Source organism: Aphelocoma coerulescens, unplaced genomic scaffold, assembly GCF_041296385.1.
Source record: "Aphelocoma coerulescens isolate FSJ_1873_10779 unplaced genomic scaffold, UR_Acoe_1.0 HiC_scaffold_94, whole genome shotgun sequence".
NCBI classification, from domain to species: domain Eukaryota; kingdom Metazoa; phylum Chordata; class Aves; order Passeriformes; family Corvidae; genus Aphelocoma; species Aphelocoma coerulescens.
In genome coordinates, this window is record NW_027184076.1 from 331375 (window position 1) to 401421 (window position 70047).

The window sequence follows — 70047 nt, forward strand, 5'->3', positions numbered from 1 at the left end:
CTTTCACGGCAGCCCCCACCATTCCCCTCTGCTCCCCCACCATCCCCTCAGCCCCACCAGCACCTCAACGTCACCGTCCCTTCAGTGTCACCTCTCCCCAGCCCCCTCTGGCTCACCGCCCTCCAGCAGCTCCTCAGGGCACAGTGCCTGCGGCCGCCGGCAGCTCCCACCGCTCCAGGGACACCGGGGCTGCAGCTGCTGCTGCGCCCGGCCCGGCCGCCAGCTCGGAGCCAGCCCAGGAAGAGGGGACAGAGGGGGCACAGGGGCAAAAGCAAGAGATCAAAAAGGAAGTAGAGGAGGGAAAGAGCTTAGAATCAGCCTATACCTATACAGATATCAATCTATGTACCTATGCCTCCATATACCTATAACTATATAAATAGAAGTATGCACATCTAAGTATTGATAAACATAACTACATCTATATAAATGCAACTGTACACATGTATAAATGTAACTATGCAGATCTATACATACAACTACGTATATATAAATATAATGATATATAACTATATATAAAAATGTAACTATATAGCTCTAGAAATACAACTACATAGACATATAACTAAAACTGTATAAATCTATAAAGATAACTGCAGAGATAAATATAACTATACACATCTATCAATATCACTATAGACAGAGGGATTGCACCTGCCTGATGGTCACAGGCTCTCCCTCTGTCTCTTCCTCCCACTCAGGACAGCCCTCCTGGAGAGGTCGATCACATGGGATCTGGGAAGCAAAGGGAACAGTGAGTCAATACCGACCCTCGTGCACATTTCTCTTGGGCAGCAATTGTCCTCCTATCAGGGACTGTTACAGGTGGCCTGAAAGGCAGAGTCTCACTTAGGAATTTGAAGGCTGCTCTTTAAAGAACAGGCATCCTTTCAAGTTTTCAGAAACTCTGAAGTTTTGAAGTCTCCCGATAAATTCTCAGCATCCCCAGTGCAAATGGCACCAACGAGAGCTTGAAGCACAGACAGTCCCAGCTCCCACACAGAAGCCCAGCCTTGTTCTTTCTCTGTGCTGACAGAGACACCTCAGTCCTCACTGAAAGGGCTGAAGCTGAAGGGTGCTGTGAGCTCGGTTATGAACCACATTGGGACACCTGGGTTGGTGACACAACTCCCACGGGGTCAGGGTTATTCATGGCTCTCTGGCCACAGCACAGCACTCGGTGTCAGTGCTTCTGGAGAAGCGTGGAGGGCAGGGCTCGGGGAGGCTGTGCCAGGGCAGGATTTGACCTAAAGGCACCAGGAAGCACCAACAAGAGCTCAACTCTTCTCATCTCCCTTCCTGCCAGAGGCAGGCTCAGAGCAGCTGCCTCAGAGCTCTCTAAACCAATGTGGGCTCTCTCCTTACCAGGCTCCTCGGGCTCCAGGGACCTCTTTCTGCAGCTCATGGCACCAGGCAAAGCTCCCTCTGCTGCAGCCCTGTTCCCGGCCTCCCCTCCTGAAGACTCAGGGGCAACATTAATATTCCCCTTGAAAAAAAAACAGAAAGAAAGAAACCCAAAGATCACTTACTGTTTTCTTAGAATTACTTCAGGGGTACAATACTTCAGAGCCTGCCACATTTCCTTCTCTTGAGGAAGAAAATGCTTTTGAAAACTGCTGTGTCTGAGTTTACAGAAGACAGAATTTCAACACACTTGGCAATGAGATATTGGGGATCCCAAAAAATCCCACTCGCCACCTTGACTCTGCCCTTCCTGGCTAATAAATCTGAAGAAGGCAGTGGGTGTGCATATTAAACAAAACAGAGAAATTCTTTGGCAAAGTTGTATAATAATATGCAAAAAGGCCTGTGCCAACACAGGAACTGAACACTCCAGGCACATCTGGGAAGAGGCAAGAGTTAACAGGAAGGGGATTCCTAAGTCAAAGATGGAATCTGTCAAACACAAGGACTCATGGTCCCTGACTGAATTGCTCTTCCACACAGAAGAAGCCCCTGGGCTTAAAGGAGTCCTTAACCCGTTCATGTCCAGCATCATCATTGTCCTGCTCACCAATCACACAAGTCATGGGGCCTCAAAACCAACACTTCTGCCCCCTAAAAGCTCCACTGCTCACACACTTCCATCCCTTGTTCCTAACAAAGAAGTCTGGGCCCCAAAGGCCTTCAACCATGGAGAAGACTGACTTCTCAAACACAGTCCAAAAGCTGCAAAAGCTTCCATTTCATCACCACAAAGGCCCCTGCACCAGGGATTCTCCCCAGCAAAAGGAGCACCCAAACCTGGCCACCACCTGCTCAAACCTCTCATCCTCCCTAAAGGGGGAGACTTTTCATTCCCTCTTCTTTTGGAAATCTTGCTTGACCAAGCAAATCCTTCCTTCTCCATTCAAAGCTTAATCCAAGAAGCCTTTGCTTCTCAGCCATGCAACAACATCCACAGCTCTCAGCCCAGCCCCTTTCACTCCCACCCAATGGAGTTACCTGAGCAAAGGGAGACCTTTCAGGCAGGGATGGTGACAGCATCTCCTCCAGTGTCTCAAGAACAAGGTCTAGATCCAGGGGTGGCAATTCCTCTTCCCCAGGACTATTCCAAGCCCAGCTGGAGGCCGTCCAAGCTGCCCAAGCAGCACTGCCAGCTGGAGCACTGGGGGCTGAACTGCCTGGTGTGGCTGCAGGAATCCAAACACATTGGTCAGGCTCCAGAATGTGGCTTTGGGACACAGAGCTCTATTGCTGCCTTGCAGCAAACATCACAGGAAGCACACAGAAACTCAATTCCAGAGATGTACTCTGACTTCCCAGGGGATTGGAAGACTGATTTCTTCCTCTCAAACAGTGTTTCCTCTAATTGATGGGTATGTATATTAAAGGATGGATTGTAAAACTGATCTACACACAAAGACTTTGTAATCTCAGCCTTTTCTATCTCCCCAGCAGCTTTTAGATATGGCTGCTTCTGAGTTTCTCATCCCAACAGACCACAGAAAGTGGATTCACCCAGGAAGAGCCCAGATCTGCAGACACACATGCTAAAATTCAAATCTGATTGTATTGTAAAAAGCAACCTTGTGGGTGAGGCTGTATTCTGCAGCTGCAGCAGTTCTGGGGACACACAGAGCTCACTGAAATTTAATAGCCTTCTTTGCAGGAGAGACAATCTGCAAACTCTGCAATATCCTGTCAGCATCCTAGTTGGGCTTCATTCCAAGAGAGATGGGGGTGCACCTGACACTGACCAGTTGTGGACCAATGTTTTTTGCCTCTCCCTTTCATCCCTACAGAGAGGCTGTCTGGAAAATGGCCAGAACAGCCTCCAAATCTGGAGGAAGGACAGGAAAAGCAGACAGAGATTGGTTTTGTTTTCAAGGTCCTGCTTCCCAGTTCACTTGACAATTCCTGTCTGATTCACACTGGAGATGTACACATGATAGAGCACTGCAGGAAAATACTTCAAATGGTCCCTTTTCATGATCTTCCTGAAAAGCAACGGTAGAAACTCTCTCCCTACCTGATGGGCTGTAGGCTGGGTGTGCTGCTCTGAAGATGTGCAGCTGCTGCTCTCTGGAAGGGCCACAAAAAGGCTTTGATGGTCTACGGGAACCAGCGGAATGATGAGCTCAGGCTGGCGTAGAAATCTGTGTGTGCCTGGTTCCTCTGATGAATCCTCAAGAAGTCTGGAGGTGGCAAACACTTTCCTGGGAGTTGCTGGGAAAGCCTCATGCTCTTGAGAACCTGCACTTGTGCTGGAAGGGCTGGAAGCAGCTGTGAATCCTCAGGTGAGGCAGCACCGAGGTTCTGGCACAAGGGAGCTGTGGAGCAGTGAGGGAAGAAGAAAGGAAGCAAAGGGAAGGCCGAGTCACTACTGGTCCTTGGGTGCGCTTCCCTTGGCAGCAACTGCACTTCTGTCAGGCAAGAGAAAAGCTTCGATCCTCACAAGCAGGGTGAGAAAGAAAAAATCCCCACATGTTCTGGGGCTTTACAACAACCAATTTCTTGTCTACTTAGCTCTCCCCTACTCGTTCAACCGTCTGGGAAAACTGTCTCGCTGCAATTCCTTGGCAGGAGGCAGCTGCCAGAAACCCCACTGCCGGGTCTTCTCCCTCTGCTCCAAAGGGACAGGAGGCTCCCTCCAGCTGGGCCAGACAAAGACCGAGCCCTCGGCACTCCGATGCACCCACAGAGAGCTCCCCAAGCATCCCCAGGGCCAGGCAAGGAGAAGAGCCAGCCACAGCTCAGGGCTGGGCCAGCTGCAGGCCCAGCGGGCCAGGCTGTGGCGAGCGCAGCCCCGGCGGGACCGTCCCGCAGCCCCCGGCAGCGCGGCACAGCCGGCACCGCTCCCGGGCCCTGCCGGCACAGCTGCCTTGCCCAAGGACAGCCCCTGTGCCGCCCGGGGCAGCCGCGCTGAGCGGCCCCAGCACGGGCAGGGCCCGCTCCTGCCCAGCCGGCCAGTGCCCGCGGCCAAAGCCCACGCCACCGTTTGTGCCTGCAGCTCCCACCCTGGTTTTTGCTTTGCCACCAGCGGTTCCTGCTGCTCCCGTCAGGTGTGGGCAGCCAAGACCGGGGGCTGAAAGTGCTGCTCAGCTGGGCCTGGCCGCCAGCCCGGCTCCCAGCATGGCCACAGGGCACAGAGCTGGCACAGCAGACAAGGCAATGGGGACAGAGGCAGCAGAGTGGGGATAGATGTGGTAGAGCAGCAGATGCCTTGACAGGTACCAAGAGACGTACCTAATTATCCATTGACATGGAACATGTGAAAAAGCGGCCTCTAGAATGAAAACCTTAGCTTGATAGGTGTCACTATAAACATCTAGAAGCAGAACTAGAGGGAGAGGGGTTCCAGCTGCCCCACCTTCACAGCTTCTCCCTCAGCCCCTTCGTCCCGCCCAGAGCCATCCTCCTGCAGAGGTTCAGCACGTGGGCGTGGAGGAAGCCAAGGGCTGCAGAGCCCCTGCACAGCTGCCATGGAGCTCTTGCCAAGCCCTGCCCAGCACCAGCCCCTGCCGGCCCTTGCCAGTGCCTTGGACTGACTCAGGGCAGTGTGGAGAGGAGGGTGGGCAGCAGAGCCTGGCACATCCATACCTGGGCTTCTTGGGCTGCCAGAGCTTCCTGCATTTCTCCAGTCTTCTTTGGTGTGTCCTCCTTTCCCTTTCTGGCTGCTATTCCCTGTCTTCTGGCCAGGCCTCTGCTCGCTGTCTTTTCCTTCTCTTTTTCTCTTCCTGGGGCTAGCAGCCTACAAGCCTTTAGCCACAAAGTTGGATTAGAGAGGCAAAGGTGGGAGGCACAAGCTCAGTCCCTTCTTGCTGGAACCAATGTGGGCTCCTTTTACCTTCCTGACACAGAAAGGCTCGTCAGGGCTTCGGCCTTGGCCAGCGACTCTGGGGAGCTCTGGTGGGTGTTTGGAGACAAAGCTGGAGGTGCCTGAAGCAGAAATTCTGGAGGTGAGGGGGGGGGGGGGGATGGAGGGATGAGGGGGATAAGGAGGGAGGGAGGAGAGAGTGGGAAAGGGAGGGAGGGAGGGAGGGAGGGAAGGGGGGGGGAAGGAGAGAGGGAGGGAGGGAGGAGGGAGGAAGAGCCATCACGGCTGAGCCTTGCCTCTGCACAGGAGGAAGGCGCTGGCTGGGGGGCAGCTCTTGCAGGCGGCTCCCGCAGCAGCCTTGGCTGGACACAGGGGGCCGCCAGGCACAGGCACCTCTGGGCAGCCAAGTTGCCTTTGGCCAGCAAGGCTGCAGCCGGCTGCTGAAGCCAGCCTTACCTGCTTGTTCTCGGCCAGCATGGCCTCGAGCTCCAGCTGCTCCTCCTGCGGTGGGCTCAGCAGCTTTGGCCCCAGGCAGACGGCCAGGCTGCTGCAGGTCATTCTGCTGCTGGACACGTGCTGGCCGATGAGTCGCAGCAGTGCCAGCAGCTGCCTGAGGAGGAGCAGCTTTGCTGCGGGCAACTTCTTGGCCCCCCCGAGGGAACAGGAAGGCAGCGTCCATCAGCAGGCCCACGTTGCCCACGGCCGTCCCCAGAGCTGGCCCCAGGCAGGGGGCAGCCAGCGGCTGCTGCGCAGCTCCGCAGGCGCTCTCGGCCAGCGCTCAGGGCTCCAGCGCTCCCGTGGGAAGGATGCAGGGCGTTGCTGCCCAGCTCCTGATTTCCCCCGAGCCCACGCAAGGGAACGCTCCCCGTGCATTGCCCCAAAATCAGACTGCCAGCCAGCAAGAGCAAGCTGTCCAAAAACACAGCCCCTTCAGGAGAGTGTCCCCTTTCAGGAGAGTGCCAGGCTTCCAGCAGTGCCTGCTGCGGAGCTGGAAGCTGCTGCCCACGTTTACTCTTTGAGCTGACAGATCTTGTCCTCTCTGCTGGCCATCTGCATCGCAGCCGTCCAGTCCTCGTAGAGGTCGGTGACGAGGAGCTTGCCGGGGATGCTTCCCAGGAAGTCCTGCAATGCCAAGGGCTGCCGGTGAGCCTTGGAGCACGGTGGCGCAGGCAGGAGCCTTTGCAGCTGCAGCTCAGGAGGACTCACCTTGAGGAGCATGGCCAGCAGCAGCACTGGCTGGCTTGCCATGTCGACGTGCAGGCCGTGGTCCAGGGCCTGCCGCAGCTCCTGTCAGGCTTTGGCGCTCTCTGCTTTCTGGAAGATGCCTTCTGTTGTGGGCCCTTCCTGGTGCAGGACAGCCAGCAGCTCCTGCAGGAGAGGCGGGAGGGCAGGGGCTTGTGTGAGGAGCTGCCCTGTTCGCAGAGCTCTGCCCCAGCCTGGGCTCGCTGCCTCCTGCTGCAAAGGGGCTGGGAGCAGGAGCCTGAGGCACGGCTGAAGAGCCCAGTGCCCCATGGCTGGGGGACATGCGTGGGGACACTGGCTGTGCAGCATCCAGAGGGAGGGACGGGCAGCCCTGTGCGGCCGCCTCACCTGGATGGGCCGGGGCAGCGTGCCGTCCTCCGCGCAGACGGCTGCCAGGGGCTGCCCGAAGAGCGCCCTGCTGCAGCCGGAGCCCTCCTGCCCTGGCGCCCGCGCAGCCCTGGCTGGGCCCCGCCGCAGAGCAAAGGGCCAGGGCAGCCACCTCCTCCTCGTCCTGCCGCTGCTGCTGCTGCTGCCGCTGCTGCCGGTCCCTGCTGCTGCAGAGGAAAAGAGAACCAAAGGCATCAGTGGAGACAGCCAGGCCAGCGCTGCCACAGCCTGCCCTGCCCTGCCCTCAGCACCGTGTGGAGCCATGCAGAACCCCAAGCAGTGAGCAGGCAACTGCAAGTGTGGCTGCACCTTGGAGGCTTCTGAGAGCTGGAGTGTCACTGGGAGAAGCTGCCCCGGGCCTGAGCCTGCCCTTCTCCAAGCTGTGGGCAGCACTGCAGGCTCTCTGTCCATGCACAACCATCTCCAGTGGTCACAGTCCAGCAGGTGCCCTTGCCCATGCCCAGGGGATGCCCTCCTCAGGGTGCCACAGCTGCATGGCCACACTTGGGGCACAAGTGAGGGCAGCTCGGCCAGAAGAAGAGATCGTCTTTGCTTTTGCCTGGTCTCTAGTGAGGTGGAACATTTGGATGAGAGCTGGAGCATTCTGATGGAACACTGCATGGCTCAGCTGGGCTTGCTGGAATCTGTTAGGCACATTCGCTAACTCGATGGGCATTGCTAGGGCATCTGCTCTCCTGTTCCCTTCGGCATTAAATCCTGCCAGGTCAGTGTGTGATCTCACACACTATGCATGACATAGAATGGTTGCTTTCAGTGGGAGATCAGTTGAATCAATTTCGAAAGCAAGTTATGAAGTTTTGGGTTTGCAACCTCCTTTAGTAAGGCTCTCTCTGCCCTGGAAACTACACCTGCAACATAGGCTGAGTCAGTTATCAAATTAAATGGTTCACTGAACCACTCAAATGCCCTGACCACCGCTGTAAGTTCTGCCACTTCAGGATCCTTCAACTACCTGTACATCAGACTCCCACTTCTGAGTGCAGGGATACTTCCATGTGATGACAGACTTGCGGGAACGACCGCAGGCATCTGAAAAGATTGTCAAGGCATTTAATGGTTTTCTGCTTTGAATTTCTTTTGGAATCAGTTTGAAAAGGCAGACCTGGGGCTCAGTGGTGTGCCTGCTGGGACGACAGCGCTTCCTGTACCTTACAGATGGACTGTCTCACCTCCTCTGATAGATGCCTGGGTGATGGGAGGTCATCTTTCCCTCGCAGGAGGTTGAACAGAGGAGCGAGATCTTCTGTTGTCAGCTCTAGGAGAGGCCTCACCCAATTGATGGACCCGCAGAGCTGATGGAGTTCCTGCAAGGTCTTAGGGTTATCAATTATTTTGACTTGTTGGGGAACCACAGTCTGCTCATTGGATTTTTAGTCCAAGGTATTTAAATGGAGAGGTTTTCTGGACCTTTTTGGCCTGGATTTCAAATCCATTTGCCTCTAAGGCCTCAATTACCTTCCCCAATGTCCAGTCTAAATAGGATTGGTTAGGAGCACACACCAAAACATCGTCCATATAGTGGAGCACTATTGCCTTTGCTGCTAACTTTCTGACAGGGGACAGAATGCGAGCTACATACCACTGGCAGATGGTGGGTGAGTTCTTCATGCCTTGTGGCAAAACTCACCACTGGTAGCGCTGCACGGGAGCCTTTCGGTCGATGGAAGGGACCGAGAAGGCAAACCAGGGCGCATTGTCTGAGCGTAGTGGGATCTGGAAGAAACACTCTTTAATATCAATGACTGCTACCTTCCACTGCCTGGGGAGCATGGAGGGTGAAGGCATTCCGGGCTGCAGGGGTCCCATGTCCTCTATGACTGCATTTATTTTCCGCAAGTCCTGGAGGAGGCGCCACTGGTCTTTCCCCAGCTTTTTGATTCCAAATACCAGGGAATTCCAAGGGCTCTTACATGGTTCGATATTTCCTCTTTTCAATTGCTCCTCCATGAGTGTGCTAAGTGCCTTTAATTTGTCATTTTTCAAAGGCCATTGATCCATCCAGATGTGTTTGTCAGAGATCCAATTTAATTTCTGGAAGGGGCACTCCGCAGTGGCCTGTACAAAAAATGTTGGGGTTGAGATGGAATTTCGACTCGAGCCCCCCACTGGGACATGAGATCTCTGCCCCGCAATGGAAATCCAGAGTCAATTACAAAAGGACGGACTGATGCTATCTGTCCCTCTGGACCCTCAATTTGGACAACTGCCTTGCTTCTTTGAGCAGATATAGATCCCCCCCCACCCGTCACAATACCTTCTGCCAGCTGCAGCTCCCAGTGTGACGGCCAATTGTGGGAAGAAATGACTGTCACGTCTGCTCCCATGTCCATCATTCCTGCCAGGCTGATGTCTGAGCCTTGGCCAGACAGTTTGCAATTAAGCATGGGTTTGTCATTCCCAGCTGCCTCAGCCCAGAAGACAGAGGGGTTGTAGTCCTGTGGCGGACTACTGGGCATGAGAATAGCTTGGGCCACAACCTGGTTAGCAGCAAGAAAATAGGGAGGGTTAACACACTGGATATTGACAGTAAAGAACCCTTGTGGGCCCACTTGAACAATTTCTGGTGTAACACAAATGTCAGCTGGTGAACGTACAACATCTTTTAACACAAACAATATACAGTCTCTCAGACTCTCACAACTCACGACGATTCTCTGGGGTGTCACCGAGTCCATTTGAGTTGCAGTGGTCATGGTAACCATTTTCCTGGTGGCAGTTTCTTCATTCATTCCCCCATGTGGCCCTGCCAATCCACACAGTCCTGTCAGTGTTTTGGCTGCATCCCATCGGCGGCAGGCGATGTCATTTTCCCTGGGGAGACAGCTCAGGAACCCTGATTAACTGAAGCCAGAGCTCTGCAGTTTTGGGCCAAGTGCCCTGGTTTGCCACACCTGTGACAGACCCAATTAGCATTTCTATTGCCCTGAGATGCTGTTGCATCAGCAGCGGCTGCAATTTCTATTAAGTTTTTCCCCGTTTTTAAATTTGGCTGATGAATTGGCACCAATGTCGTGCAAGCACGAATCATTTGACTTAAGGTCGGTGGAGGTTCGAATGGAAGACCCAAAACCACTCTATTACAAGCATCATTGGCATTAATCTTTGCAATTTGCGTTATAATATGCTCTCTTGTTTTCGGATCTTCCGCTTGTTTTTCCACTACCAGCCTCAGTTTATCCACAAAATCAATAAATGGCTCATTTTGCAGTTGCCAAATCTCAGTGTAATTCAATTGAGGTGCTAATTTAGGGGGCATCATTAAGAACGCTTGCTGTGCTGCTTGCTTTACAGCATTCAGGACCGGCTCTGGTGTATTTTGAGCCTGGTTCTGGGGCTTGGCTAATAACCCCTCACTGGTAAGGTGATCCATAGAAACCCCCGCGTTGTTTGGATCCTGCAGTAAAATAAGGAGGACCTCTCCCAGTTGCTTCCTCCAACCTTCTTCCCACATTTGAAACTTGGATGGGGAAAGCAAGCAGGAGAAAATGCTTTTGAGGTCATGTGGCACAATCACTGTACCGGTGAGAGTTATCTTAAGAAGGTTCTTAAAATACTGACTCTCCCTCCCAAATGCTTTCTGGGCTTTGCAAAGCTCTTTCAGCCCTGCAGAATCAAAAGGTTTCCATGTGGGATTACTGCCAGTTCAATCATATGTTACAGGAACAGCAAAGGGATAGGAAGGGGCTGAGGAGACTCCCGGACCTGATTTCAAGGTGGTTCCGGTTTCTACCCCATGGGAACTGGAATGGGGGGGGCGTGGGAGCCAGGAACTCCTCCACAGGGGGCGGGGTTGGAGGACCAGGAGGCGTGGTCACAGGATGGGCGGGGATTCCCAACGCAGGGGGCAGTACCCAATGCATGGGAGGAACCCGATGACATCACATCTCGGGGAGGGGATAGGAAAGGGTTGGGGGTAAGAGGGCGAAAGGGCCTGGGGGAAGAACAAGGGGGGGAGGGGTGAACTGTGCCATGTGGTCAGCGCCATTGTTCAGACACGTGGAGTGGGGGGGGACAATGGCAAACAGCATTTAAAACAGTTTTCTGGGCTTATAACGGGAAGAGGGCAAGGGATACAGGGTTTGGGAAGAGGTCGAGGCAGCTTGACCAGAGCTACCCCAACAGGGTGGCTGAAAAGAGCGAGAGGGGTCAGAGAGAAGGTAGCAACTCTGTGCCTCTGGGCATATCACCCCATTCAGTTTTTCCAATGAAGGGGAAGTGGGATGAGGAGCAGGAGGGGAGAAAGGAGGGATACAGGAAGAACTGCAAGGGGATTTGTGCTTTTCTTTTACTTTCTGATCCATTTTATGCAAGTCCTGAAGCACTAGAACTAGAGGAAAGAATTTTTCTCCAGAGGAGTCCCCTTTTCGCTTTAAATCAGTAATCTTATGCCCCACAGCCTTCCAGAAGGCAGGAGATTTTAAATTTGCTGGAGACACTTGAGGAAGGTAAAAGAAAAGCCAGCGAACTGTTTTAACAGACCCTTTGAAAATTTGAAACCAGTAACTGAAAGGAATTTCACAACTTGGAGAAAAACCTCTCTTTGGGGCTGAGAGAGTTTGGATCCCATCTCTCTTTGGGCACTTCTTCCGCCCACCACCTGAAAAAAGAAAAAAGAAACAAAATATCAGGGACCAGGGATACTCGCACAAGTTTCAGACATCAGCACAAATTTGTCTGGTCCCAAAGTAAAAAGCACAGGTTGGGTTCTCTGAGGCACGCCTGCTCTCCAAAGTCAGTTCAGTGCAGAGTGAGTGGGAGTTAGCAGCCTTCTCTCAGGGCACTGCTCCTAAAACAGAGCAGACTGCTCCGAGAGGCGTTAGCAGTCCAAAGTCGCTTCTTATCGCTGTCCACTGACAGCCACGATGTCACAGGGATCCACTCGTGTGAGCCCCGTGCTTGGTGCGCCAACCTAACCAAGTTCTTGCTGCTCGGGGCACGAGCTCTGGCGTGCCCCAGGTCAGAGACAGCCCAGCTGCGTTACTTCTGCCCGCCGCAGAAGCGACTTCAGCATCAGGAAAAGAGCTGCTGGCTGAATTAGCTAGCTGGCTTCTCGGCAGAGGAAACATGGCAGGAGCCAATGGTATCAGCTCACGTTAGCTCGGAGACAAAGGAAGAGAGAGGCTGTTCTGGTCTGGCTCCTAACAGATTTCTTGTTAGAAGTTTCGCAACCCGAACGAGCTGGGAAGGGATGGAATGTGATGGGATCCTCCCTGAGGCTTGTCCGCAGTTTTATAGAGTTTGAAAACCGCGGGGAAAGGGGAAAACAACCAATGAGTTACAAGCCAGGGGGAGGAAACAATTTCACAAGAACCACTGGGGGAAACCGAGAGGTGGGAGTTATAACAGAGAACCAGTGAACAACCAAGTAACCGAGAATTTTCCCGAACCGGGGGAGGCGGCTTGTACCCGGGCACTGCCCAGGGGGGTGCGGCTTAGGCTTCTGAGCCGCCCATTGACCCATCCTCTGAGTCTGCCTCTTCGGGAAACTCGATCCAGTGGATGGGTTGGTGTAGTGGTTTGGTCCAAATACTCATTCCTGTTTACCTTGTGTGAGATAAGAATTAGGAGAAACGCAAAGCAGGCACCAAACTTGAAAGAATATAAAGAAATTTATTAACAGACCTAAAAGAGGGGGGAAAAAAAAAAAAATCATACCACACCTTCAGAACACTTCTCCTCCCCCCCACCTTTCTCCCATCTCCCACTGACAATGTAAAAAGACAACCCTTGAGATGTTCAGTCTGTTTACCACTTCCATAATTGTTCAGTCCGTTTAGGAAGAGGAGTCTCTCTTGCCCATGCTATGGAGAAATTAGCACAATGAGACAGCTGCCCGGGTTGGTTCTCTGCTCACATGTGAGTCCCTTCCCCTGACATGCAGCTTTTCCCACAACTGCTTTCGAGGGTCCACTCTTGAATTACTGGGGTACAAATTGAAGGTTGAGCCATTCAGAAACAGAAGTTCTCTTCAGCCATCTCTGGGAGCATTTCATCTCTAAGAACAGAGGCCCTCCTCCTTCCCTGGGAGCAAAGGGTCCTCCTCATCTTCATCTCTAGGGCTATCTCTGGGAGCATCTCTAGGAACTGAGGTCTTCTCCTTTTCCATTTGGAGCAAAAGTCCTCATCACTTCCATCTCTCCCTGTTCAAACTTCTCCTCAAATTACAGCTGCTTCAGCATCTGCCTATCTCAGCGCAGGTGCTTTTGCTCACAAGTACAAGTTGAACACTCCACCCCCCCATGCCTTCATGAAATTACAACAGGTACTCTGATACATCATAGCTTTACAACAGAATATCAGCTTTAAGCATCTCGTCTTTCTTCTCCCTCAGGTTTTCAGCTCTTCACAGCACTAAAAGGGTTAATCTCACCTAGGCCTTGCAGCTGGAATTTCGCTTATCGCTGTTGGTCACACGATCTTTTGCCGGACAGCAGGGCAGCTTCAGCTGAATCTTGGCCGCACTGGAGAGGGGGAGCCGGGCTGCTCCGGCTGCCCATAGCAGGGCTGTGGGGGTGTTCCGCGGGTGGAACAGGGCCCACCGGCTCCAGGATGGCTGTGGTGCGGCCCGGCCTGGCCCGAGCAGGGCCTGGGCTGGGCCCGCTGGGCCCCCGCACAGGGCCCACAGCCTCCTGTCCCAGCAGCAGAAACGAGAGAGGGCTCTGCCTGGGGTGTGTCTATCCTTAAGTGTGGATCACAGAGGCCACAATTTTTAGTGGCTTCAAGAATTGTCCATATTCAAACTGGCCAGCTGATAGGCTCTGTCAGGTCACAGAGGAAGCTGTAAGCACCCCTTTGCAAGAGCATCACTTCTGGGATTATGCTTTGCTAACCCATGACAGCTGGGATTGATTGGCATCACGCTGCCCCAGCCCCGCAGTGGGCTGGGTCACACCAACAATTTCAACTGTTTGTTTCCTTACCTGAGGAAAATCGGATGGATTTCCTGTCTTTTCTTCCAATTACCATTGTTTTCAAGAAGAGGATAAAAAGCTTGATGAGTTTTGTTTAATGGAAGCTGCGCTTAAGGGACCAACAAGAACTGCAGAGATCCTTCTCATGTAATAATCCTTAGAGATAGTATAGATAGTTAGTATAGCAAAGTCCCTCTTCCAAACTGCCTGTCAAGCTGGTGGGAATCTTCAGAGAAGCAAAACGTGCTTTTGCTGATGTAGTTGCCCCTAACTAGGTCTGCCAATCAAATCAGCTGCCAAGGCAAGCTCTGCTGACTCTTGGAAAAGCTGTGGCTGCTTTGGGGTCTGAGTTTTTTGTTGGTATAGAAAAGTCATCTCTGCCTCTCTGCCAGGGCAGAAATTGCCACTGCAGAGTGGGCTCTGGGAGAGCATTTACAGATGTGAAAGAAGCAGGTGGAGCCTCATGTTTCCTTTTTCTCCAGGCTGAACTCCTGATAGCCACAGGAGGGAGACCAAAGCTGCAGCAGCCCAAGCTATTCTCAGTTTCGCTGCGCCACTTCCTGAGCTGCTGCCTGCAGACAAAGGAGGAGCGGCGCTGGTCTGCCAAGGAGCTCCTGCAGGTAAAATGCAAAGGGGCTGCAGGTCAAACAGTGTCCGAGGATGGGCTCCTCCTCCACTGAAGCCCAAGGCATAAGATGAGCCCCCTTCCTCCTCATCTCCACTTCTGGTTCTTTTTAAATGAAAATGGTGAGGAATCCTAGGCTGGGCTGGGCTGGTAGGAGCCTGTAAAGGTCATCTGGTCCAAACAGCCTGCAATGAGCAGTCCCTGCAATGAGGGACAACTTGAAAGAGATCAGGTTGCTCAGAGCCCCTTCCCACCTGACCTGGAATGTTTCCAGGGAAGGGACACCTACCAGTTCTCAGGACAACCTGTGCCACTGTTGCACTATGCTCCTTAGACCTACTCGGAGTAAATCCCCTTTTCATTTAAAAATATTATCCCTGCCTTTGAAGCACTGAGCTTGGAAAGTCATGGTTCATTGTTCTTGGTTGTTTTTTTTTTTTCCTTTGGGCAGCATCCATTTGTAACATCAGCCAAGCCTGCGTCCAGCCGGGCACCACTCATTATTTCAGTGAAGAGGTGGAAAGAGAAGAAAAGACTGTGACAATCACATCAGGACTGTTTTCTCCATGACCAGCTTAGTGTAGGATTGTAGAGTAGGATTGCAGAGTAGGATTGTAGAGAAGGATGGCAAATAATTAAAGTTTCTGAAACCTCAACTCATTTGGAAGATTTCCTTCCTTTTTACCCTGTGATTTAGCTCAAGATTTCCTTCTCAATTGTCCGTTGTTTCTTAAAGTTGGAAAGTGACACTTACGGCTTCTTTGGTATGGTTTGTCAGTGGGGCAGGCTCTTCTTCATTCATCCTCTCCAGACCACACTGCCTTTGCAATACGGCACACTGGCCGGTTTTTGTCCAGCCATTGTGCTTGTAGTTGAGGCAGAAAGGGCAATGGCATTTGCAGGCAAAAGCAGACGAGGAGTTGTGCAGCCAAGACATCCTGTGCAGATGTAGGTGTTGAGCTGTGACTCGAGAGCATTGGGGTTCCTGCCACTTGGATTTGTATCCCTAAGTGCAATCTCTTTGGCTCGGGGAGAGTCTTGCTCAGCTGAGAAAGCAGAAAGCTCAGCGAGGGTGCTCTGAAAGGTCTCGTCTGAGGCAGAGCTGTCAGCGAGCGTGAGGTGAGAGCGGCCCGGCCTTGCCCAGGCCGGAGCCCCAGCAGAGCCCACGCAGAGCCCAGAGCAGCCTGAGGCTGGGCAGAGGCAGGCTGGCAGGAGGCCCTTGGAGCTGCAAGAGGCAGCAGCCTGGCACTGGGTGCCTCTTCCTGGGAGCGGGCACATCGTCCCATCTCAGAGCCAAAGCGGCAGCTGGCTGCTCCCGAGGGAAGCGTAGCCGTGCTGGGCACAGCGCAGACTGGTGCCATTGGCCGTCTGGAGGCAGCCCAGGAGGAGAGAAAGGCAAAAGACAGCCGAGGGCTGGTGCCCCGGCTGAGGATTGCTACTCTTCTGCCGGCTGCCCTGGAAGTCCTGGGAAAGGTTAGCAGTGTGTGCAGCAGCCTGGGCACAGCGGGAGGGAGCCGGGCTGCTCCGCAGGCTCGAGCACGGGGCAGCGTCCTTCAGGCACGGCACTTCTGCCAGGGGCACCGAGGCCAACGGGAGGCAGCGACAGCTCGTCAGGTCAGATCTGCAGGAGCCAGTGCCTCACACAGCTCGGGGAGGAAGCAGTTCTGCACTGAGTCAGAGCAAAGGTGTGGAATGCAGAGCGTTCTGCAGAAATATTCGGGGCCACCAGGCGAGCCTGCTTTGTGCTCTCCAGGGCACAGCAAGCAGTGCACCACGCAGCTCTGAGTTGCTGGCAGAGAGGTGTTAAAAATGAACTCACTTTTGGATACAATTAAATGGTAACAAAGTCGTCGAAGCAAAGGAAAACTGCTTATGAGTAACGATTCCGTTGAGCCGGGTGTGTGCCTCCCTCCCCGAGAGCTCAACACACCCCCCCTCTAAGAAAATGGCTGCTTTTTAGACCCTTTCCCAGCCGGGACGGTCCCTGTCCCCTTTCCCAATGGGTGGGTACTAAGAAACTTAGGTGCTCTCCTGACCACCTTCTTTTCTGTCCCCTCCCCTCCCATCCTACTTCCTTTTTAGTCAGGTCTTCAACCCTGCCCCTCTCCCAGCTCACAGCAACACCCAGCAAATTAACTAGAACAGCTCCAAACCATAAATCCAACATACATCCAGCAATTTTCATTCTTTGACCTAAACCCCTTTTGGCTGCAGCAAAATATTACTTCCTCTCTCAGAGGGAATCGGGGATGTGCCTGAGGCTTGTGCTTGAGTAGTGAACTGATTTGGAAGGGAGCAGAAGGCTTTCAGTAGGCAATTTGTGTTTTCTTTATTACTTTGGGAAAGAAAGATGCAATGTGGCTTCACGCAGCAAAAGCACTTGCAGGGTGCAGTGATGAAATGTTGTGTTCAATTCCCAGGGAAGGAAGGTGTAAATGACCATCAGAGGAGAATTTGAGGAATGGGTGTTACGGGTTCAGGAGGACGCCCATGCCCAGAGAACTCAAGACCCAGTTAGAATTGCAAAGCAAATGAATTTTAGTAGTCACGTTAGCAAGAAATACATACCGGCGCCTGGCTGCTGGAAAAGCCACCGAGCAGGAGAAGGAGATAGAGCATGGCTCCTGAGTGGGAGGGGCAGAAGGGCAGGACTCCTTCAGGGCGTCCCCTGGATAAAAATGGCGTGCGTCATGTCGTCCTCTCCCCTCCACCCCCGGGGCACACCTTATATCTCCTCCTCAGGAGTGGCCAGTTTCAACATCATTTCGTCCAGGGCCAACTTACGAGATGAGGTCACATTGGCCCATGACCATACTCCATGCCAACAATGGCTCCATTATGTATTGTTTCTCCTTTCCCAGGATGAGTTCCACCAGGTGACCGATACCTAGTTTCATTTCTAGAAGTTAGTCCCGCTAACTAAGAATACAGTCGTCTTCTGCATTATCTTGTCGATGTGCAACACTGCGGACCAAACATGTCAGGCCTCAGATCTGTCTCCTATCCCTGACACATGGGGATGTTCCCCAAATGACCACCAGAGACCCTCAGGACACCCCTACTCTCACATCAAGAACTTCTGACAAGTGGTTTAAATATGTCAAATAGTTTGAAGTCATGTTTAGCCTGTGAGTTTCAGCAAAGTAATGAGTGTGTCTTAGTTCCATGGGTACAAACTAGTAAGTGAGATTGCTGGGTGTGCACGTGTTAGGGAAGTGATTCCCCATGCACCCAGCACTGAAATCAAGTGCCGCCTCCTTTCTAACGCTGAGCTGGCAGCAGGGATGGATCCCTGCTTGGTAACCTTTCATTGTGGTCACTTATATTGAACAGTAAAAAAGGTTGAAATGAAATATTTCAAGCCGTTTCCCTCTGGTTTCCCTTTCCTGGGGGCCAAAGCTCTGTGCCCCAGGTGGCCTGGGTGTGTGCAGAGAAATGCAGCCCCCACAAAGCCCTTGGTTTTCCCACAAGTCATCATCACTCCTTCCCAGGTGCGCCCAGCTCTGGCAGGAGAGAGAGAGCCCACGGCGCAGTGGGCACCGTGCCCTCCCAGCCGGGGCTCTCTGGCACAGAGCAGCAGCAGCGCCAGCACCTTTCAACCCGCTCCTGGCCTTGGCTTCAGCCGGGAGCCAGAAGCCTCTGGAAATCAGCACTGCCAGTTGCATTCCCAGCTTGGAGCAGCTCCTGCGGGTGGGCAAATCCTGCCCGTTCGACTGCTTCCAAAGAGGACGAAAGGCAGAGGCAGAGACGTACCTACAGAGGGGACCAGGGCGTGTCCAATAAAAGTGCAAATGTGTGGGGAGATTTGTTAGGAATTATTACAGCTGTCATGCAATTAGTGCCTTCTCTCCTGGATCTGTGCAATGCTTTGGGCCATTTTCTTGGTCTAGTTTCCTTTGCTTTGGTCCCATCTCAGTGTTCACTTGGGGTACAGGCTGCAGGTGCTTGGGGCACTCTTTGAGTTACTCTTGGAGCCCTTGAACAACAGGGTTTGGCCCACGAGGGGAGTTTGTGCTGCTTTGTGACAGAGGAGAACTTCCCAGGCTATTGTGTGTTTGCTGCAGGGAAGCTTGGGTTGCTTAGCATCAATCCCCAGACCAACGCAGAGCAGCTGCTTTGTGATGTCAGGGCATGGTTGCCACGTTGTGGTGCTGTCATCAGAAGGTTGCCTTGGTGCACAGAAGGTCTCAGTGTCAGAGCAGCTCTTGGGCTTGCTCAGAGCAGGAGCATCCTCCTGGTTGAGGCCTTGTCAGGGGGCAGCTGCACTCTGACAGGAGCCTTGTTTTTTCTTGTGTTAGAGCACAGTCTGCAAACTTGCACAGCAGTGCTAAAATCATGGAGGCACTTGCTGCTGCAGTTTGCACTGTGTATGGCATTGGTTATTCTGCCTATTACCTGACTAACCTGACACGTGAGTAGAGGTTTTCCCTGGGTGTAACCCAACCTGGCTTGTGTAGGTCTTCCTGCTCTTTCTTAGTAACTGAGTTGATTTTGAAACAAAAAGACCATTAGGATGCCACTGCTTTGGTAAAGCTCCTGTCAACACATTCAGCTCAAAAGAGGGTGTCTGTAGCCAGGGAGGTGTGGGCAGCATTTGCAAGGGAACGTGCAGGGGTTCCCTTCCCTCCACGGGAGAGTCTGTGGCAGCCGAGTCTGTCATTTCCTCAGGGGGCTGGGTGAAGCAGGACAACTTTGAAAAGGCAGCCTGGGAGGTGTTCTCAGAAGGCCTTCAAAGAACTCTGCAGTTGTGCCTGGAATTCAGGGAAAGCTTCTTTGTTTCTAAATTTTGTCATTAAAAGATTTGACTGTCTAACTCGACCCTTTAATGAGTGCTAAAATAGTGATTCTTTTTGCAATGAAGTGCAAACTCCCAAACAGTGAGTGTCTGCTCTTGAACCCCAGAGCTGCTCCTGGGCTGTTTCCCAGTAGAACTATGACACCTCAGGGGGGTTTGGGGGAAGGTTTTCTGGGCAACAGGTTTTCAGTAACTTAATGAGAATTAGTGCTAGCAACCTTTTTATAAAAAAAGAACCTGAAGGAGAGGATAAAAAAGGCAGCTTTAGCTGTTGGTCAGAAGAGAAATATTGGGTGTTAAAGAACAATTTGCATTTTCTTGATCAAGTTTGTATTCATTTACTGGCAAAAGAGGCCAAAGCATAGGCACAACCAAGAATATTGTCCTGCTCTCTTGCTGGATGTGTGGAAGAACTGTGTCTGCTGGAGGGCTATTGTGAAAAGAAAACACTCTCTGTTTGGGTGGACTTGTTCTGCGGGATTAACCAGGTTTTTTCACAGCGGTTTTTTCACAGGCGGTTTTTTCACAGCATCTGGTTCATTTTCCCTTCCCACTGCAGGTCACATGATCCGCGTATTCGTCAGTCCTGACCCTGAGGTGAGTGAGACAGGAACTTTTGATGTTCCTGGTGTTTAAGAACTGTGTAGAAAGCTGTGAGCTTGGCCTGCGGCAGTAGAGTAAGGAGGCTGAGCTGGGTGGGCAGAAAGAAAATCCATGTTCATGTCTGCAGCAGCAATAGCAAAGGCATCACTGTGTAATAGCTGCTTTTGCATTTCAGAGCTGTCGCAGAACTAAAAGCCCAGCTTTGCAGAGAGAACGTTGCTTGCTGACAGTAGCCAGGCTGCAATATCTAATTCAGAGCAATATGCAGTACTGTTGAATTAGCCCATTTTACTTTAGTTGGAGGCACTTGGAATCCCATTGCTATGCAAGGTTATGATTTCTCCTTAGTAGAGCTGGTTGTAGAGCTAAATAGAGATAAGGTTAGAAATGACAGGTAACTGCCTGTCCCTCACACTCCTGCCTGTCCACAGAGCCCAGAACCAACCTCAGGCTCTCCTCTGGCTCCCTCTGCTCCTGGAGAAGAGGTTGAAGAGGCTGAAGAGGCTGAAGAGGCTGAAGAGGCTGAAGAGGAGAAAAATGTCCAGAACTCTCCAGCTGTGGTCAGTCATGAACCTGAACATCCTGAGCCGGTAAGTGCCAGTTGTGGTTGGGGCTGTGTTTAGAGGAAATCAGAGCTGCAAGTTTCTGAGCGGCCAGCACTTGCTGGTGGTGGCCGAGGATGCTGAGTGCTGGAGTCCTGGCAGGACCTAGCGATTCCCCCCAGCCAGTGAGAGCTGGAACACGGCCTTTGAGCTGTCATGTTTAGGCCCCAGCTTGCTGGGATTCCAAGAGGGGCAAACGTGAATCATGAAGGCTCCCCTGTCGCCAGAGGAGGGAGCGCTCCAAAGACACCGCTCTCAGCCTTGCCAGACACGTGGGGGACACGGTGGCCTGGAGAGCCGTGTCCCACTGCACAGGCTGGCCAAGTAGCTGCTGGCACAAAAGCTGTTGATGTGAGCACACAAGTGCTTTGGGGTGGTTTGTCCACATGAGCTTCTTGGGTGGGCCGAGCTGGGAGTATTTCAGAGACACACTGGGGACGGGGAGGTGCTGCTTGAAGTCAGGGACTTTGGTGCCTTGGTTGCCAGGTTGTTCTCTGGCCTCTTCAGGCAGAGCAGTGAGGAGCAGAGCTGACAGGGGCTCTGAGTGCGCCTGTGTTTTTGCTTTTGATAAGCTGCAAAGAGATGGTTGTGTTGTGCACAGACCTGTGTGGGGCCCCTCTTCTCCCGTGTGGCAAAAGAAGCAAAGTGCGCAGTTGGGAGCCCTTCTTCCGGGGCAGAAGCCCGAGGCTGCCATGTTTCTGCAGATACTTTCTGTTGTGAAGTCTGTTTTTAAAACTGCATTTGAAAACTGCATTGGAGCCTAGAGTGGGGGCAAAGCTGCAGCTCCTTGAGTGCTGTCTCGTAGGGTTAAGAACAGGAAGGAGATCTTGCCGTTCTGGCTGCTGTATTTGAAGTCAATGTGCAACTTTGTGCCTGGGGAGCTGCGTGGGAGAAAAGGAGCCAGGGGTGCCGGTCCACAGTAGCTGAACGTGAGGCAGCGTGTGGCCAGGTGGCCAGGAAGGCCAAGGGCATCCTGGCCTGTGTCAGCAAGAGTGGGGCAGCAGGAGCAGGGCAGTGACCGTCTCCCTGTGCTGCGCACCGGTGAGGCCGCAGCTGGAGTGCTGTGTCCAGTTCTGGGCCACTGTGAAGAAGCAAGACCTTGAGGGGCTGCAGCGTGTGCAGAGAAGGGCAAGGGAGCTGGGGAAGGGTGTGGAGGCCAAGTGCCATGAGGAGGTGCTGAAGCAGCTTTAGGCTGGAGAAAGGGAGGCTCCTGCGGGACCTTCAGGCAGACTTCCCTAAATGCCTGCATGACAGTGCTCGCCACAAGTGCCGTTGCATCCCCTGCCAAGCATCCCCTCACTGCACCCAAGGGCTTTAGGCACTGCAGCAGGTGACCCTTTTGTCTTTTGGTCTCTTGGTTTGTTGGTTTGCACGGAGGAGAAGGCCTGTTTATTTTCTCTTTCTCCAGCAAGCAAAGGTGCTTTTGCTGTACCTTTCCTGCCCTTTTCCAGCACTAGCACAGATTTTATCCAGTTTTAGGTTTCCATGTCTGCAGCAGCAATAGCAAAGGCATCACTGTGTAATAGCTGCTTTTGCATTTCAGAGCTGTCGCAGGACTAAAAGCCCAGCTTTGCAGAGAGAACGTTGCTTGCTGACAGTAGCCAGGCTGCAATATCTAATTCAGAGCAATATGCAGTACTGTTGAATTAGCCCATTTTACTTTAGTTGGAGGCACTTGGAATCCCATTGCTATGCAAGGTTATGATTTCTCCTTAGTAGAGCTGGTTGTAGAGCTGAATAGAGATAAGGTTAGAAATGACAGGTAACTGCCTGTCCCTCACACTCCTGCCTGTCCACAGGGCACAGAACCAACCGCCGGCGCTCCTCTGGCTCCCTCTGCTCCTGGAGCAAGGGCCAAATGGGTGAAAAATGTCTGGAAATCACCAGCTGGCATCAGACGTGAACCTGAACGTCCTGAGCCGGTAAGTGCCAGTTGTGGTTGGGGCTGTGTTTAGAGGAAATCAGAGCTGCAAGTTTCTGAGCGGCCAGCACTTGCTGGTGGTGGCCGAGGATGCTGAGTGCTGGAGTCCTGGCAGGACCTAGCGATTCCCCCCAGCCAGTGAGAGCTGGAACACGGCCTTTGAGCTGTCATGTTTAGGCCCCAGCTTGCTGGGATTCCAAGAGGGGCAAACGTGAATCATGAAGGCTCCCCTGTCGCCAGAGGAGGGAGCGCTCCAAAGACACCGCTCTCAGCCTTGCCAGACACGTGGGGGACACGGTGGCCTGGAGAGCCGTGTCCCACTGCACAGGCTGGCCAAGTAGCTGCTGGCACAAAAGCTGTTGATGTGAGCACACAAGGGCTTTGGGGTGGTTTGTCCACATGAGCTTCTTGGGTGGGCCGAGCTGGGAGTATTTCAGAGACACACTGGGGACGGGGAGGTGCTGCTTGAAGTCAGGGACTTTGGTGCCTTGGTTGCCAGGTTGTTCTCTGGCCTCTTCAGGCAGAGCAGTGAGGAGCAGAGCTGACAGGGGCTCTGAGTGCGCCTGTGTTTTTGCTTTTGATAAGCTGCAAAGAGATGGTTGTGTTGTGCACGGACCTGTGTGGGGCCCCTCTTCTCCCGTGTGGCAAAAGAAGCAAAGTGCGCAGTTGGGAGCCCTTCTTCCGGGGCAGAAGCCCGAGGCTGCCATGTTTCTGCAGATACTTTCTGTTGTGAAGTCTGTTTTTAAAACTGCATTTGAAAACTGCATTGGAGCCTAGAGTGGGGGCAAAGCTGCAGCTCCTTGAGTGCTGTCTCGTAGGGTTAAGAACAGGAAGGAGATCTTGCCGTTCTGGCTGCTGTATTTGAAGTCAATGTGCAACTTTGTGCCTGGGGAGCTGCGTGGGAGAAAAGGAGCCAGGGGTGCCGGTCCACAGTAGCTGAACGTGAGGCAGCGTGTGGCCAGGTGGCCAGGAAGGCCAAGGGCATCCTGGCCTGTGTCAGCAAGAGTGGGGCAGCAGGAGCAGGGCAGTGACCGTCTCCCTGTGCTGGGCACCAGTGAGGCCGCAGCTGGAGTGCTGTGTCCAGTTCTGGGCCACTGTGAAGAAGCAAGACCTTGAGGGGCTGCAGCGTGTGCAGAGAAGGGCAAGGGAGCTGGGGAAGGGTGTGGAGGCCAAGTGCCATGAGGAGGTGCTGAAGCAGCTTTAGGCTGGAGAAAGGGAGGCTCCTGCGGGACCTTCAGGCAGACTTCCCTAAATGCCTGCATGACAGTGCTCGCCACAAGTGCCGTTGCATCCCCTGCCAAGCATCCCCTCACTGCACCCAAGGGCTTTAGGCACTGCAGCAGGTGACCCTTTTGTCTTTTGGTCTCTTGGTTTGTTGGTTTGCACGGAGGAGAAGGCCTGTTTATTTTCTCTTTCTCCAGCAAGCAAAGGTGCTTTTGCTGTACCTTTCCTGCCCTTTTCCAGCACTAGCACAGATTTTATCCAGTTTTAGGTTTCCATGTCTGCAGCAGCAATAGCAAAGGCATCGCTGTGTAATAGCTGCTTTTGCATTTCAGAGCTGTCGCAGAACTAAAAGCCCAGCTTTGCAGAGAGAACGTTGCTTGCTGACAGTAGCCAGGCTGCAATATCTAATTCAGAGCAATATGCAGTACTGTTGAATTAGCCCATTTTACTTTAGTTGGAGGCACTTGGAATCCCATTGCTATGCAAGGTTATGATTTCTCCTTAGTAGAGCTGGTTGTAGAGCTGAATAGAGATAAGGTTAGAAATGACAGGCAACTGCCTGTCCCTCACACTCCTGCCTGTCCACAGGGCACAGAACCAACCGCCGGCGCTCCTCTGGCTCCCTCTGCTCCTGGAGCAAGGGCCAAATGGGTGAAAAATGTCTGGAAATCACCAGCTGGCATCAGACGTGAACCTGAACGTCCTGAGCCGGTAAGTGCCAGTTGTGGTTGGGGCTGTGTTTAGAGGAAATCAGAGCTGCAAGTTTCTGAGCGGCCAGCACTTGCTGGTGGTGGCCGAGGATGCTGAGTGCTGGAGTCCTGGCAGGACCTAGCGATTCCCCCCAGCCAGTGAGAGCTGGAACACGGCCTTTGAGCTGTCGTGTTTAGGCCCCAGCTTGCTGGGATTCCAAGAGGGGCAAACACGAATCATGAAGGCTCCCCTGTCGCCAGAGAAGGGAGTGCTCCAAAGACACCGCTCTCAGCCTTGCCAGACACGTGGGGGACACGGTGGCCTGGAGAGCCGTGTCCCACTGCACAGGCTGGCCAAGTAGCTGCTGGCACAAAAGCTGTTGATGTGAGCACACAAGGGCTTTGGGGTGGTTTGTCCACATGAGCTTCTTGGGTGGGCCGAGCTGGGAGTATTTCAGAGACACACTGGGGACGGGGAGGTGCTGCTTGAAGTCAGGGACTTTGGTGCCTTGGTTGCCAGGTTGTTCTTTGGCCTCTTCAGGCAGAGCAGTGAGGAGCAGAGCTGACAGGGGCTCTGAGTGCGCCTGTGTTTTTGCTTTTGATAAGCTGCAAAGAGATGGTTGTGTTGTGCACGGACCTGTGTGGGGCCCCTCTTCTCCCGTGTGGCAAAAGAAGCAAAGTGCGCAGTTGGGAGCCCTTCTTCCGGGGCAGAAGCCCGAGGCTGCCATGTTTCTGCAGATACTTTCTGTTGTGAAGTCTGTTTTTAAAACTGCATTTGAAAACTGCATTGGAGCCTAGAGTGGGGGCAAAGATGTTGCTCTGAAGTAGGTGACACTTTCATCTTTTTGTTTGTTGGTTTGTTGGTTTTCTAGGAGGAGACTCCCTGTATTTTCTTTCTCGGCAAACAAAGGTGCTTTTACTCAACCTTTCCTGGACTTTTCTAGCACTGGACGAGATTCTGCTAGAATTTTAGCTTGCAAGCTGGCGGTTTTGGAAGTTGCAGTGTTTTTGCATGAGAACACGTAGTTTGGGGCAGGGAGATTGGTGCAGAAGGAGCTGTTCTGGTGTCCGGCCAGCCAGCAGGGCCTTGCACATCACTCTCAGGTTAACAGCGCCCATGCCTTTTGGCAGCCCAGGGGAGCAGAATGTGTTGTATTCCAGGTATAGGAATTCAGCAGGAAATCAACACCCTTGCATTCCAGCTGGTCCTCTGAGGTCAGAGGGGCTGGGAGGGGCTCAGCTTCACTTCTGAAGTGCAGCCACTTTAACATCATCAGTCTGGTTGAGTCCAAGAGAAGAACTTGCCCCAGTACAGATGCACAAAGAGTGCAGTTCCCAGTGCAGTGTCCTGGGTCTGATCGCATTCTAGAAGGACCTTCCTGCTCCAGGTTCCCCAAGAGTGTGGTTTATTGAAGCAACAGGAGAGCAAGTTCAGGACTGCTGCTAATCAGGGCACTGGCTACCAAGTGTTGATGTGTGTAGTGAGGGAAAGCATAGGAAAAGAGAGATGATAACAGTGAGATAGATCTATCTATCTATCGATCGATCGATCGATCGATCTATTTATCTAAATGAAACTTCCCTGCTCTGCTCCAAGGCAATTGGAGGTGCAAAGCTCACCTAAAGACATCCTTTCAGGAGAGGAGGAGAGACATGTTCCATCAAGCGATCCCAAGCAGGCAGATATGTTTCCCCCTCCAGAGATGGTTGTTTTTTCCCCTCAGAGGTGTTTTCCTCCCCCTGTTTATCCGTGAAAGTTTGGTCTGTCCTATGGGTGTGGAGCAATCCCATCCTCTAGGTGGGGTTTGGTGACTCTGGTCAAACATGCATTACAGGACACATGGTTTCCTTCACTGGCATCCTGAAGGGTGTCTAAGCTAATTTGTTAATGGGGCCTTCTGAGGGTCTCTGTTACTGCCGGTCAGAATTCTCAGTTGATAAAAGAGGGAGGACAAGAAACACCTTGGTTCTCCTCCATATACTGAGGTGGCCATAGAGGCCCTCTGACCTCCATTGGAGGCTCTTTGTTCGCATCCTCATCTCCTGAATAATCCAGGATTTGTAACAAGAGTGTAGATGTCAGAAAGGCAGGAATGGCAGTGCAGGCCTGAAGAGAACATGAACTCCAGAAGTGTCTCTCACAAGGAGCAAGCTCCCACAGGAAGCCACCTGCAGAGCCAGGGTGGGGCTGTGGGACAGGGCTGGGTGTCAGTCACTTCTGAAAGACAAGCAGGACACGGCAGAAGAGGAGCGAGGTCCTCAGCAGAGCCTTGAGAAATGCCCCACGTTCCCTTGTCAGATGCCTAAGAGTCTGTTGGAGCTTCAGTCCCAGATGGAGCCTGACTGTAGTGCCAGTGTCACTTTGGAATCTGTGCCTCCCCGTGGGCAGAGAAGGACCCGGGAGAGCAGCAGCACATTGCTTTGGGAATGTGCGAGCCCATCAGTCTCTGAGTCCTGCCCCATAAATATTTTATGGGAAGTTGAAAGCCATCTTCTCTTGCTTTCTGTGCAGCTCCTTCTAGAGAAAGAGCATGAGCAGATTGCTCTATCAGAGATGCCTTGCCAGACTCGGCGAGAGCTGTTCCCAGCCCGAGAGCAGCTGCAGCAGCTCAGGCAGCAGGTGGAAGAGGCACAAGAGAATGGCCAGGTGAGCCTGCTTAGCCAGGTGACAGAGTGAAGGGCAGGAACAGGGACATAAAACGGAGCTCTTGGGACTGAGGAGGCCAGGAGTCCCACAGGCACTGAAAGCACAGAGCCTTGTCATCTGCAGAGCCCAGTGCTGGGATGGGAGGGTTCCAATGGAAGCAGAGCTGGGTAGGGAAGCAGAAGGGAGGGGCTGAATGAATGTGATTTTGAGGCTGAAAGAGGAAAAAGCTGAGCCTGATGGCAGCTGCCAGTCACTTGCTTTGCATTTGTGTGTACAGAACATCAAGGCAGAGCCACAAGCAGAGCTGCCCGAAGCCAAGAGTGACATCAAGGCAGCAAAGAGGAGGAGCAAGGAAGACATCAGAAGCATCCAAGAGGAGAAGAATCTCCATCAGCACAGGAGCGATCTACAAGAGCAGGTGAGTGTAAGAGCTGAAGCCACTCCACTCGTGAGACATCCTCTCTCTGCTTCCTTGCAGAACATTGACAAAGAGCTGCAGGCAGAGCTGCAGGAAACTGAGGCTAGGATCAAGGCAAGGGAGAAGAGGCTGGGTGAAGGACTGAAAATCATCCGAGAGGAAATTAATCTTCTACTCCAAAAGCATGAGGCTCTAGAAAAGCGAGTGAGTGAAACAGAGAGAGCCGCTGCAGTCACCAAACTGGTGGTTTCTGCCCTTCTTGCTTTTCCTCTGCAGAGCAGCAGGCGGGTGGGGTGATGTCTCTGAGTGCCATCCTGCTGTGGTCTCTATCACAGCCACTCTGAAGGACACGTCCTGGGCTGCTGAATCTCAGCTGCTGCCCTGGACAGTGTGACTAGTCCTTTGGCCTTTTGGCCAGCAGTCATCCAAATGGATTCCTGCTGGCCTGTTCCTGCTCTCCTTGTTTCTTGAGGTGTTTTTGCAGGTCAGCTTGGTGACCCTGATGGATCTTGAAACAAGCTGTCTGTATCCCTTGTGAACCTGTTCTTTCCCTTTCCTCACAGTCGCTGACCCACGGCTGACAGGGATAAGCTGTAGTGTCTGACTGCTTTGTTGTGTTTGACTTGAGGTGGAAGTGTGGACATCTCAGCTGGCAGCCTGCAAAGACTTCCAGCAAGTGATTGGCCACAAAGAGCCCCAAGGCTGGCGTGGGGCACAGGAACTGTCCCAGCCGGACCTGCTGCAGCTTGAGCCCGTCCCGAAGATGGTGGAGGAAAAGAGGACTCCATGGGAGGAGGTAGAACATTAGAACAAGGAGATGCAAGTGTGTCCATAGTCCTTGGAGGGGGAAAAGAGTGCTTGGGAGGAAGTGGAATAGTCATTGCAGCAGTCATCCTTCAGAAAATCCATGAGAATGGAACAGGAATCTGGCCATGAACTCAAGTAAAATCAGCCTTTGGTTTTGACCCATCCGGTTTGAGAAGTGGACATGCAAAAAAAACCATTTTAAGAGCCCTGCATGTGGCTGACAGCATCTTCCTCTGGGCCTGCATTTGAAATGGGATCCCAGGGCAATCTCTGCCAGCCACACTTTCTGACACAACCTCATTTCTTGTCTCAGATCTACACAGGCTCTCGCATGGAACCTGCTCCTGCAGCAGCAGCAGCAGCAGCATTGTCTAAAGGAGCCTTTGCACCCCAGCCTGAGAAGTGGAGCCCGGGCACTTTGCTCAGCTCCAACACCAACACAGCTTCTTCCCATCAACAGGAGATGGAGGATGACCTCCTGGAGCTACTGAGTACGTCTTGTGTATTTCTTGTGTGAGGGACAGTGTATTGTGTGCATGTGTCAGCATAGCTGTGCCAAATGTTGCTCCGCAGTTTGCTGTCACAGGGACATTTAGGACTCCTCACAGGAAGTGCTGTGCTTCGAGGCAGCGAGGGAGTGCTCTGGGTGTTCCTGCTGCCTCTGAGCACAGCTCAGACTGCCTTGGCTTTGCCTGAGCTTCCCTCTCTGCTGAAGGCAGAAGCAGGGATTGTTCCTGCATCAGCTGTGACCTAGCAAATGATCTAGGCAAGTCCTCTGTGCTAGTGGCCAAACTGAACGGAATATTTGGCTTCCTAAATTCTCCTTAGACTCCTGATTTCTCAGCATTCATCAGAGCAAAAGACCTTCGCAGAAATTGTTTGGTTTTGGAGTTTTGTCTTTTGGTGGGTTTGTAAGGATTTTGGTTGGTGGTTTGTTGTTTTGGGGTTTTTTTGTGTGTTTGGTTTGGGCCTTTTTTTTTTTTTTTCTGGTGAAGTTGTTTTTTCTCCATCCTGAAGGAGCTCTTCTTCCTCATGTGTCTTATTGGTGTAATTTTGATGACTGTTACTATTCCACTACTACATCTACAGTTGGTTTTTATGACAATGCAACGTTTTTGCCAATGACCACTTCTTTGAAAAAACATCAAGTGACAGCACAAATTGAGAGCAAGAGGTGTTTTCCACATGTCCCCAAAGAAAAAGCAGATACTTTTATAACAATCCCTATTTAATATCCTAGTTTCATGCTTATAAGGATGTGTCCAAGAGACACATTGATGTGGCGTGGTCAGGTAAAACTGCACTGCAGGCATTTCTCAGGAGTGAGCCTCCAGCCCATCCACTGTCTATCCCTCAGATCCGTGGCACTTTTTCATCCCTGATTCCCAGTCATTCCCGTGACTGTTAGAATGCCACCCGTTGGCCCAAGCCCTGCACAGCTCACTCTCTAGGAAAACACATGAAGCCCTTTGTGATTCTGCAGCACAGCCCATTGAATCTGCTTCCTGCCCATAACAGCTGCCAGTGCTGTGCTCTCAGGTAAGACCTGGGGGGGCTGAGAACAGAGCCCAGTTGACTCTGTGTCTACCATCACCTGTTGGGACAAGAAGGGCATTGATGTGCACCTCGGTGTGTCTGATCTCAAAGCCAATCCTCTTGTGTCCTGAAAGGGGGCAAGAGCTTGGAACGGGGCTCGGTCTGGCTGTGGCTTCTTCCCAGTGCTTGTCAGTGCTCATCCTTGGGCCTTCCCAGCCCTGCTGTGGTACCTGCCCTGCCCCTGACGGCCGCTGCGACTGCAGAGGCTGGAGCCTTCCTCAGCTGAGAGAGTCCTGCTGCTGCCCGGCCGCTGCAGCGCGGAGCTGCCAGGAGGCAGCAGCCCCTCGTCTGGGCCGGCTTCTGCATGGCACGGCCTGGACTCACGAGAGGCTCAGCATCTCCTCTGGGCAGCTGTCCGTGCCACGCCGGCACCCGAGGAGCACTGCTGTCCTTGCTGCCCGTGGCCGCTGTGCCGAGCTGGGAAGGCGGGGACGTGTGCAGAGCTGAGAGGGCGAGTCCAATGCCAGCGACTGATCCGCGCAGTCAGGGGGAAGACAAGCAGTGTGGTTCTTCACATGGGACACGGGCAAGGGCATCTTTGAACTCAGCCTGCCCATAAAGGCTGAGCATCCTGATGCGGAAAGCCCCGTTGGTATTGGTCACAATGTGAGCTGCTCTGGTTTACAAAAAGAAAGGCATTCCTTTGGCAAGATGCCATCCTCTCCTGCGAATGCATCTCTCTGTGCTTTGTTTCCTCTCAAGAGATCTCTTCAGAGGACTGTAGAAAATCAGTCTCAGTGCTGGCCATCTGTGCTGCAGAGCTGCCTGGCCTGTTGCTGTTGCTGTTGTGGTTCTCGTCGCTGTTGTTGTTGTTACCCAGATGACCACAAAAGGCTCAGAGCCCCAGAGAGTGGGGCTGCCTTTTGTATCTCCTGGAAGGTGGCATCTCTGCTTTCAAGTGAGCATCTTGCACTTTGTTTCCCTCAGGGAAAATGGTGAGCATGGAAAATCCAGTGATGAAATACACTGAACTGGAAAATATCGGCAGTGGGTGAGTCCAACCACAGTTTCTTCTACAAAACCATGGGCCGGCTGTTCTGCTGGTGGAATATCTATCAAGTGTCAAGTCAGGCAAGCTGCAAACATGTTCAGACACTGGGCTTAGATTGACCCATCTCTCAGTGCTGGTCAGAATTTGTAAGTGTGGTCAGAAGGCATTGTCAAAGACATCTCCATGCTGCCACGGTCTTGCCTGCAGCAAGGAACAGGAGCTGGAAGATCTCCTGTCTCTCAAGTGTGGGACAGCTGTGTGTTAATTTCCTTAGCATTTTTGTATGTCTCAAAATCATACGGCCACACTAATGAAAGGAGAATCTTGCTTGCCTGAAAGAGAAGCCTAGCCCCTGGTAGCTGTCAGATAACAGTTCTCAGGAACAGTTCTTTCCAAGAGGTTGCTGAAGGAAATACTCGGTGGTCAGGATTAGAACCACACAGTTTAGAAACGGAAACTCAAGATGAAAGAATAAGCTCTCTTTTTGAGCTGAGGGACTAAAGCCCAAAGCTTCAGGAACAGGCCCAGTGCCCATGCACTGGAGAGGAAAATGCATCATGTGCCCTCTGGCAGAGCCCTCATGCCTCCTGCAGGTTTTAGGCACTTAGAGCAGAGATCTCCTGTCCGGGCTGGCTTTCACGCCAAGATCTAAACAGCTTCTCCTTTCTTTGCTGCTGTTTTGTTTCTAGGGGTTTCGGAGAAGTTTGTAGAGCATTCGACAATGCCACAGGAGGAGAGGTAAATGTCAACAGTCCCTGCAGATTCTGCAGCTCTTGAGGGCTTTCCCCTCTGGTGTGAGTTGTGGCTGGAGCTTTGGGTCACCGCGAGAGCTGTGCTGCAAAGGCACAAGAAGCACAGACTGGTGCCAGCCTGCAAAATACATTTGGGACAGTCGTTGTCCTTCTCAGCTGCCAGAAGGAAGGCAAAGAGAGCAGTGGTTCCTTTTGGAGAAGGAAATGCTCACTCACTCTCAGTGGCTAAAACAAAGGTGGTGCCTTAGAGCATCTCACTGCTTTCTTGTGGCTACAGCTTCAGAGTCCTGAATTCTCATTTCTGGCTGCCAGCAAACACATCTGAACCTTACTGGTAGTTCCTTAGCAACCTGCAGTGCTGCACTTGGGAACTGCACGTAGGGAGGGATCTGCAAGGCGTCCCTAAAAGCCCTAAGCCCTGCTTATAGCCCAGGATGTATCCATAGAGTAGCAAGGCTTGGATTACTTCTCTGGATCCCAGGCAGAGCAGCAGAGAGTGTGGGCAGAGCTTTGTGGGTGATAGTTGACACCATTGTTACCAAGTGGACAAGGCAAAACGTCAGTGGCCATGTGTCCTGTTTCTGGCCCACAAGGGAGCGGAGAAATGGGCTGTTGGAATGTCAGTTCCTAATTACTCCAGTGTCTAATCACAAGGCACTTTGGCACAGCTCAGCTGTGTCATTCCAAAATCACTCGCTCCGTGTGTGTTGTGGTCTCGTGCCACCAACTTCTCAAGGTACTGATTGTCATTGTCATTTTAGGTGGCCATAAAGAAAATTAGTCTGCAAGGACTGAGGAGGAAGGAAGTAACTGTCAATGAACTCATGATCATGAAGATGAATAGGAATCCCAACCTGGTCAACTATTTAGACAGGTGAGTGGTCGTGGTCTTATCCCATGAATGTTTGTTTACCTACTGCAAGCATGAGAGGTCAAAAACCCACTTTGGTCTGTGGCAGAAAATAGAGCCATTAATTACTGATCAATTATTATTTCTCTTCTCATCTCCAATGGATGGGAAGAGAGTGCATTTTGTCTGCATTAGTCTTCCCTGGCACACATCGTTTGACAATTCTTCAAAAGCCTGCACCAGTGCTATCTTACGAAGTCAATACCCTCTAAGTTCACTGCCACCACGTTGTCTTGGGGCTTGATTTTTCTCAAGAGTCTTAAATGCTAATGAGCCATCCGAGAGAGGATTTCCCTTGGACTGCAGCCCCTCTTTTCCATTGCTGGGCATGCCAGGAAGACTAGGTGCTTTTTTTCCATAAACACCATGTGTGACAGCTTTTTATCTGGGCTGTTAGTAAACTGCGTTTTTCACTTGCTGGCCATCTAAGACATCTCCTTTTTCACAGCTGTGCCTTTCTCCTTGACACAGCACAGACTGCAATCGCTGCACAGCCTAGAGGGAACGTCTATTCCTTTGAGTCTGTTCTCGTTTCAAAGGGACCTGGAAACAAGAATCAATCGTTGTCTTTTCCAAACAGTGGCGTAGCCATGCACGTTCATCTCCATGGCCTCATTTCCTTCTTTCAGCTACCTTGTGGATGATGAAGTCTGGCTGGTGATGGAGTACATGGATGGAGGCACTCTGAGAGATGCCATCAATGAGATGTACATATCTGAAGATGAGATGGCAGCCGTCAGTCGGGAGGTCAGGGATCCCACCTGTGCTTCCGAGGGCTTGGGCAGGATTGTCTGGGAAACAGGGGCTGAGAACTGGAGGGATTCCATGTGCCAAACTTTGCTTCTGTGTGGCTGCTATGCTATGGGGAAGCAGGGGAACTGCGTGGCAGTGTGCCTGCACTCCCTGTACTCTGTTCTTGTACTCTTATCTCCTGCTGTTGCATTCTCACTCTGTCTCTTGTATTTGTAGTTGCTGTTCTCCACCTTGCCTCTCTGAATGCTTGCCTGGAGCCTGTCTGCACGGCATTCCTTGCCTGTAAAAGCAAAGGTGCTGGTAGCAGAATTGGAAACTAATGGTAAAAGGGACTCATTTCTCAGAGTCCTCAGCTGAAAAGGGTAGTAGTGCACCCAAAATGCTGTTTGCTTCTGAAAGGCGACTCATGTGATACTTCCAAGTCTGTGCTGAGGCCAGCAAGAAAACCTTTGCCATGCAGCCTCCCACCCAAAAGTGAGCCGCTTCACAGCAAAGGGAGGGACTCTTTCTTTCTTGGCAAAGCCTTGCTTGTCCTCTGGATGAAGAAAGCACATCCACTGCAGCAGCAGTCATTCTGGCTGCTTTGCAGAGGACAGTCTAGAACAGCAATTCCCGTTGGCTCTCTCAAAAGCTGACGTGCCTTCCCTTAGAAAGGTAGTGTTGGAGCAGCAAGCTCTTCCTCTCAATGGCTCTGTGTTCTGCCATTACACTCTATTCCCCTGGAAAGGGAATCTTTTAGAGCTGTTTCCTTTCTTGTGGGCTCAAATCACACCACTCATTTTTATCCTCCTGTCTCTGTTTTCTCTCTCAGTGCCTGCAAGGACTGGATTTTCTTCACTCAAACCATGTCATCCATCGAGATGTGAAGAGCAGCAACATCCTTCTCAGAACTGACGGCTCTGTCAAGCTGGGTTGGTATATTCTTGGCCAGGCAGAGCGTTCCGGGCATGTGGGGTTTGGGGCTGCTTTTGAGTGACTGCCAGTTCCCCCAAAGTGGTGCTGCTGGCAGTGCAGGGACCCCTGCAGCGAGCTGAAGGCACAGTTGCAACGTGCACAGAGGTATGGCGAGGAAAAAGCAGTCCAGAGTGGCACTGGTTTGGGTCTGTGGGTGTCCCTTCCAGAGGGAGGGAGCTACAATCTAAAGGTTCCAGGGAATAAAAGCCACTTCTGGGGGCAGGATTAAAAAATTATAAAAGCAGCCACTTCCGTGTTTCCTTGGCTAAAGTCCTGAGGAAACAGAGCAGGGACGGATATCCAGGAGATTCAACAGCGCTTTCTCAGACTTACAGTGGGGAGTTCTTTTGCTTGGTTTCCTAATTGTACAGAACTTTTTTGTTCTCCTCAGCTGATTTTGGCCTCTCTGCTCAGCTCACCCCTGAGCAGAATCTAAGGAGCTCAGTGGTCGGGACGTCTTGGTGGATGGCGCCTGAGGTTGTGCTAGGTCAACCATATGGCCCCAAAGTGGACATATGGTCTCTTGGAATTGTGGGGATCGAAATGGTGGAACGAGAAGCTCCTCACTGGAATGAAAGTCCTTCCTTGGTAAGGAGCAAATACTCACTGATCCCTCTGTCTTTTTCACCTATCCTGTGTTCTGTCCTCCATCAGAAAAAATCCCATTGCCGTCTGCTGGCACTGCTTCCACCAAGGTCCCCTTCTAAAAATGGCCCTGCAGCACATCAGCATCTGCTGTAGTTTTGGTTGCATCAGTGGGGGAACTCAGGCCCTACCACATGCAAACACTCTCCATTCTCAGGCAACACTTTCCTTTAGGTTTTAAGGTGTTCCAGCTCATCTGTCTGTGTAGAGGTCTCTAATAACACAAAACACACATCTCAGAGCTGGTGTTACATTTCCAGAAAAGAAGGAAAGAAACCCAAACCAACAAAGTTTCTAAAACAGTGCTTTTCTAGAGAAGAACTGCACTCCCTGTACGGTTTCTTGTCACTTGCCTAAAACCTGGGCATGAGGGTGTAAAGGCCACATAGTGTCTTCTGCTTCTTGTGCAGTGTTGCTGAAACACTTAGTGACCATATTTCTGTCATAGCCCAAGCCACGTTCTCCACGTGACCAAGCTGCAGCCTGGTGACATGGAGAGCCTGCCAAAACCTCCCATTTGTTACCTGGCACTTTCTGGGATGGGCACATCTTTAATGCATTGACTTGAGTATCCAGAGGAGCAGAGGGTTACCATAGGGATGGCATTTCTCCTTCTGCTGATTTGACCGCGAAAAGATTTTCTTTTGCCACATCAGAGAAGCTGGAACTTGCAGACTGCTGCGAGACAGAGCTGCAGGTGGCTCCTGTGTGCCCAAACAGGCATTTTCATCCCAAGACCTTTCTGCATGCATCTTAACGTGTCTGTGTTGAACGCGAGGTTCCAAATGTTTCTTTCCTTACCTGAGCAATAACTCCCTTTTCTATAATAATGCTTGAAAACAGTTAGAGCAAAGTCCCTCTTCCAAACTGCCTGTCAAGCTGGTGGGAATCTTCAGAGAAGCAAAACGTGCTTTTGCTGATGTAGTTGCCCCTAACTAGGTCAGCCAATCAAATCAGCTGCCAAGGCAAGCTCCGCTGGATGCTGGAAAAGCTGTGGCTGCTTTGGGGTTTGGGTTTTTTGTTGGTATAGGAAAGTCATCTCTGCCTCTCTGCCAAGGCAGAAATTGCCACTGCAGAGTTGAGCTTAAACAAGGGGCTCTGGGAGAGCATTTACAGACTTGAAACTGATGCCTGGAGTGGCTACCTAAAACCAGAGACTAGACAAGAATAAGAGAATCAAAATAGGTATTTATTTGAATGGCCTTCAAAGATACAGCCTGGGCAGTCAAAAGGCTACATCCAAGATGGACCCTGGGTCATGAGTTCTTCACAGTTTTGTAAGCTTGGTCCATTTCCATAGCAGGGTTAATTCTCCAATTATGAGCCCAGTTAATGATGTAATTAGCCCAAGTTTGCCCCTCTTCAGAGGCTTTGAGTTCACACATTTTGGGCCCTGGGACAATCGGAGTGTCCTTGGAGAGCAAACCTAGAGAGGCTTTGTTATGTCTAACTAGCACGAGAGAACAGTAGCTAACAGGCCACACAAAACTTCTGAGCTACACACTAGGCAGTACAGGAATTGAAAAATAGAAAAGTTAAAACCTAAGGCATCAAAAGAAGCAGGTGGAGTCTTGTGTTTCCTTTTTCTCCAGGCTGAACTCCTGATAGCCTTAGGAGGGACCCCACAGCTGCGGCAGCCCAACCTGTTCTCGGCTTCTATGCGTCACTTCCTGAACTGCTGCCTGCAGACAAAGGAGGAGCGGCGCTGGTCTGCCAAGGAGCTCCTGCAGGTAAAATGCAAAGGGGCTGCAGGTCAAACAGTGTCCGAGGATGGGCTCCTCCTCCACTGAAGCCCAAGGCATCAGATTTGAGCCCCCTTCCTCCTCATCTTCACTCTTGGTGCTTTCCAAATGAAAATGGTGAGGAATCCTGGGCTGGGCTGGCAGGGACCTGTCAAGGCCATCTGATCCATGTGGCCTGCAATGAGCAGGGATATCTTGAAAGAGATCAGGCTGCTCAGAGCCCCTTCCCACCTGACCTGGAATGTTTCCAGGGAAGGGACACTTACCAGCTCTCAGGACAACCTGTGCCACTGTTGCACTATGCTCCTTAGACCTACTCGGAGTAAATCCCCTTTTCATTTAAAAATATTACCCCTGCCTTTGAAGCACTGAGCTCGGAAAGTCATGGTTCATTGTTCTTGGTTGTTTTTTTCCTTTGGGCAGCATCCATTTGTAACATCAGCCAAGCCTGCATCCAGCCTGGTGCCACTGATCGAGTCACTGAAGAAGTGGAAGGAGGAGGAGAAAAGATTGCAGTGGCAATCCATCCATTCAGGACTATTTTCTCCATGACCAGCTTAGATGAGGATTGTAGAGTAGGATTGTAGAGTAGGATTGCAGAATAGGATTGTAGAGTAGGATTCTAAATAAATAAAGTTTCTGAAACCCCAACTCATCTGTAAGATTCCTTTCTTTCTCACCCTGTCGGGAAGCTCAAGATTTCTTTCTCAATTGTCCATTGTTCCTTAAAGGTGGAAAGTGACACTTACGGCTTCTTTGGTATGGTTTGTCAGTGGGGCAGGCTCTTCTTCATTCATCCTCTCCAGACCACACTGCCTTTGCAATACGGCACACTGGCCGGTTTTTGCCCAGCCATTGTGCTTGTAGTTGAGGCAGAACGGGCAATGGCATTTGCAGGCAAAAGCAGAGGAGGAGTTGTGCAGCCAAGACATCCTGTGCAGATGTAGGTGTTGAGCTGTGACTCGAGAGCATTGGGGTTCCTGCCACTTGGATTTGTATCCCTAAGTGCAATCTCTTTGGCTCGGGGAGAGTCTTGCTCAGCTGAGAAAGCAGAAAGCTCAGCGAGGGTGCTCTGAAAGGTCTCGTCTGAGGCAGAGCTGTCAGCGAGCGTGAGGTGAGAGCGGCCCGGCCTTGCCCAGGCCGGAGCCCCAGCAGAGCCCACGCAGAGCCCAGAGCAGCCTGAGGCTGGGCAGAGGCAGGCTGGCAGGAGGCCCTTGGAGCTGCAAGAGGCAGCAGCCTGGCACTGGGTGCCTCTTCCTGGGAGCGGGCACATCGTCCCATCTCAGAGCCAAAGCGGCAGCTGGCTGCTCCCGAGGGAAGCGTAGCCGTGCTGGGCACAGCGCAGACTGGTGCCATTGGCCGTCTGGAGGCGGCCCAGGAGGAGAGAAAGGCAAAAGACAGCCGAGGGCTGGTGCCCCGGCTGAGGATTGCTACTCTTCTGCCGGCTGCCCTGGAAGTCCTGGGAAAGGTTAGCAGTGTGTGCAGCAGCCTGGGCACAGCGGGAGGGAGCCGGGCTGCTCCGCAGGCTCGAGCACGGGGCAGCGTCCTTCAGGCACGGCACTTCTGAGCAGAGGGGTGAGAAGGTGACAAAGACAAGATGCACACCATTTTGATCCAGGGGATGTCCTGAAGGTGCACTGCCTACCTGCCACTCCCTCTGACCACCATGCTCCATCGCCTTGTCCTGCTCAGCAGCTTTTTGGGAATCCAGGGGTCGCTATGTTTCATTTGCTGCTGCATCTAATAAAATAAATTTGCTTTGCAACCCCAGTTGTGTCTTATGTTTTTTTGTGCATGGGTCTTCTCCTGAACCTGCTGCAAAAACCAGTAGAGACCATCAAGACACCCCTACTCTCATGTGAATAAATTCTGAGAAGTGATCTAAATATGTCAAAGGATTTGGGGGAAAGTTTAGCCTGTAAGTTTCAGCAAAGTAATGAGTATGTCTGTCCCGTTCCACTGAGGGAAACTGTGAGGAGTTCTTTTAGAATTAGATGGTCAAGAATAAAATTAAGCCAAATGAGGCAAACCTTGTAACTGAGACCTGTTTATTAGTAATAAAAAGAACAACACAAAAAAGGAATCACCCAAACGAAAGGAGACTGGAAAAGACAGAAAAGAAGGAAGGAAAATGGAAAAGGAATGGGCGGGGAAGAGAGAGAGAGAGGGGAGACAGAGAGCAAAAGAGGGCGTTACCACCAGCAGATCAGGGAGTGCCGTCGACGTCCACGCGACTGGGGGGTTGATGGGCTGCCTGCTAACGAGCCTGCGCAGCTCTCGGAGAGGCACAGCTTCACAGGCGCCGCTCCCGTGGTGATGGGAGTAGACTCACACGCAGTGAGTGCGAAATCAAACAGGAGGTCCAGGACCCTGCACAGGTTCGCGGCAAAGATTGCAGTGATGGCTGGATCGGAGCAGCAGGGTTGAACGTGGGTAGCTCAGGCAGGGACGTGGGGGCGAAGCAGCAAGGCGGCGGTCAGGGACACAGGGAGGCAGGACAGGCGCGAAGGCAAATGAGCCAATGAGGGCATGTTATAAATGACTTATTGAGAGGTGGCTTTTGCCGTATGTTGTATGAATTATGGGTTATATTATGAGTTATATTATGAGTTGTGATGCTGAATATTATGATATTTTCCCAGGGAAAATATCAAGGTGATAGGATATGTTGAAATGTTTTGTGTTGCTGGGGTGGTCTTGTTGTGGAGGTTGGTTTTGCAGGGCTGTATATCTGTATGTTGTAATAGCAGTTCTGGGGTTTGCAAAGGGCTGCGCTGTTGCCAGCCAGACTTTGAAGGCACCACCATAAAAGGACTAGGACTCCAACCAGTGAGGACCCTGAAGGCCACAGCAACAGAAAAGCGCAGACTCCCAAATGACTGACCAGGGGGCGAGACTATGCAAAGCCATGAATAAATATGCATCAGGCTGATACAGCCAGAAGGGTATTGTCAGAAACAGGTGGACAATATTGCCAATTTTAATTGGTTTTATGAACAGTGACTGAGAATGGGAACCGAGAGTAGCTCAGGAACCCAAAACAACAAGGCAGATGAAGCAGCACGCGCGACGCTGGCTGCTCCCCCGACAAGCATGTCAGCAAAGGAGGACCCGGTGCCAGGCACCGGAACAGTTTATACAGTCTTTTGACCTGCTCAACATTGGTCAGTTGCGTTTGATCCGCGCTGTCCTTGGCTCGTTTAGGGCTGCATTCCTGGCCAATCATTTTCCTGACAAGCAATTTCTGCTCTTATAGTCCAATCCATATCCTCTCTGGTGGGGTTAGCGATGATGTAATGTCCGTCTCGGAACTTTCCAGATACTCCAGCCCACTGACCGGTCCCATGCGCCATCCAATGCTGACCCTACTAATTAATTACCTCCTTAACCTTTTTAATTAGCAGAGATCAAACCACTTATAATAGGTTTAAAAGGCAGGACCACCATTTTGTGGGTGAGCCTCTGGCACCCAGCCACACTTCCAGCACTGTCCCCTTTAGCTTTGCCATTTTTATTGAGTTCTCAATAAATTTTAATAACTCATTTCCATATCGGATTTGGGTCGTTTATAACAATTTGGGGACTTGTCTGGGATACACATACCAGTTCTGCAGGTCCCAGGGCTGCACTCATTGGGAAGGCCAGCCCCGCTGATTTCGGTGGTCCACCTGGCACCTCCAGTAGATCCTTAGACCCAAGCTGGATTACCAGGAACGAGGAGAACTAGCAAAGCAAAAGTAAAAATTCCCCTGTTTATTTGGTTTTTTGCGGCAGTTATTTATAATTTCTTTGCATGAAGACCCTGCCCACACAGGCGGAGGGGACTTGGCCAGGGGTGGAGTTGGGTGGGAGAACCCTGAAGAGCTCCGGGGGGATCGAGGATGAAACTGCCTGCAGAGTGACAGACTGGATAACAGCGTGGTGAGGCAGAGAGAGAAAGGTAGCAGGGAGCTGCTGGAGTGGGACGTGAAGAGACTGGCAAGTGGCAGAGACGCAAAGTGAGAGGGGTAGCAGAGGAACTGCTAAGTGGCAGAGATGTGAGGTGAAAGAAAAGCGGCGGGAGACATGAGAAATAGGATAGCTGGTGACGCAGAAAGAGACGGTAGCAGGATTCTGCTGGGGCAAGATGCAACCATGAAAGAGGCAAGGCGAGACGCAGAGGGACGGACAGGGTGGCGGTGAGGATGCGAAGAGAGGGTAGCAGAAAACTTCTAGATGGTGGGAAGCAAAAGAAAGGTAGCAGAAAGCCCCAAGAAGGCCCTGAAGGGGGGCTTAGCTGTTGGGAGGGAAGGCAATTGTAGTGGAGAAGGATCCTGAAAACGAGGAGGTGGAAACCAGAAGTGTATAGCAAAGGGGGAAGGATTTGGTTGTTGCGTACGGGGGCAGAGAAGGAAGAGGGAATGGAGGATAACTCCAAGATTGTAACGTGGGACAGAGGAAGAGCAGAGAAAAGCCTAAGAAGGAAAGTAAAAAGGTACCTATGGATATACCCCTAGAAGCCCTGGAAACAGCAATTACCCCAGGTGCACCGGTGTGGGAGACAGAGGAGTAGAAACTCCTGCAGTTAGAGGAGGCTTTGATTTGCAACCCTGGAAGAGACTAGGTCTGGCTTAATTGACAGAGATTTACAGATCTTAGGCAAAAGCATTACAAGCCTGTGTTCCTATAGTTATAAGTAAAAATGTACACTGGGTGTTCTGGTGGAGGGTTTTAAATATAATAGTGTGATTTCATATAGTTTGAGTTTAGAATGTAGATGGTATAATAGAGACATCTGTGTGTATGTGACATGAGAAGTTATTGGTCAAGACAGAGCTGCATTGCAGGGAGAAGTGCCACAGGTGATAGGTCATAAATCCAAAGCAAAGTGTCGTTTTAAGTGCCTATTGGATTAGAATGTTAGAAATTACGACGTAACTCTAAATCTTGTGACTATTCGCCATTATTCGGAGGTACTGTAAAATCTCACGCCTCGACTGATGCATTTTGTTACTTTAAACAATAGATCCAATTAGTCACATGGTCCCATCCCTGAAAGTTATTTCCTCCGACGAGTGAAACGTGAGAAATTCTACACACCGGTACCTCTGGGAACCCCAGGAGCCCCAATTACCCCAGATGTACCCATACCTTTGAAAGCTCCTGCGCCCCTGATTACCCCAGGTGCCCTGGTACCTCTAGAAACTCCAGCACCCCCGATTGACCCGGGTGCACTGGTACCTCTAGAAACACCAGTGCCTCCGGAGAGGAGGATACCCTCAGATGGACCTAGCCAGAATACTAGGAGTAAAGCAATATCCAGGGGCAAGGAGAATTCTAGAGATGGGAGTCACAGGCTCCAAGTGTGTCCCCTCAGAGAAGTACTGATGGAAGGAATGCAAGGAGGGGTAGGGTTTGTAAACATCTGTCGCAACTCCTCTGAAGTGAGAGCCTTCAAAAAGGAGTTGAAAGGATTACTGGATGTGCCTCTTGCTTTGTCTGAACAGGTGGATCACTTTTAAGGACCAAGCACTTATTCTTGGGACGAGATGCAGTCCATCCTAGGCATGTTGTTCACTCAAGAGGAAAAGCAAGTTATAAGGATGACAGGTATGAGAATTTGGGATAAGGAACACTGGAACGGACAACAAAATGGGGGGGAGAAAATGCCCATTCCCCCTGGGATCACAACACCAAAGAGGGAAGGCCAAACATGGAGGACTATAGGGCTTTGATAATTAGAGGAATAAAGGAGGCTGCTCCATGAAACCAGAACGTTAATAAAGCTGTTGATGAACAGCAAGGGAAAGAGGAAACCCCCACAGAATGGTTAGAAAGACTCAGGAGAAACATGAGGCAATATTCTGGCATAGACGCAGAGACAGAGGCTAGCCAGGTATTATTAAAAATCAACTTTGTCATGCATGCCTGGCCAGATATCCGGAGAAGGATGCATAAGCTTGAGGATTGGCAGGAACAAGAATTAAATAAACTATTGAGGAAGGCCCAGAAAGTCTATGTTGGAAGGGAGGAGGAAAAAATCAAGACAAAAGCTAAAGTTATGGTGGCAACTGAGAGAGAAGGGAATTGACCTACGAGAAGTGGAACTCTGACAGGATAGGGGGTGGCAACAACAGATGCTCGCTGGAAGAGATGGTCTGAAGATCCCTCATCTGCCTCACGATCATCGCCAAGGACAGAGACTGAACACAGGAGTCCTGGCCTGGCTGAGGTGGGGTGTCTGCCAAGTGTTGCCTGTGGGTGTGCCCACTGGGAACTGGTACGCATTCCTGAGGAAAATTAGTGCAGGTCACAATGGACTGCGCCGTTCTTGCTGCCCAGGCGGGAAGGACCGCGCTGAAGCGAAAAGGAATGACCTGTCCTGTACACCTGTCCTGTACGCCTGTCCTGTACCTGTTTCCCAAAGCAACGGGCCCCATAACAACGGCTGCAGATTTCCCCACCTCTTGGCCAGTTGCCCCTCGCTTCTGAAAAGGACTATAAAGGGACTTTCTGAAATGACTGAGCCCCAGATCTCCCCACAGAAAGAAGACGAATCTATTGGTGGAAGACCACTTTATCTCATCCATTGGTAGCTATTGGCCCCCCTTTTTCTTCCTCTCTACTTTTTTTTTCTTTATCTCTCTTTCTCTCTCTTGTTTTTCTTTATCTCTCTCCTCTATTGCATTACTGTGTTGTGGGCACTTAATAAAGGTGCACTGTTTTGATTAAAACTGAAATCCCTTGTGTCCTTTTACACTCTGAGATCGATAAATGAACCATCACGAGCCCCGCTTGCATTAGCGGATCGTGACACTCGGGAATGGTAACAAGCTGGATGAAGTGAGAACAACCACTAAAACCAAGGTCCCATATGTTTTTATTGTAAAGGGAAGGGACATCTAAGGAGGAATTGTTCTCAAAGGAGTAAAGATCTGGAGGTTTTTGAAGAAGTACAAAAAGGGAAAACAAAAAGATCAGGAGTGTCAGGGACTCTATCTCTTGGGAACAAAATAGCATCGTGAGCCCCTGAGAAGCTTAAAATTAGGTCCTCAGGGAGAAGAATTTGAGTTTTTGGTGGACACAGGAACTGAGAGAACATGTGTCTGTAAGATCCCAAAAGGATGTGAGAAGAGCCAGGAATCTTTACAAGTAGTGGGGGTGAAAGGGGAAGGATTTCAAGCGTCTATTGTTAAACAAGTAATCTTTAAGGGAAATCACAAAACAGGAAAGGGGGACATATTACTAGTACCAGGGGCAGGATGTAATCTTCTTGGGAGGGATTTGCAAATACAATTAGGAACTGGGGTACTGCCCAAAGAAGGGGAAATAGTAGTTAAATTGTTCAAACTAAAAGAGGATGGTGAAAAACAGACAAATCCAATTGTATGGGCAGGACCAGAGAATCAGAGTGAATTTGACATGATGTCCATTACGATTAAAATAACTGATAAAAGCCGCCCAATCCAAGTTCCTATTCCTCGGAATAGTACCCTATTTCCTCGGAAGGGTGTAAGGGATTACAACCCATTATTAATTCTCTGGTCAAAACCAGAACCCTCGAGCCATGTATGTTCCCACATAATAACACTCCCATTCTACCTGTTAAGAAATCAGATGGTACCTATAGATTGGTACAAGATTTAAGGGAAGTAAATAAGAGAACTCTTGACCGCTATCCTGTAGTCCCTAATCCATACACCCTTTTAGGTAAGATACCACCCTCGCATCAATGGTTCAGTGTAATAGATCTCAAAGACACCTTTTGGGCTTGTGCCTTAGTTGAGGAAAGTCGAGACATCTTTGCTTTCGAGTGGGAGGATCCTAATAGAGGAAGAAAACAACAGCTTAGGTGGACAAGACTACCCCAAGGGTGTAAAGAATCCCTGAATTTGTTTGGGCAGGCCTTGGAGGACACCCTACGATCCTTTGTCCTAAATCCCAACATTAAACTCATACAATATGTAGATGATTTGTTACTCTTCGGGACAGAAGAAAGAGAAGTTAAGAAGGCCACAATAGACCTCCTAAATTTTCTAGGAGCTCAGGGATTGAGAGTGTCAAAGAAAAAACTCCAATTTGTGGAAGAGGAACTCCAATATTTAGGTCACATAATTAGCAGAAGCAGCTGACGGTTACATCCAGAAAGAATTACAGGGATAGTTATTAAACCAAAACCAAAGAAAGAACTAAGGCAGATTTTTGGACTGTTAGGATATTGCTGGCTATGGATTGAAGGATACACCCAGGCTGTTAAATGGTTCTATGAGAAATTAACTGAAGAGGAAGTAATCTGGACTAAGGAGGATGAAGGCAGGTTTGAGAAATTAAAACAAAAATTGATAACTGCCCCAGCCCTCAGTCTCCCTGCTCTAAAAAAAGCCTTTTCTCTATTTGTGAACATAGACAATGGGGTGGCCCATGGGGTCCTAACTCAAGACTGGGGAGGATCTAAAAACCCGTTGCGTACCTATCCAAGCTGTTAGATCCCGTTCGTAGGGCGTGGCCCACATGCATTCAAGCTGTAGCCACCACTTCACTGTTAGTGGAGGAGAGCAGGAAATTAACCTTTGGGGGAAAGTTAAACGTACACACTCCTCATTCCGTGAGGACCATTTTAAATCAAAAGGCTGAAAAATGGCTCACAGCCTCTTGGATACTCAAGTACGAGGCCATCCTAACAGGCTGGAACGATCTGGAATGGATCACAAACAAATATTTGAACCCAGCTCAATTCTTATATGGGGAGCTGGTTGGAGCTTATGTCTGCCTAGACATAATTGATTATCAAACCAAAGTGAGGGAGGACTTAACTGACTAACCACTCCAAGGAGGGAAGATTCTGTATATAGATGGCTTCTCAAGATGCATATAAGGGTGTTGGAGTGAAAGCTCCTCTGGACTCAGGCCCAGAGGGAAGCCAAAGAACAGGGGTTGAATTAAAACCTTTGGACAAGCTGAGATACATGAAGCCACACCAAAGTGAAATAGAAATATAGATCTTTTTAACTTTTAGTAGAAATATATGCTAAGTGCCTTAAACATTAAAAAGCTGTAGCACAGACCTTAAACACAGTTCTTGCTGCAGCAGTGTTACCTATTCACAGAATTCTTTACTTTAGACAAAATATAGGTAGAATCATACTGTTCATGTTTTTTAGATAGAGTGTTCACATAAACAACAAGAACTGATAGAAACTATAGACGCAAATCTGTGTAATACCTATGTAACACCTGTGGAAGACTTAGGATTGCTAGAATTAGACCAGGATAGGTTAAGAAAAGGAAAAGTAGAATCGTGTGTTAATCATATTGGTCAGTTAACAAATATAATCCACAATTCTGTAAGAAAAAATATAGAGCATATAGAGCACATAGAGCATATAGAAGAAGAAGAAGTTGTTTTCTGCCTACTGTTTGCTGTTGCTGCTTGGCTTTATCATGAAGCCCCTTTGAACTCTGCCTTCAAGAAAGCTATGAGACTATGAAATAAAGAACTTAGCAGAACAGCAGCCTCCTCTGCTCTCTTACCCTGGTCCAAGAAGGAAGGGTACCCCGTCAAAAGCTCAACACAAGGGCGACAGAAATCAGGGGATGCCATCATAAATGGACAAAAGATGACAGTAGCTGAAAAAGGAGAATTGCCCCCAAATTGGTCAGCCCAGGCTTGTGAATTATGTCCTTTAGTCCGGGCTTTAAAGTTAATAGGCCGTGGAAGAGGAACAATCTACACTGACTCAAAATATGCCTCCAGCATGGTGCATCCCTTTGGAAAGACATGGGAAGAGAGAGGGTTACTAAACTCAGAAGGGAAGGGACTGATTCATGAAGGACTGATTTTGGAGGTCTTAGAAGCCCTGAGATCAGCAGAGGATATAGCTGTTGTTCATATTAAAGGTCACCAAAGGGGAATGGCTCCAGAGATTAGAGGAAATACTCTTGCTGACAGAGAAGAAAAGGATGCTGCAGAGAATGGGAAGGAGAAAGTAATGATAGTCCTAACTTCCAAAGATAAAGAGTCAGAAGCTCCAAGGTTTAGTAAGCAAGAAGAGGAGAGGTTGAAGGAAATAGGAGCAGAAATAGATGATGCAGGTAATTGGAAACTCCCAGATGAAAGGCAGCTGTTAAACAGACCCCTCACCAAAGAAATATTAGAAAGAACACATCAAAAGACCCATTGGGGCAGGCAGGCCCTTTGTGATGAAGTTTTGAAAAGTTATGGGTGTATAGGTGTTTTTGGAATTGCAAAACAAGTAACCAAAAGATGTGTGATTTGTCAGAAGATGAACAAAAAGGTAATGAGAAGAACAACTTTAGGTGCCTAGGACCTGGCCCTAAGACCCTTTCAAAATATACAAGTGGATTTTACTGAACTTCCCCAAATCCAGCGCTGGAGATATTTACTGGTAGTGGTGGACCATTTAACCGATTGGGTAGAGGCTATACCTGCTGTGAGAGCAACAGCCAACACCATCTCTAAAATGTTGTTGGAACAAATTATTCCCCGATATGGGATGGTTAACCGAATTGATTCAGACGGTGGAACACGCTTTGTCTCTAAAGTGTTACAACAATTAGTCCAAGCACTGGGGATAAAATGGGAGCTACATACACCGTGGCACCCGCAAAGTTCCGGACAGGTCAAGAGGATGAATCAAACTCTTAAAAGGGCATTGACCAAATTGATGATTGAGACTCAGATGTCTTGGATAAAATGCTTACCCCTTGCGTTACTAAGGGTTAGAACGCAACCACGATCTGACCCAGGGGTATCTCCCTACAAAATGATCTTTGGGTTACCTTTTTTAGCCGCAGCTCACAGAGCCGCAACTGGTGAGGAAGGGGAGGCAAACATCACAAAATATATTAAAACCATAGCCTGAAATTTGGAACATTGAAGAAAACGAGGGATGATTCCCCAAACTGCCCTTCTAGATTTAAAATACATCACCTCGAGCCTGGGGACTGGGTGTTAATTAAATCTTGGAATGAACCACCATTAATACCACAATGGGAAGGCCCCTTTTAGGTGCTGGTAACAACCGAGACAGCCGTCAGGACTGCTGAGCGAGGCTGGACCCATGTCAACAGAGTTAAAGGACCTGTCAACGAACCCTGCCAGTGGACTGTAACATCAGCAGCAGGACAGTTGAGGATGCCCCTAAAGCGGGTGGCAAGTAGACCGGTGGTTTGGGATACCTGAGGGACAAAAACTGTATAAACTCTGACATCGTCCCAGGGATGGTTTAATCCGTCCACAAACGGCGGGGGAAGGTTTGGGGTATAGCAATCACTGTCTTTGTATGTGTGTAAGATATAAAAAGAGGAAAGCCCCACCTGGTCCTTTTAAAATCTGTGGGGTTCTTGCTAGCTACGTACCCTGTTTGAAGTATCTGAACCCCAGAACTGTGATTGTAGTTTTATGTTGTGGATTCAAACTATTGCTGCCAGAGAATCAAGAATTAACCAAAATCGAATAGGAAGAGACCATCAAAGAGAATCAAACCCCGTATTTCCAAATGCCAGCAGGAACTCCGTATGATGTGGATGTGAGCCTACAAGGCCAGAGGGCAAGACCAGGTGGATATCTGTACTCTCCACGTAAGGAGCCAGCTATGGGTGGCAACCCCATAGGCTGTGGCTGTGGGATTAGGAGTCCTACTGGACCTCTGGTGCTTATTCCACTTCTTATTTGGAGATGCAAGCAGAAGGAACCCTCCCTGCTGGAAGGGTTATCAAAATCTATTTTATGGAAGTACCTGGGATTCTTATCTGGTAACCCATACTCACATGAAAAGGTGCTTGTTATTCATCTTAAACAGTGACTGCTGCGATAACTTATTTAGGCAAGCTTGGTGGAAAAAAACGATTAAGACCAAAGGTATGAACTAATGACACAGATAAAGAATCTAACATACAGCTCAAGCCAAATAATGGTTTCAAAGAATAAGAGGGGGGATTGCTATAAATGACTTCTTGAGAGTTGGTTTTCGCCGTATGTTGTATGAATTATGGGTCATCTTATGAGTTATATTATGAGTTGTGATGCTGAATATTATGATATTTTCCCAGGGAAAATATCAAGGTGATAGGATATGTTGAAATGTTTAGTGTTGCTGGGGTGGTCTTGTTGTGGAGGTTGGTTTTGCAGGGCTGTATATCTGTATGTTGTAATAGCAGTTCTGGGGTTTGCAAAGGGCTGCGCTGTTGCCAGCCAGACTTCGAAGGCACCACCATAAAAGGACTAGGACTCCAACCAGTGAGGACCCTGAAGGCCACAGCAACAGAAAAGCGCAGGCTCCCAAATGACTGACCAGGGGGCGAGACTATGCAAAGCCGTGAATAAATATGCATCAGGCTGATGCAATCACAAGGGTATAAAAGGCAGGACTACCATGTTGTGGGTGAGCCTCTGGCACCCAGCCACGCTCCCAGTGCTGTCCCCTTTTGCTCTGCCATTTTTATTGAGTTCTCAATAAATTTTAATAACTCATTTCCATATTGGATCTGGGTTCTTTGTAACAGGGCAGCAGAGCCAAAAGGCAGGCTGGGGCAGGTCCAGGGAGGGAGCGAGTGAGCCAGCGAACAAATAGCAGCGAGCAGCAGCGAGCCCTAAAGCTCATGATAGAGCCTATAGAAGTTAGAGTTATATAAAGTTAGAGTTTATATCCCCTGTCCCCTTCCAAAGTCTGCTCACTGACAGGGGAGCATTGTCCACTCCAAGTTTTCTCTGCCATCCATTGGTGGAGACCTTTCACCATCTGACTTGAGAAGCCTCTCTGGCGTGTACAGTGTCACCTACTGACTGCCTGTCCCATGTGAGGTGTTGACAGGCAGAGTCTCCCCAGAGACAAGGCTTCCCCCATCTCCTGGCTGCCTCCTGCAAGCGGCACACGTGCACTTCCTCCCTCAGCATGCCTCTGACAGCCAGGGTTGAGACAAAACAGAATTAGCTGAATCAAAGCTAAATCACAATATCTTAGTTCCATGGATACAAACTAGCAGGTGAAATTGCTGGGTGTGCATGTGTTAGAGAAGTGATTCCCCATGCACCCAGTGCCAAAATCAAGTAATGCTTCCTTTCTAATGCTGAGCTGGCAGCGGGGATGGAGCCCTGCTTGGTAACCTCTCATTTTGGCCATTTTTACTGAACAGTAAAGAAAAATCAAAATGAAACCATTTCCATTAAGTTGTTTTCTGACACTTTACCGTGCTGTAAATCTAGTCCCTCCGGATGGGAGAGAATTTACCGAAAGTCCTTGCAAGGAGTTTGAGAGATAAACCGAGATGTCTCCTTTAGTTTCAGTGCTTCCAGATAGTTGTTTATTAAGTCTTATCAGAGGAACAGAGCCACTAGGGTGACCCAGGTACAGCACAGAAAGAAGAAAAGTAGGAGTGAGTCCAATCATCAAGATTTACACAGCTTTTTAAAGATATTTTAACCAATAGTTACTAAAAAGGTACATGATTTTCACTTTCCTACCAATGATTCAGAAACACAACTAGGAACTGCAGAATTTTCTATCCAATCAATCCAAACTACTTTTACTGCAGAACATGGAGTAGTAGAAGAAGGAGAAGAAGGTTTAGAGAACAACAACAATCCTCCATTTTGATATTTTTTACTCTTTTCTATGTACTACAAAGAGAAGCCCAAAACCTCTAAATTTTTCACCCTGTGACAATCTTACATAGAAGTCTATCAGCTAATTCATACCACTGTATTTTCTAGCTGTTGTCTGACTGTTGGTAATTTTTTCCAAGGTTTGAAGCTAAAGCACTGTTCTTCAGGGGGGTAAGAACCCTTCAAAACAGGCAGAGAAATCCTCTCAGCAACCTGGGTTCGTACAGTTTTCCTCTAGCTGACCTGTTCTGGGGGCCAAAGCTCTGTGCCCCAGGTGGCCTGGGTGTGTGCAGAGAAATGCAGCCCCCACAAAGCCCTTGGTTTTCCCACAAGTCATCATCACTCCTTCCCAGGTGCGCCCAGCTCTGGCAGGAGAGAGAGAGCCCACGGCGCAGTGGGCACCGTGCCCTCCCAGCCGGGGCTCTCTGGCACAGAGCAGCAGCAGCGCCAGCACCTTTCAACCCGCTCCTGGCCTTGGCTTCAGCCGGGAGCCAGAAGCCTCTGGAAATCAGCACTGCCAGTTGCATTCCCAGCTTGGAGCAGCTCCTGCGGGTGGGCAAATCCTGCCCGTTCAACTGCTTCCAAAGAGGACGAAAGGCAGAGGCAGAGATGTACCTACAGAGGGGACCAGGGCGTGTCCAATAAAAGTGCAAATGTGTGGGGAGATTTGTTAGGAACTATTACAGCTGTCATGCAATTAGTGCCTTCTCTCCTGGATCTGTGCAATGCTTTGGGCCATTTTCTTGGTCTAGTTTCCTTTGCTTTGGTCCCATCTCAGTGTTCACTTGGGGTACAGACTGCAGGTGCTTGGGGCAATCTTTGAGTTACTCTTGGAGCCCTTGAACAACAGGGTTTGGCCCATGAGGGGAGTTTGTGCTGCTTTGTGACAGAGGAGAACTTCCCAGGCTATTGTGTGTTTGCTGCAGGGAAGCTTGGGTTGCTTAGCATCAATTCCCAGACCAACGCAGAGCAGCTGCTTTGTGATGTCAGGGCATGGTTGCCACGTTGTGGTGCTGTCATCAGAAGGTTGCCTTGGTGCATGGAAGGCCTCAGTGTCAGAGCAGCTCTTGGGCTTGCTCAGAGCAGGAGCATCCTCCTGGTTGAGGCCTTGTCAGGGGGCAGCTGCACTCTGACAGGAGCCTTGTTTTTTCTTGTGTTAGAGCACAGTCTGCAAACTTGCACAGCAGTGCTAAAATCATGGAGGCACTTGCTGCTGCAGTTTGCACTGTGTATGGCATTGGTTATTCCGGCTATTACCTGACTAACCTGACACGTGAGTAGAGGTTTTCCCTGGGTGTAACCCAACCTGGCTTGTGTAGGGCTTCCTGCTCTTTCTTAGTAACTGAGTTGATTTTGAAACAAAAAGACCATTAGGATGCCACTGCTTTGGTAAAGCTCCTGTCAACACATTCAGCTCAAAAGAGGGTGTCTGTAGCCAGGGAGGTGCGGGCAGCATTTGCAAGGGAACGTGCAGGGGTTCCCTTCCCTCCACGGGAGAGTCTCCGAGTCTGTCATTTCCTCAGGGGGCTGGGTGAAGCAGGACAACTTTGAAAAGGCAGCCTGGGAGGTGTTCTCAGAAGGCCTTCAAAGAACTCTGCAGTTGTGCCTGGAATTCAGGGAAAGCTTCTTTGTTTCTAAATTTTGTCATTAAAAGATTTGACTGTCTAACTCGACCCTTTAATGAGTGCTAAAATAGTGATTCTTTTTGCAATGAAGTGCAAACTCCCAAACAGTGAGTGTCTGCTCTTGAACCCCAGAGCTGCTCCTGGGCTGTTTCCCAGTAGAACTATGACATCTCAGGGGGGTTTGGGGGAAGGTTTCCTGGGCAACAGGTTTTCAGTAACTTAATGAGAATTAGTGCATGCAACTTATTTTTTAAAAATAAGAACCTGAAGGAGAGGATAAAAAAGGCAGCTTTAGCTGTTGGTCAGAAGAGAAATATTGGGTGTTAAAGAACAATTTGCATTTTCGTGATCAAGTTTGTATTCATTTACTGGCAAAAGAGGCCAAAGCCTAGGCACAACCAAGAATATTGTCCTGCTCTCTTGCTGGATGTGTGGAAGAACTGTGTCTGCTGGAGGGCTGTTGTGAAAAGAAAACACTCTCTGTTTGGGTGGACTTGTTCTGCGGGATTCACCAGCACAGGCAGTTTTTTCACAGCATCTGGTTCATTTTCCCTTCCCACTGCAGGTCACTTGATCCATGTATTCGTCGGTGCTGATCCTGAGGTGAGTGAAAGGAACCTTTGATGTTCCTGGTGTTTAAGAACTGTGGAGCAAGCTGTGAGCTTGGCCTGTGGCAGTAGAGTAAGGAGGCTGAGCTGGGTGGGCAGAAAGAAAATCCATGCTCATGTCTGCAGCAACAATAGCAAAGGCATCGCTGTGTAATAGCTGCTTTTGCATTTCAGAGCTGTCGCAGAACTAAAAGCCCAGCTTTGCAGAGAGAACGTTGCTTGCTGAGAGTAGCCAGGCTGCAATATCTAATTCAGAGCAATATGCAGTACTGTTGAATTAGCCCATTTTACTTTAGTGTGAGGCACTTGGAATCCCATTGCTATGCAAGGTTATGATTTCTCCTTAGTAGAGCTGGTTGTAGAGCTGGTTGTAGAGCTGAATAGAGATAAGGTTAGAAATGACAGGTAACTGCCTGTCCCTCACACTCCTGCCTGTTCACAGAGCCCAGAACCAACCTCAGGCTCTCCTCTGGCTCCCTCTGCTCCTGGAGAAGAGGCCAAATGGGTGAAAAATGTCCGGAAATCTCCAGCTGCCATCAGACGTGAACCTGAACGTCCTGAGCCGGTAAGTGCCAGTTGTGGTTGGGGCTGTCTTTAGAGGAAATCAGAGCTGCAAGTTTCTGAGCGGCCAGCACTTGCTGGTGGTGGCCGAGGATGCTGAGTGCTGGAGTCCTGGCAGGACCTAGCGATTCCCCCCAGCCAGTGAGAGCTGGAACACGGCCTTTGAGCTGTCATGTTCAGGCCCCAGCTTGCTGGGATTCCAAGAGGGGCAAACACGAATCATGAAGGCTCCCCTGTCGCCAGAGAAGGGAGTGCTCCAAAGACACCGCTCTCAGCCTTGCCAGACACGTGGGGGACACGGTGGCCTGGAGAGCCGTGTCCCACTGCACAGGCTGGCCAAGTAGCTGCTGGCACAAAAGCTGTTGATGTGAGCACACAAGGGCTTTGGGGTGGTTTGTCCACATGAGCTTCTTGGGTGGGCCGAGCTGGGAGTATTTCAGAGACACACTGGGGACGGGGAGGTGCTGCTTGAAGTCAGGGACTTTGGTGCCTTGGTTGCCAGGTTGTTCTTTGGCCTCTTCAGGCAGAGCAGTGAGGAGCAGAGCTGACAGGGGCTCTGAGTGCGCCTGTGTTTTTGCTTTTGATAAGCTGCAAAGAGATGGTTGTATGATAGAAACAAATTTGCTTCTCTTTTGTCTAGCAGGACAGGTGTAAAATCCTACCACATCCAGAGAGCGAGGCGTGGAAATGACTTGAAGGAGCAAGTCAAGTAAAGTAAATTCGGCGCTGGAAGAGTGAAGTTCTGTCACTCTAAATCAGCGTGATGCCTGGAGGGTTTTATACCAGGTTTGCACCTAAGCTGATGCTAAAGAAGTACATAAGGTCCAACATAGACCTAAGGTTTGCACAGCAGAGTTTAGGCTGACAGCTAAGGGAGCATACATTCAATGGTCTTTCCAACCCAAAAGGCTAATGAGAAATGTTGGTATTTCTGCTCTCCTTCATTGTTTACACTATAGAAACATATTTTCTGAGATTTTGCAATTGCAGCTACAAATCATGGCCAGGTTAAGTTATGTAAGTGGTTGTTGTGCCTTTAGAATTGTGCAGGTCAATATCAGTGTAGCTGCTTCTGGTCATACAAAAAGCTCTTTCAAGATACGTCTTAAAGAGAAATGGGTTTTCCCTTTGCATTCTTAAGTGCAAAGCCTTCTCCAGGAAGTACAGCAAACAGGTTATCTAGATTGCCTTTTCACAGTGACAGAACACTCCCCCTTTAATCTGCCTGGATTGCACAATTCTCATCTGTATTAAGGAATTTCATTTAGTCTCTGCTGTAAGTAAGTGATTTCTGTGCAAGAGGGTTGATCAAGGATAAACCCAAATTAACAAGAGTGGTATTTGTTAGGGCTCATCATACACTTTGAACAAGCCATACCATCAAGCCCAAAGCTAATATGGCTCCTTGTTAAATATTTCTGATGGATTGCACATCCTTGTGTGAAGAGGGAATTGGGATTTAAAGCCAGTATTTATGCATATATAAGCATTGTGCATGAACATTGCATGTTCAGAATGAAAACCAAATATCACCTGTACAGGGTAAACACTGCAATAACACAAACACGCTTCTCCCATCAGGTTCACAGGCAGCTTAACCAATTCTGTGCTTGCACATAGCCTGTTCTGGTATCTGGTGTCACTCTGAACCGGGGAAAGTCACACATAGATACTGTAGGACCATGAAAATCTCTCCAAATACAAACCAGTCTCCAGGTGACACAAGTGCCTACAGCAACCTCCAATAACGTAGCAGGGAACCCAGATTTGTTGTGTTCTCTTTGTCATTATGGGTTTATAATTCACAGACTCCGAGAAGGGCTTGAGTTGGAAGGGACCTTAAAGACACTCTAGATCCAGCCCCTCTGCCATGGGCAGGGACACATTCCACTAGCCCAGGTGGCTCAGACCACATCCAAGCTTTGGCAAATACCCAAGGACACCTTTTCTGTTTTTCAAGGTCAGATTTCCATGCTCCTATTCACAGATGGCTCCAGTCTCATGCAGAGGATTGCTGGGTTGGTCACTCTCATCTCCACAACCCAGCAATGGTCCTATTTTGGATGGCTCTCACTGCTCCCAAGGCCCCAGGGACCAGCTACTGCCTTTGTTCCTTCCGCTTTCCTTTCCAGGATCAGTGATTTACCGCTACTTCCTCCACGTCTGAGACAACTGGAAGAGATAAGGCACTGCGGATGCAGCTTCTGACAGAGAGCTGATAACACTCAGCTGAGTATTTTATTCTCCTGCCACTACGCTGTCAGGCTGCCTACACAGAGTTCCTCCTGCTTGGAAAGGGGCTGGTGTGAGCAGCAGGAATTGATGCTGGCTGGAACACTTCAAAGAACTGGACAAAAGCAGCCTTCTCTGGAAGGCCACCAGCTGCCCTTTGCCAGCAGCACAAGGTGTGAAGGCCCCTTTGAAGGCCATCCCTGCACAAGGACAGCCTGGCCTTCCAGTACCTCCGCCAGTACCCAGAACACCTTTCAGGCTTTGGGGCTGGCCCTGTCCCTTGCTCTGGAGAAGCAGGTTGCTGTTAGAGCTCACATATCCACAGTTTCTGGCTGGATTACCACGTTTTACCACAGAAAGCCCTTCCGACAACAGTACACAGAGGCTCATCTGCAATACAAGGGCATTTTTTTCCAACTTCTCCCTTGGACCAGTGTGCAGCAAGCACACCTGGGCCTCATTCAACTCTCTGTGTGGGCCAGGTGTCAGCTTCTGTTGGGAATTTAAAGCTTTTACCCTACTTTCCACAGCAAATCATGAAGCAAACTCAGCTGCACCAAAGCCCAAATTTCACTTTAAAAATTACAATTTTCATTTTCCTCTATTCAAGCCATGAAGAAAACAAACTTTACTTGAGTGAGCTGGAGGCACAGCGTCCTCCCAGATCATTCACGAGCAGAACAATACTCCAGGGGAAGACTGGCAAAGCCAGAGTTTCCTGATACTTAGGAAGCTTTGCAAAACCTTCCCACCTGTGGTGGTACTGCACCCTGCTGAATTCCTGGAGCCCTCACTCACCTCAGGTAGAGTTTGGACAGGAAGGGGCAGGAGGAGGGAAGACTTTGCAAACACTGTCACGAGGCCAGGGCTGTTTTCATTTATGGTGACACGTTGCAGTACATAATCTTTTATTTAATGGGAGGGAGGGAGGGAGGTGCTGAAGGGCAAAAATTCTCAGTAACAAGGACATCTTCCACTTAAACAGCAAGGTAAATGAAGGGGAAAGTGCAATCCTATCTTTCCTGGAAGGGATTTTATACACATTATTGTTGCTGAATACATGCCTAGACAGTGGTGATTTAGGGCATCTAATCAAGCTCCCACAGTATCATCACATCTGTTTTGCCACATTTTCTTTCTTGTTTTCATTGGGCACGATTTCTCCTCCCCGGGTGGCTCCTGGCTGCAGTTCTACGCTCAGGGGAGCCCCGCTTTCTCAGCAGGCCTCTGCAGCGAGTCTGTAGCCAACGTGTGGCTCTGCTGCCAGCCCAAATGTGCCGTTCCCTTGCCCAGCCTGGCTGCAGCTGGGGGGATCTGCTGGGCACGGCTGGGGATTTTCATGGCCAAAATCCTCCAGCGTCCTCACGTCTACATCTGCCCCTTGCTTTGGAGAGCACAAATCACAGGACACTCATCTCAGTTGACAAATGTCATTTATTACAAATTGCTACACCCGCGCTGACAATATATAACTATACAGATCTAACTTTAAGTTCAAAAAAGTAATTTATTAGACTTCTACAACAATGCAATGTAAAACTATACAAATACCCACTTCCGTTAACAAAAATTAATTTATTGCCAACCTCTACAACAACTCACTATACACAAAGATCAACTGAAGGTTAACAACTTAATTTATTGCATACTACTACAACCGTACAGCCCATATATCAGTACAAAAATATCACTATCCTTCTCTAAATAGCCCTATGCCAAGAACTCAATAAACAGCATTCTACAACTGTACAACTTTACACATATTTAAATAGAAATAAAGACATTTATAACCACCACAAGATACAGATATAGATGAAATATTAGATATTACATACTATATCTAGAAATACATACATACAACAAACCTATCTCTAGGCAACCATACAAATCTCCATATCCATACAACGAATCAATACCAATATATAGCTGTACATCTCAACACATATGTAAAGATAGTTATACATAGAAATAGATCAATATACATATAAAAATATAAAAATAGACATATATACCTAACCAAATACCACTATACCTATTTAAGTAGCCATATGCCTAGAACTACATCAATAGAAATAGATACCTAGAAAACAGTATACATAGGAAACAGAACACAGACATAACAACATACACATATACTTAGATAGATAGATACACATATATATAATTACAAACATATATATATACAGCATACATCCATAAATATAACAACATACATATAGAAATATACCTATACAAATAGCAACCTACATATAAATATCCATGTAATTATCACTATCTTATGAGCAAGTCCATACATCTTTAAACAGAAATACAAGCAGAGGGATTCCAGCCGCCCCATTTTCAAAGCCTCTCCCTCGGTCTCTTCCTCCTGTGCAGCGCAGCTCTCCTGGACAGGGACAGCAGATGGGACACCTGGGAAGCAAAGGGAACACTGAGTCAGGATCGGGACGTTTCCCTTGGCAGCAGCTGCACTTCCATCAGGGAAGAGAAATCTCAGAGCCTCCCCAGGAGGCTTAGAAAGAAAAACCAGGCCCAGCGGGCCAGGCTGTGGCGAGCGCAGCCCCGGCGGGACCGTCCCGCAGCCCCCGGCAGCGCGGCACAGCCGGCACCGCTCCCGGGCCCTGCCGGCACAGCTGCCTTGCCCAAGGACAGCCCCTGTGCCGCCCGGGGCAGCCGCGCTGAGCGGCCCCAGCACGGGCAGGGCCCGCTCCTGCCCAGCCGGCCAGTGCCCGCGGCCAAAGCCCACGCCAGCCTCACGCCCACCCTGCCTCAGCGGCCCTGGGGCCTCACCCAGGCTCTCGGGTGGCAGCAGCAGGTTCATATTCGCTGCTCTTGCTGGCGGCCTTCAGCTTCTCCCTGCTGGTTCTCATCAGTCTCTGGATGTTCTCAAGGACTTCAGGGCAGCTGTGGCAAAAGTGGAGACTCTGGACTTGGTTCCATGGCTTGGCAGAGCCACAGTCCCAGATCCCTCTGTGCTCCCTGCTGGCCCCCTCCATCCCCTCAGCCCTGCCATGCCCTCGGCAAACGCACAGCCGCCTTCAGTTTCTTCAGACCCCCACAGTCCTCTCATGCCCCTCAGTCCCTTCAGATCCATCCTGTCCCCTTAGACCTGCCACCCCCCTCAGCCTGTGCCACTTCCCTGTTACCTCAGTGCCACTTCGCCCTCTGCTCCCTCAAACCCCCCAGTCCCACCAGCACCTCAAGGTCACCGTCCTTTCAGTGTCGCTGCCTCCTCAGCGCCCTCAGCCCCCTCTGGCTCACCGCCCTCCAGCAGCTCCTCAGGGCACAGTGCCTGCGGCCGCCGGCAGCTCCCACCGCTCCAGGGACACCGGGGCTGCAGCTGCTGCTGCGCCCGGCCCGGCCGCCAGCTCGGAGCCAGCACAGGAAGAGGGGACAGAGGGGGCACAGGGGGAAAACAAGAGATTAAAAAGGTGGCTGAGGGCAGAAAGAGCTTAGAATGCAGCCTAGGCCTATATAAACATCAATCTATGTATCTAAACATCCAAATACTTCTAACTATATAACTGCGTACATTTATAAATATAACTTAGATATATATATAAATTTTTCTCTACACATATATAAATATAACTCTGCAAATCTATAACTGTAACTGCATATGTATAATTACATCACATCTATAACTATATATATAAATTTAACTACACAGATCTATAAATATATGCACCTATAAACACAACTCTATAAATCTATAAATACTATATGTAACTAATAAGTATAGTGTAAATACTATAACTAACTATATGGATATATAAATATAACTATAGACATCTATAAATCTATCTATAAACAGAGGGATTCCACCTGCCCGATGGTCACAGGCTCTCCCACGGTCCCTTCCTCCCACGCAAGGCAGCCCTCCTGGAGAGGTAGATCAGATGGATATCTGGGAAGCAAAAGGAACACTGAGTCAATATTGGCCTTCAGGCATCTCTCCTTTTGGAAGTAATTGCCTTTCTATCAAAGACTGTAGAAGGTGACCTGAAAGGCAGACTCTCCCTTGGGAATTTGAAGCCTGCTCTTTAAAGAACAGGGAGCATTCCAAGTTTTCAAAACCTCTGAAGGTTTGAAGTCTCCCGATAAAGTCTCAGCACCCACGAGAGCTTGAAGCACAGACAGTCCCAGCTCCCACACAGAAGCCCAGCCTTGTTCCTCCTCTGTGCTGACACAGACACCTCAGTCCTCACTGAAATGGCTGAAGCTGAAGGGTGCTGTGAGCTGAGTTACGAACCAGCTCCATTACCTGGGACCTACAAACTGCCCTCTGCAGTGAGCAACAGCGGCTTCAACTCGACCATCAGCTCTGGCAGGAAGAACTGGGAGGGAAAGATCTCCCCATGAGGCCTGCAGGCTGCACCAGCCTTGCTCAAGAACGCAGATCCAAGGTGCTCTCTCTCTCCTATTAGTTCTTGCTAATTTGGGGTAAGTTAAGTTTTTCCTTTCCAAATCATAAATCCTTGTGTTTTATCATTTGCTTGGCCTCAGAGCTTCTGCTGCTTGTATTTTTAATGTGTCTCACTAGGCCTACCAGCAGATTGGTCATACATTGATTTAATGTTCTGAGACAAAAAGCTCAGACTTCTACATTGACTTTTTGCTGGGGTTTTGCTCTCTTGCTTCAGGAGTCACTCAGTGTTGCCTCCAGAGCACTGTCACCCTGCAGCAAACTCATCCACAGACTTCAGCTCCAAACTGGGACACCTGGGTTGGTGACACAACTCCCACAGGGTCAGGGTTATTCATGGCTCTCTGGCCACAGCACAGCACTCGGTGTCAGTGCCTCTGGAGAAGCGTGGAGGGCAGGGCTCGGGGAGGCTGTGCCAGGGCAGGATTTGACCTAAAGGCACCAGGAAGCACCAACCCTGCAGACAAGAGCTCAACTCTTCTCATCTCCCTTCCTGCCAGAGGCAGGCTCAGAGCAGCTGCCTCAGAGCTCTCTAAAGCAGTGTGGGCTCTCTCCTTACCAGGCTCCTTGGGCTCCAGGGACCTCTTTCTGCAGCTCATGGCGCCAGGCAAAGCTCCCTCTGCTGCAGCCCTGTTCCCGGCCTCCCCTCCTGAAGACTCAGGGGCAACACTACGATTGTCCTGAAAACCAGAAAGAAAGAAACCCAAATATCACTCACTGTTTTCTGCAGGGACACAATAGATCAGAGCCTGCCACATTTTCTTCTCTTGAAGAAGAAAATGCTTTTGAAAACTGCTGTGTCTGAGTTTACAGAAGACGAAAGGTCATCACACTTGGCAATGAGATACTGGGGATCCCAAAAAATCCCACTCACCACCTTGACTCTGCCCTTTCTGGCTAATAAATCTGCAGCAGGCAGTGGGTGTGCATATTAAACAAAACAGAGAAATTCTTTGGCAAAGTTGTATAATAATATGCAAAAAGGCCTGTGCCAACACAGGAACTGAAAAGTCCAGGCACATCTGGGAAGAGGCAAGAGTTAACAGGAAGGGGATTCCTAATCCAAAGAGGGAATCTGTCAAACACAAGGACTCATGGTCCCTGACTGAATTGCTCTTCCACACAGAAGAAGCCCCTGGGCTTAAAGGAGTCCTTAACCCGTTCATGTCCAGCATCACCATTGTCCTGCTCACCAATCACACAAGTCATGGGGCCTCAAAACCAACACTTCTGCCCCCTTAAAGCTCCACTGCTCACACACTTCCATCCCTTGTTCCTAACAAAGAAGTCTGGGCCCCAAAGGCCTTCAACAGTGGAGAAGACTGACTTCTCAAACACAGTCCAAAAGCTGCCAAAGCCGACAAAGTTGAATGTGGGGCTCACACTGAACACATGAAGTGGGCACTAAGGAAGGAGTTCTGCCAGCTCCTGGCACAGGGATGTGCTCCTCCCTCCACAGCCCTGAGCAGAACAGCAGAACACTCTCATCCAGGCTGCAGCTTTGCAGGGTCTGGATGGGAACACACATCTCTTCCCACAGAGATGCCCAAGAGGAAGGTGCCTGAGCTCTGGAAAACGGAGAGCAAGGCTGGCAAGTTTGCCCAGCTGAGGATTTGCCAGATAGAAACAGGAATGGAGGCACCAGGCTACTGAGAGGAGCAGAAAGCTGCAGCTCCAGCCCATCCCCAAGCACGGCTCTGGCAGCGCCTGCACGCTCGGCACGGCTCACACAGCAGCAGCAGCAGCTGCAGCCCAGCCCTTGCTTTGCCTTGGCCTTCCCACCCAAAACAGGCAGAGCCCACGTCTGCTGCTCTAACGGAGGCACCTCTCGCATGCCCCTCCCTGCATGGGACACTTTGCCTTCAGTGGCAATTCTCCCCACACTCTTCTCTTCTTTCCCATCACACAGAGCCTCTTAGAACCTACAGAGCATCACCACAAAGGCCCCTGCACCAGGGATTCTCCCCAGCAAAAGGAGCACCCAAACCTGGCCACCACCGGCTCAAACCTCTCATCCTCCCTAAGGGGGGAGACTTTTCATTCCCTCTTCTTTTGGAAATCTTGCTTGACCAAGCAAATCCTTCCTCGTCCATTCAAAGCTTAATCCAAGAAGCCTTTGCTTCTCAGCCATGCAACAACATCCACAGCTCTCAGCCCAGCCCCTTTCACTCCCACCCAATGGAGTTACCTGAGCAAAGGGAGACCTTTCAGGCAGGGATGGTGACAGCATCTCCTCCAGTGTCTCAAGAACAAGGTCTAGATCCAGGGGTGGCAATTCCTCTTCCCCAGGACTATTCCAAGCCCAGCTGGAGGCCGTCCATGCTGCACAAGCAGCACTGCCAGCTGGAGCACTGGGGGCTGAACTGCCTGGCGTGGCTGCAGGAATCCAAACACATTGGTCAGGCTCCAGAATGTGGCTTTGGGACACAGAGCTCTATTGCTGCCTTGCAGCAAACATCACAGGAAGCACACAGAAACTCAATTCCAGAGATGTACTCTGACTTCCCAGGGGATTGGAAGACTGATTTCTTCCTCTCAAACAGTGTTTCCTCTAATTGATGGGTATGTATATTAAAGGATGGATTGTAAAACTGATCTACACACAAAGACTTTGTAATCTCAGCCTTTTCTATCTCCCCAGCAGCTTTTGGATGTGGCTGCTTCTGAGTTTCTCATCCCAACAGACCACAGAAAGTGGATTCACCCAGGAAGAGCTCAGATCTGCAGACACACATGCTAAAATTCAAATCTGATTGTATTGTAAAAAGCAACCTTGTGGGTGAGGCTGTATTCTGCAGCTGCAGCAGTTCTGGGGACACACAGAGCTCACTGAAATTTAATAGCCTTCTTTGCAGGAGAGACAATCTGCAAACTCTGCAATATCCTGTCAGCATCCTAGTTGGGCTTCATTCCAAGAGAGATGGGGGTGCACCTGACACTGACCGGTTGTGGACCAATGTTTTCTGCCTCTCCCTTTCATCCCTACAGAGAGGCTGTCTGGAAAATGGCCAGAACACCCTCCAAATCTGGAGGAAGGACAGGAAAAGCAGACAGAGACTGGTTTTGTTTTCATGGTCCTGCTTCCCCATACACTTGACACTTTCTACCTGATTCTCTCTTGAGATCTTCCCACGACAGAGCACTGTGCAAAAAGACTTCAAATGGTCACTTTCCAGGACCTGTTTGAATAGCAAGGGTACAAACTGTCTCCCTACCTGATGGGCTGTAGGCTGGGGTGTGCTGCTCTGAAGATGTGCAGCTGCGCTTCTGCGGAAGGGCCACGGAAGTTCTCGGATGGTCTACAGGCACCAGTGGAACCATGAGCTCAGGGTGGCGTTTAAGGTCCATGCGAACCAGTGGAATGACGAGCTCACGCTTGAGTGGAAATTTGCATGTGCCTGGTTCCTCAGATGAGACCCCAGGAAGTCCAGAGGTGGTAAACATTCTCTTGGGAGCTGGTGGGGAAGCGTCAGACTCCTGAGCACCTGGACTTGTCCTGGGAGGTCCGGGAGGCAGCTCTAAACCCTCAGGTGAGACAGCACCGAGGTGCTGGGATGAGGGAGCTGTGTAGGAGGCAGGGAAGAGGAAAGGAGGCACAGGGAAGACTAGGTCAGTATTGGTTCTCAGGTATGTTTCCCTTGGCAGCAACTGTACTTCTATCAGGGAAGAGAAAAGTTCCCATCCTCCCAAGCAGGATTACAAAGAAGAAAAAAAAAAAAAACATGCTTCCGGGCTATTCAACAACCAATTCCTTGTCTACTTAGCTCTCCCCTACTCATTCAACCGTCTGGGAAAACCGTCCCGCTGCAAATCCTTGGCAGGAGGCAGCTGCCAGAAACCCAACTGCCGGGTCTTTTCCCTCTGCTCCAAAGGGACAGGAGGCTCCCTCCAGCTGGGCGGGACCACAGCCGGGCCCTCGGCTTACACACCCGCACGGAGAGCTCCCCAAGCAACCCCAGGGGCGGGCAAGGAGCAGAGCCAGCCACGGCTCAGGGCTGGGCCGGCTGCAGGCCCAGCGGGCCGGGCTGTGGCGAGCGCAGCCCCGGCGGGACCGTCCCGCAGCCCCCGGCAGCGCGGCACAGCCGGCACCGCTCCCGGGCCCTGCCGGCGCAGCTGCCTTGCCCAAGGACAGCCCCTGTGCCGCCCGGGGCAGCCGCGCTGAGCGGCCCCAGCACGGGCAGGGCCCGCGGCCAAAGCCCCCGCCAGCCTCACGCCCGCAGCTCCCACCCCGTCTCACCGGCGCCGGGGGGGTGCCCGGCGGGGAAGTGCAGCAGCGGCCGCTCCGTGTTGAGCTGCTGGAAGCGGCTGGGCTGGCGGCTGCGCACCTCCAGCCCGGCTGCCAGCCGCTGCCTGTTGGCCCTGGTCAGGCGCTTGATGCGCAGGAGGAGGTCGGGGCGGTCGCGGCGGAAGTTGGGATTCTTGAAGTGCACGACGGCCCCGGCATCGCCCGGCACAGCCGCGCCAAACCAACCCAGCACCTTCTGGAAGCCGTAGAGATTGAGCTGCCGGACGACGCTGCCGAAGTGCGTGGCTTTGAAGGAGTCCGGCAGCGCCGCCCCTCCCTCTCCGCCCGCCCCGTCGGCGCCGGCCGGGCTGAGCAGCTCCTGCTCAAAGAGGGCGCGGTCGATGAGCAGCCCCTGGCCCTGGCTGTCCCAGCGCACGGAGCGGACGCGGGGGCTGTTCGCCAGGCGCCACAGCTTGGCGGGGAAGGTGCTGGCATTGAGCCCGGCGGGCAGCGGCAGCTCGGCCATCGCGCCTGTCGCCCACTGGCGCCGCAACGGCCGCAGCTGCACCGGCGGCGCGCGGCCTGAGGGGGGCGCTGCGCTCGGCCCCGCGCGGGAACGAGCGGCACAAAGCCGGGGCTGCGGGCACAGCGCGGGCGGGGCGGCTCCCGGGGCGCTGCCCGGGCGCGGCACGGACCGGAGCGGGGCAAACCCTTTCTTTCTCTGCGTGGAATCGTCCCTCTGCCTTTGGCTCGCAGCACGACCCCAAACCACCAAGGCAAGCGCAGCCAGTTTCAGAAAGGGTCCAAACTGAGGAATCCCATGGGAAACTGTTCCTATGTGTCAAGTGGCAGCCACATCTCTCTGTGTTCCGCATGGCTGAAGGGAGGGAGGAAAAAGATCTTCCACTGAGTAGCTTCACTCTTTTGCTTGGGGTTGCTACCAGAGTTGCCTACTTCAAAGCAGACTGGTCCAACAAGACCAGGGGAAATGATGAAAAGGAGAGACTTGAGGACTTGCTTTTTGCCCCTTTTCCAGCTAACTGGCTGGCTCTTTCTCACTGTTTCTGCCTGTCTTGGGCAGATTTGGCCCATTTCTCATTCTTTGGAGTCAGAAGCAGCAACAGGAAGGGGCAGCAGTTTTGTCAGCGTTGCCCATCAAAGCTTAAATCGTGCACCGTGGATGGATGTTGCTTTCCCCAAGGGATTAATGACCTAGAGTTGTAGTGAACTCCCGCTGATGTCTCTCCAAGAGATTGTGCCTTTTTCTTTCCTCAGGAATCATTTCTTCTCTTCTTTTTTTTCCCCAGTCTGGGGAGAGTTCCAATGCAAAATCCCTCCTGCAGCCAAGTCTTTTCAATGGACACTAACAAAGGTGATCTTCCAATCCTCTGTGCTTAGTGTCACTTGTTCTTTTAAATTCTCTTTTGAACTGGAAAGATTTTTCTGTTCATAGCAGGAAAAAATAGACCTAATTCTTCCATCTCTTTAATTTGTGCCTTTTTTTTTTTTTTTTTTTTAATATCTCTACATCATTTAACCCTGCGGGCTCATGTGAGTATGTTTGGTGCTGTGGCATAAGCTCATCCCACACACAGAGGGGATGTTCTCCTTACATCCAGCTTGTCTTGAGTTCCAGCTAACACTGCCTTCTCTTGCCCTCCTTCCAGGTCCCTTTGTGAGGAGCCCTGCCCTGTCACTTTGGTCCCTGCCCTATGGGTGACACAAGGATTGTTGGTCTCACCACATTCTGGAATAGTCTTTTGCACTGAGTGGTTTAAAGATGCCCTGTCATCTCTTCCTGTGTGTGCTGGCTTTCTCAGAAAAATGGAAACCCACTACCCAGAAAATCTCTTCCCAATTCATCTTAAACAGCTTAAAACAGTACCTGAATTCCGAATGATGCACCTCAGTGGGATGGGGTTTGTCTTTCTTTAAACACAGTGTAACAACTCTTGTAAAAATTATCCCAGCGACCGAATTGCAACAACATTTCTAATGAATAGGCAAAAAGGAGAAGACAGGAGTTCAGAAGAGAAGGGACATCTTTCTTCATGTTTCATGGCCCTTATTTCCCAGACATTTGTCTATGTGCTGCTTCATCCAGAAAAGCCTCTTTGAAGATCTCCTCTGTACTCTCTGTGAGTTATGAGAAACACACGATCACTGGACCGGTGCCCTACTGGAGATGAGGAAGCAGGTGGCTGAAAAGCGGATTGTCCATTGGAATGTTTAGTCACCCCTGAAGTATGGTTATGGTTGCATTGACTTTTCCACAGTACTCTGTGGCTAAGAATGAGAAGTTACCCTTAGCTGTGTTTTAAGGCTACTGAAACTTGAAAAGAAGGGTGCTTATCTTGTGTCTGGCAGCATGACTCATTCCCAATTTTCTACCCTACTGGTAGAATTTAATGTCAGTTACAAACACCACAAGACAAATGATGGATATTACATTTCAGTGTTTGGGCCAAAAATTGGTTTAATAATTAACAACAGAAAAGGTTGTTAAGTTTTAGGAAAGAAAAATCCTTAAAACTGTGGTATGTGGTTTTAGATTAAGATTTTTCTCTTAAAATTACTCCTTTCCCCTTTAAAAGTAATTTGTAGAGAACATCACTCAATGTACAGGCCTGATGACTTTAAGTATTATTACTGTTCCATATCTTTCCTTTTTCCCTACATGGCACCGTAGCTTTTGAATCCCAATTTTTACCACTTTGACAATGCAGTTTTAATGTTTTTCCTACTGGTGAATACTTACCAGTTCCAAGTTAAAGAGCAGTCAGTTCTGAAAGCAAAATATGCCTTATGTAAATATATTTTTTCACTAGTCTCCTGGTATTACATGCAACAGGGGCAACGTTAAAACAGTCTATACTGACTTATTTTAGAAGCTGTTAGAAATTATAAATATTTTCAGTATATCTGCAATACATTAGTGTGTGTTTCAGGTGAAACTGTCCCTTGTGCTCTTCTGCTAGCATGTAAGATCTCCTTGCGGCGTAGGAAGACACAATTTTCACTTTCTGATTGGCCCACAGCTGTGTCACTGCCTTCACCTTTCCATCTCAGATGCTCAGACAGTTTTTCCTCCAACACCTGCGATAGCAATGTCCCTTAAGGTGATGCAGACATGGTGGGCATGCAGCACCCAAGCTGTTCCTGATCTTCTGGGAACTAACTGCTGGTCCTGAACCCATCCTTTGCTGTTTACTTCTATACCGTACTTGTGGCAAAGGCTGTTCCTGCCAGTGTTGTAGGTTACTTGGTCTAACCACAGCAGCATGAAGAGTAGAAGCTGAAGAAAGAAATGTACATTTTTCTGACCAATTTAGCTGGAGTCTGTATTTGGACTTACATTGCTGATAAAAGTGAGAAATTCCTGGCAAACAAGTAATAAGTCATTGAATTTAGCATGTATTTCTTGGGTTCCTTGGCTACAGAACGGGGAAGAGAATCTTCATCACTTTCTTCCTCCTTACAGATGTGGTTTTAACCCAGTATAGGAACACCTAGACCCCAAGTTTGACATAACTAAAAATATTGGCATAGGAGGTAGAATCCCACCAGGCAAAGGGAATCTTACTGCAACAGCAGGTACAGAGCATCCACGCTTTTGAGTCCAGTGAATTCAAAACACAGGTTTTGAAACCTGCTCACCAGCACTGAGGGGGCCACCTTAGTCCCTGGACTTTAGAGGGTAAGAAGAGAGAACATAAAGTCTTTTCTACAAAAAAACAGAACCACAAAGTAAAACTTCATGGTAACTGCCCTGAAACTGCACCTCCGTTTTGGGATGAACTTGGTCTGAAATGGTTCTTTGCTGAACTTCACAAGCAGCTTCTGCCTCTTTCTGTTTGCTCCCTTGGGTTTGTTTGTCTGCAAACACCATCTCAGGTTGTTCTAGTGCTGCTCCCCCCGACTAAAATCTCTCTGTACATTCTGCAGCCTCCACTGAATATCTGCATGAACTGTTTTGTGTGATGTCTGCACAAGTCTTGTTAAACCTGAAGTTGTGATGCCCTGGTTTGGGTCTCCCTGTCTCCTGGACATGCTGCTCAGGTCTGCCAGGATGGTTGTCCTCCCTCAAGTGAGCTGAGCTAGTGGAAGCGCTCCAGGGACGTTTAAGAGCGCAGGTACCTCAGGTGGAAGGAATTCTCATCGTCTGTGCCCGTTCAGGCTGGCTGTGACTGTGCCGAGGGGAAATGGCATTTGTTACCTGAGTAGCTCCAGGAGGACTAAAGGTCATGGTGAAATGCTCTGGTGAGGGCTGTGGCAAAGGAACAAAACTGGGATTAAGGGGAGTTTTCAGTAATAATTGCATCTTGTTCTGGCTGCTGTCACAGGTAGTTTAGTCACTGGCTAAGGTAGCTCAGAAGTGATTTTGGAATACTGCTGTTGGACTTTAAATGGTATGGACTCTTCCTCATCCAGATGTGTGGCTGTGGGCCTGTGTGTTTATGAGTGACACACAAGCTGAGAGAGGCAGACAAATTCTGCAGGGCTCCTGGGGTTCAGGTGCCCTCCAGCATCCTTCTGCTTGCTGGAAAAGCTTCTTGCCAAGCAATGGAAGAAATATCTCCCTCTTCTTCTCCAGGAATATCAACTTGGCCACCTGCATCTTGCAGCTCATGTCAAGGGAAGTACTGGGAAGCTGGACATCTCATAGACTCCAAACTCACCTCATATGTTTGCTGTGTCCTTCAGTAAAGAATGTCTTCTTACCAGAAGAACTTGAAGACATTCGACACCTAAGCCAAAGTAAAAGAAAAGAAAGAAATTAAAGCATCCGTTGTCAGTATTTAGGATCAAGAAAATGCAAATATTTGCAAAAGGCTCAAGTGAAGAAATGAAGAAACAAAGCAGGGTTTACTCTATTAAAGCTAGGGATATAAGTCTGCCTGCTTATGCACCCAACTGCTTTCCAGGTGTGCACCTGCCAGGGATTTTACCTTTCTGTATGCTGTAGGTCTCAGGCTAAAACCATCAACAGGCAAACCCAACCAAACCAAACTAACCAACCAACCAAAAAAACTCCACAAAAATCCCCAACTCAGAACTAATCTGAACTAAACTGAACTAAACTAACAAAACCCCCCCCCCAAACACCAATCCCCCACCAAACGAAATAAAAAGTAGGTGGAGAAACTTGTTCCCATAATGTCACTCCTTTGACACAAGACAGTTTAGACCTCTTTTTGAATGTGAAAGAAAACCATACATCCTAGGTAGCAAGATTCAATTATCACTGAATAAATAAGAAGGACATTTTAGTGTCGGGAGAATTTGACCGTTACTCTTAAGCAAAAAAGTTGGTACCTTACTTTCCTGGAAACATCACTTCTGTTTATGGTATTACAGTCCCTCCTGACCGGGCCAAATAACAGCTCCTTGTCTGCCGACAAATACAGCCATGATTCTCAGGTATTTCGGTGTGTGGAGATGAGCAGCGGGTGAAAAGGAGCACAAGCCATCTCCTCTGAGCTCCTGCTGTTTATGGGAACAGATACGGGCCTTGGGGATGTTTGCTAAAACACTGCACTCCAGCAATCAAACTCCACACATTCAGAGTGCTGAGTGCTGAGGCACACTCAGCACTCGCTGGCACCAGCTGAGGACTGTGGGCTTCTGTGAAGCCAACACACAAAATTAACCCCTGTTAAGGTCAAAGCAATGGCATTGTTTAAGAATTAGACAAGTTTATCGGACAAAATTATTTTGATGACAGAATGTAAATTTATTTTTTGCAGACAGCACAGCAGATGATGGAAATTGCAATCAAAGATGTCTGTTGTAGGCAAACTAGAATGCAAGGCTGATTGTTTCATTCTGAGATTTCGATCTGAACTGTATTTGTGCTGGACAAACAATAGGATATACCATTACAAGGAGAAAGAGGTGGAAATGCTTTGAGAAAGGAGGAGCATGAGCCATCTTAGCATGAAAAGCAGGGGTCTGTGCTTGCTGGGCTCTCCCACAGGCCCAGTTTTGTGCCACATGGCCAGTCTGATTCTAGTTATGAACCCTGTGGAGAGCAATAACTGTCCTGACTTAAGCAGTGGAAAAGGGAATGTGCTTGCTGGGGTAAATTGATAGTTTTCTAGTAAATCTTTGTCTGACCATGAAAGAATAAGGGAAGAGACAAGAATTTTATAACACCATTTGAAGGAGCTGGGAAAAAACTGTGGAGTTGTTCTCTTCCTCTGGTCTGAAATCAACAACAGTTTTTAAAGTCTGATGCCCAAAACCTGGGCAAGAGAGCAGTCCTCCGTAGT

The 70047-nt window shown here is 50.0% G+C and overlaps 1 protein-coding gene and 1 long non-coding RNA gene across 3 annotated transcripts; one reads left to right on the forward strand and one right to left on the reverse strand.

Annotated features, from left to right (window-relative positions):
* Positions 1 to 9916: 9916 nt before the first annotated feature.
* LOC138102604 (serine/threonine-protein kinase PAK 3-like) lies at positions 9917 to 37130 on the forward strand. The gene is made up of 15 exons (XM_069000326.1): positions 9917 to 9948; positions 18745 to 18857; positions 20325 to 20434; positions 26793 to 26927; positions 27205 to 27549; positions 27974 to 28141; positions 28466 to 28643; positions 30676 to 30739; positions 31429 to 31477; positions 32253 to 32365; positions 33031 to 33148; positions 33966 to 34065; positions 34500 to 34696; positions 36346 to 36483; positions 36919 to 37130. Exons 1-15 carry the CDS (start codon positions 9917 to 9919, stop codon positions 37045 to 37047), a joined length of 1989 nt encoding a protein of 662 aa, XP_068856427.1. The 3' UTR covers positions 37048 to 37130.
* A 19410-nt stretch (positions 37131 to 56540) lies between these two features.
* LOC138102611 (uncharacterized) lies at positions 56541 to 60228 on the reverse strand. 2 transcript variants are annotated; one of them, XR_011147448.1, is made up of 4 exons: positions 60110 to 60228; positions 58323 to 59031; positions 57915 to 58028; positions 56541 to 57536 (listed from the first exon to the last, which is right to left on the reverse strand). It is a non-coding gene; the product is annotated as an uncharacterized lncRNA (long non-coding RNA). The 2 variants fall into 2 exon arrangements; XR_011147447.1 differs by having other exon boundaries at positions 57915 to 59031.
* Positions 60229 to 70047: the final 9819 nt, after the last annotated feature.

Excerpts from the sequence above, each read along its gene's own strand:
- LOC138102604 (XM_069000326.1), top strand. The coding sequence starts at position 9,917 with ATGTCGTGCAAGCACGAATCATTTGACTTAAG. Across the intron at positions 27,550-27,973 it reads ATGAGGCTCTAGAAAAGCGA|GTGGAAGTGTGGACATCTCA; the intron begins GTGAGTGAAACA and ends GTTTGACTTGAG. Across the intron at positions 36,484-36,918 it reads CTGCCAAGGAGCTCCTGCAG|CATCCATTTGTAACATCAGC; the intron begins GTAAAATGCAAA and ends TCCTTTGGGCAG.